The 72,089-nt window shown below is 37.4% G+C and overlaps 3 protein-coding genes and 1 pseudogene across 3 annotated transcripts; 2 read left to right on the top strand and 2 right to left on the bottom strand.

Moving 5' to 3' along the window:
• Window positions 1–20,659: 20,659 nt before the first annotated feature.
• On the top strand, window positions 20,660–28,759 carry LOC103967032 (low affinity sulfate transporter 3). Its single transcript, XM_009380276.3, has 12 exons — window positions 20,660–21,220; window positions 21,358–21,406; window positions 21,582–21,789; window positions 21,942–22,116; window positions 22,219–22,284; window positions 22,379–22,609; window positions 22,721–22,847; window positions 23,214–23,500; window positions 27,025–27,218; window positions 27,346–27,422; window positions 28,095–28,171; window positions 28,275–28,759. Exons 1-12 carry the CDS (start codon window positions 20,735–20,737, stop codon window positions 28,428–28,430), a joined length of 2,133 nt encoding a protein of 710 aa, XP_009378551.2. The 5' UTR covers window positions 20,660–20,734; the 3' UTR covers window positions 28,431–28,759.
• Window positions 28,760–29,786: 1,027 nt separating this feature from the next.
• Window positions 29,787–31,273, bottom strand: LOC103967033 (protein NEN4-like; the record flags this gene model as incomplete). Its single annotated transcript, XM_009380277.3, has 5 exons — window positions 29,787–30,075; window positions 30,166–30,348; window positions 30,475–30,538; window positions 30,617–30,663; window positions 30,776–31,273. Coding segments are annotated over 5 exons (885 nt in total), but the record flags the coding sequence as incomplete, so codon positions are not given.
• Window positions 31,274–32,137: 864 nt separating this feature from the next.
• On the bottom strand, window positions 32,138–36,294 carry LOC103967024 (bifunctional aspartate aminotransferase and glutamate/aspartate-prephenate aminotransferase). Its single transcript, XM_009380269.3, has 9 exons — window positions 35,983–36,294; window positions 35,617–35,710; window positions 35,408–35,511; window positions 34,886–35,134; window positions 34,681–34,794; window positions 34,449–34,532; window positions 32,909–33,079; window positions 32,631–32,744; window positions 32,138–32,523 (listed from the first exon to the last, which is right to left on the bottom strand). The coding sequence occupies exons 1-9, from the start codon at window positions 36,178–36,180 to the stop codon at window positions 32,377–32,379; spliced, it is 1,275 nt and encodes a 424-aa protein (XP_009378544.2). The 5' UTR covers window positions 36,181–36,294; the 3' UTR covers window positions 32,138–32,376.
• A 6,979-nt stretch (window positions 36,295–43,273) lies between these two features.
• Window positions 43,274–46,721, top strand: LOC103967034 (annotated as a pseudogene).
• The last annotated feature ends 25,368 nt before the right edge of the window (window positions 46,722–72,089 follow it).

Below are 72,089 nucleotides of genomic sequence, written 5' to 3'. Positions count from 1 at the left end.
CTCTCTTTCCGGAGACATTGACTTAGACATCAGAAATCTACTAGCCAACCCCTCCCCCTTACCACCCCTCAACACCCCACCCCACCCTGTGGGCATATGTGGCTTTGTCCTTGATCAAAGGTGTCTATATGTTTTATATGTACAATTTTGTCAAGCCTAAAGACAACAAAAATTTGCTACTATTGTAACACTTAGGAACAGTATTTGGATGCCATTTGGCAATCCGGATGTGAATAATGTTAGGAAATCTGGAAACTCCCCCAAATGAAGACGTAGGCAAGTTTCTAACATATTGGGGTTCCCAAGTCCGGGGAGTAGATATGATTTGACTATGGTTTTAGTGTGAAATGTCCTACTTAAAGGGGTTTACTTGGCCGCAAGCTATGCAGTGTATCTGAGTTTGGATTAACCTTTACCTCCTGGACTATTTGGCAATGAGACTTAGATTGCATTCCAAGTAACTAAAACCCCAATACAGGCATAGAAAAATCGTTCTCTTCAATGATTTGGAGTTACACCCACCATACGGTTCATAAATCACAAGGGCTCCCTGATCAACCCTTTAAATGTTTGTATATTCACCAAACAATGGTATGGAATAATCCCCACATGCTGCTTAAAGCTTACTACTTTCAGAAGTACTAGCTTTGTACTGACTTAACTGAGTACTAGCTTTGTACTGATTAACCGTCTGAAACTCCTTTTCCAGTTCACCGATTTGAAAGCAATTCAAGGGTCTGAACACGTACCAAAAGAAAAAACGGTCGACATCACATCATTGCCTTCTACGATCTTTGATTTCTTCTATTGTTTGTAGGTTGAATCTCAGCCGTACATGACGTACTATAAATCGTGGTCAAACAGTGTTCAAAAGATATTTGTGCTTATGCTTAACATATTCTCTACTCTTGAGGAAGATTGATCTTCCTTATTCGAAGCAGAGGCTGACTAATGCTTATGCCTCTTTCGGATTTAGGGACTCGAAGTGGTTTTATTTTTATTTTTTTAATAAATAAAATATATTTATGAGGAAGGGAGAAAACAAACGTTACTGAAAACAAAAAAGCAACAGAGAATTGCTTTAAAAAACAAACAAGCAGCGAAGAGCTGCAATCATAAGATAAATAGACAGCTGAGCCAATAACGCCGCATCAAAGCAGCAACAACAAGCACTAACTACTCATATGTATATTGCGTTCCTGTAAAGTAGACTTATTAGCAGTGGAATGGGCAATTTCAAAGAACTGAACAGAAAGTTCAAATGCGGACTTTATTGAGTTAAGAACCACCATAGCGGGTTGACATGAATTCTTGAATCTACGGTTGTTTCGCTCTCTCCAAGCATAATACATAGTAGCAGCATGACATAACTTCAACACTATCGACGGTAGAACTTTTCCCTTCCAATGACTAGCAGCCACATGACAAAAATAGGCCAAAGAAGCCTTAGCCAAGGGGCACTGCACTTGAACAACACCTGAAGACCAAATACCATCAGTAAAAGGACACTCAAGGAAGAGGTGGCAATGAGACTTCGGAGTACTAGAGCAGATGACGCAAGATATTGGAGCAGACAGAGCAAAATTTAAAATCTCATCCATAGTCAAAAGCTTGCATTGAACGGCCAACCAAACAAGTTTAGACCAACCTGCATTAGGCTTGGATTGCCAAGACTTATCCCAAGCAGAAGCAGCAGAGTATATGCCAGACGACAAAGAAGTCCATCGAATCATATCAGCCAAGCTAAAATTTGGCACAATATTAAACATAGAAATTTAAATTTTCAATAACTCATGAGAGAATTGTTAGGCCAGCACCAGTTAAAACCTTTCAAAATATTGCAAAACAAAACAATTTGAGGAAGCATCGCGTGGTATGTAGAGTACGTCGGCATGGTTGTTAACGGATGTGGGTAATTATTTGTAATTACCCAGGACGCCTTTACTGTAGCCAGTCCCTTGTCACAAGCCCTTAAGTAAATCCAATGCATGTCCCTATCAAAACTTGATGTACTTTTTCAATATCATAATCATCATATTTAAGGCTTTTAGCTTACTTTAGCTTACTTTTAGCGCCAGTTGCTTTTGAACTTCATTTTAGTCCATCCAATTGTTTAATAAAGACACAGCCATCTTGAATCTGGACAGTTTCTTTGACTAGATAAACAGAACAGATATCTTCCCTATTACCATAAACCTCTATCTTCTTGCTAAAAGTTTCCACTATTATTTTGCTGTGGTGGTTTCCCCATTCATCCCAAATTTGATTATTCCAGCTGGAGAGTTTCCTAGCCTAAATTTCCTTAATGTTTAGTGATCAACTGAATACTAGATTGATAAATAAATATGATAAATTCAATATAAAATTTAATTTTGCGAGTTATTATTAGGTTTGATGACTTTTTATTTTTTGTTAAGTTTGTGATAAAATTGTAAATTTTATGGAATATAGTTTCTTAAATCGATAGGATCGATACTGGGAATTAAATAACTTCGACCCTTATATCACTTTGTTTTTTTTTTAATTTTATATTACTATATGGTAGATTACTTATATTCATATATCTATAGCACATGTTGTTTTATCGAAATAGTTTACTTATATCACAGGTCAATTGTTTTTTAGCTACATATAGTATATATCTTTTTTACTTGTAATCTACTTCGTTCAAAATTATATTTATTTAAAAAAATATCTTCTTATGATACAAGTATTTTCAATGGCAGAAATATATATATATATATATATATATATATACACACCAAATTAAAACTCTAATTTTCACGTGAGGATGTGCAGAAATCCATACTTGAGACCGTTGTTGATTTTTTGCTGTTGTTTATGGGTAGTATACGATAAAAAACCAATGTCATCATTCTCTTATTTTAAGGTACACAACTGTCTTTGTAGGTTTAAAATCTAAACTACTTTTTATTTTTTTTGGAAGGCAACTACTTTTTATTTGTAGTCTAACATACTCAGGAAAATTTGTCTACGCTATTTGAGAAACCTTTGTATTTGGGTTCAAACCAATTTTTGGCGTGGGTTGCCTTTTTCCTTTCCCTCTGCTTGAGAGCCTTTCTTACCATCTTGTGTGCGTAGTTAAAAAAATTGACTCGTTGTCGCCGATCCTGGCTCCGGCTGGAGGTCGGTGGCAGTTCTTTCTCTATTCGCTTTACTTTTGCCTCTGTGTTTTTCCTGCTATGTTCTTTCTCTTTTTGTCCAGCTGGGGGTTGGACGGGATTTTCTAGTGTGGAAAAGGCTACAACAGAGTTCTAGGTTGTTATCGGTTTTTTATTTTTTTTTTTTTTTTTTTGTTTGGTCTCAACCTTTGGTTGGGTTTTTTTTTTTTTGGGGGCTGGTCCTTTTTAGTTTGTATATTTTATTTGTCTGTGGGCCAGTGATTTGTAAGTTTGTGCTGTTATCCAAATCCTATTCAGATCTAAGGATCTTGAGCCTAGGGATTAATTGATCCGGTCTGTTGAAATGTGATCCAACGGTTACAAACAAGGAGTCCCATTAAAAGTTATAATAATTGTAACCGTTGGATCAAATTTCAACGGGCTGGATCAATTGATTCCTAGGCTTAGGATCCTTAGATCCGAAGAAGATCTGGATCCTTGTTTAATAAATGTTTCTGCCTTTAGTTGACCAAAAAAAAGAGGGAACTTTAACGAAAAACTCACTAGTAATGTTCACTTTAACGAAAAACCACATTTTTACACTAAAATATCAATTCTGATACTATTCATTTTACTCTTTATTTTGTCCTTATCGTTAAAATTCAAAGTTTTCAAGACATTTTCATTAGTTTTTCTAAACAAAAAAAACCATGTGTGTTTGGCCTTGGTGGCAAAGTTCTTTGTGAAAGCTTTCGCGAACTTCTCTTTTGATTTAGTTCTACGAGTCTCATAGAGTTGTACATATATCGATCAAATCGTCACCACTTATAGTGGAGTTTAACTAATTAAAATAAAATTATTTAAACACGACCGCTCATCTTGTTTTGAGTACATCTCGAAGAACTTTGCCACCAACATAAATTGAATGAAACTCATCATTCGACCCAATACATTTTGGCATGATGGAAAATAATCTTGTTTGCTTGTTTAATTATTAGCACTTGAACCAAACTCTATATCTCAGTTCGATCATAAGTGTCTACATTCATTGCATCTAATTTTCTTCTCAAAATAACTTTTGGTATTCGTATAATTAGGTAATGCTGTGGTTCCCCATTAACCCAAAGTAGCTCTTACTTTGTTAGTAAAAGCAACCACTAATTCCACCACGGGGTGTTGTTGCATTAGACTGTATCATATTCTTAGATTCATTCGTTAGGGTGGTAGCGTATAGATTAGTCATGACATTATTTTTTTAATTTGACTCTTGTTGCTTTGAAGAGTCTAAATTTGATACGCCATCTTAAAAATTATATGTTTTTTAATACTTTAAATAGAATCGTTAACGTTTAACCTAATCAAAAGAACAAGAGAAATACTACACTTATCACCTATTTGTACCATCATTTATATCATCTCTCTAATAGAGTTAAGATTCGCCAACGCATGTGGGCTCTATCTCTATTAGAGAGATGGTATAACTAGATGGTAAAAGTAGCATTTTTGAAAGAACAAAACAAAACCACCAATGAGCCTGCCACGATCATCACCTTGGTCATTATTAAAAAAAAAAAAAAAATTTTGTGTCTTGTTAAAAATACTTTCTAATAAGTAGACCTGACAATTTCTTACACGACTTGTTAACTTGACACAAATTGATACAAAATTCATAGGTTTTGGATCCACACATTAACTAATCAGGTCGTTATCGAGTTATAGTTAATAACTAGTTCTTAATAGGTCTACCCGTGGGTAACCCGTTTTAACTTGTTAAGAAAAAGGTTAGTTTGGTAATTTTCAACTGCTAAAAACACCTCACTACAATAGCCATACGATTATGTGAGATTAAATACTTACCGTTGACCAGCGATGGTCAACACTAGTCAACAATGGTCAATTGTTAAGGATTTTAACTTTGAACTCTCTGTGAAAATTTTAATATAATTTGATTTTTCCTATAAAATACCAAAAAACATTAAACATAATAATCAATTTACAAGTGTAAAAAATGTGAAAAAATATGTAAACGCTTGTGATCGCATCCTCGTGAATAGTGTATGTAAGGGAATTCATAATAATTAATATACAAATATAGTTTACCTAGCATTATCCTATTTATAAAGACAAAAAACTAAGAAAGACAAGCATCGAGATGTGGGGCAAGAAGAGAGAGGGCTGGTGAGGTGAGCGGAAGGTGAAGGAAGGATCATAAGGTGATAGGAAGTGAGGACACTTAGGCCCAAACCGAAACAAGGAGCCGTCAACTATAGAATTTGCAGATGTAGGATTTCGTTATGAGGAAGGAGAGAGCATCTAAAGTTTCTCCACCAACAACATTTAGTCATTGAACAATATGTACGCAATTACATGGAATGTATGTTGAAATGTCCCACATCGACTGTATCTTTGAGAAAAGAAGAGTTTAAATATCCCAACCCTACTCCAACTAATATCGAGGCTTTTTGTGATAAAACCCCACACTTGAAGGATTGTGCAGGTGGTACTTACAAAGTTGGGGACAATATAGGTGTTGTTGAAAGTGGGCTTTTGGCCAGTATCAAGGCCAAAGAGCGGGCCCCGCAAGATGATGGTGGGTCCTTTGGCCTCGCGTGTAAGGTGAGTGAATTTGGTACCAGGTGAATACCCTACATAAAAAAATTAAAAACAACTGTACTGTCTAGCCAAACGTACTAGTCAATTATGTACAGATTGTTAGAATCCCACAAGCATATAAACCAAACAAACCTGAAAGGTTAAAACTTAACAATGTGAACATCAGTTAAGTTTTAGTCTTAGTACTTGAGTTAAGTTCTCTTGGTTAATAAAGTGTCAATACTAGCAACCCTACAAAGTTTAGTTCCAACAAAGTTATACATACAGTTTTGTAAAGTATTGAACACAAGGAAGTTTTTGGCCAGAAAAGGCTGGGGACTCTCCACTGAGTCCAATCCACTAGTGTAAACAAAGGTTTATACAAAGACCACACAAGCTCAATTCTTAGATCCCTATCTATGGAGCAGCTTTACCTTTGTGCAACATTGCCTTACATGAGATGGACTCTTTTGGTCTTCACGAAGTGACAGCTTCTCTTGAGCTCATCACCTTGTGGCACCAAGATCAACACGATCAATGATGTGATGTTATGATATGCTTATGAGATCTATATTCAAATGACTAGTCAGGTTCTCCAGTCAACCAGTTGAAGAAGAACCTAACATGAGTCCGAGAGATTGGTCTATAAAGGATATGAAACTTAGGTTTAGACCAAAGGCTTGAGGCAAAACCATTAAAACAATGTAACCCTAATATGCAGTGATTGGGTGTTTGTGCATGAGATGATTTTGTGGTTAGGGTTTTGGTTTGGAAGCTTAAGAGGTAGCTCTAGGCTAAATGCACTCTTTTTCTGAAATGTGAAAAATCCTAACCAAATAACTAATGAATCCTTGAGAACCCTTTTAATGGGAGAGATGAATGTTTCAGACAAGGGGAACAATGAGACACATATCACAAGCCAAAGAAACCTTTTCAGATCAAGGGTGAGAAATCTACGTATAGGAAAATGTGTCAGATGGCCTATGTGGGCTGTCTTAATTTGTGTGCCTAGACAGCTGGACAACAGACGAAATTTCTAACTAGACAACTACAATAAACAAAAGGACTCTAGAAAAATAAGTTTGATATACAAATGCAAATGTATGATTCAAACCTTTTGTAGTATAGAAAGCTGGTGCTTTGACAAGTTCAATCCCAGTAGAAATCCCAGATCGGCAGTGGACCCTAACTCTAAATTATGAGCATGTGTGGTAGCATTTACAAATTTTGACAAGGAGAGCCAAACACTAAACCTAGTACTTAACAATCTCCCCCTTTGGCTTTCCTTGGCAAAATAACCCTAAACCTACAACTAGTTCACACAGCACCCACACTCAAGAAATCATGCATTGACAAGAGAAGACCAAGTAACAACTCTTGTAACAACCATACATTTCTCAGCAAGAGACAAGTGAGATTTATCATGGATTATTAAAGCATAAGCTCATTTTAAAAATGACACCACAAATTGCATGATTAACAAAGGTTATTCCAGTTACCACATTGAAAAGGATATAAATTTTTCTCCCTCATTTTGTCGTGGTAAGACACATGAAGAAATTGACAATGAAACACATAGCAAGGAATAAAGAGTGAAGCTTAACATGCAAGAAAGAAGGGTTAATACATCAAGGGAAACCAAAACAGCCCACAATGATGCAAAGTTTGGAACCAAAGTGATAATATCTAACAATTTCAAGCGTAAAGATCACAAGATTCAAGATAAAGTCAAGAGAATAGCAAGATTAATTACAACAGAAACCAACATAAATTAGAGTTTCAGCTTTAACAAAACATTGTTCAATAGTTAACAAAACAGAAGTCCCCCATAACACTTGCTCTTATTTAAACTAAAAATCCCTAGAAGAACTCCCCCATAAACTTAGAACTCCTTTAATTGTAATGAGTCATCTGAGCCAATAAGAGACCCAGCAGCAATGGCATCTTCAACAAGGGCATCTCCAGTATGGGTACCGTTACCAAAACCTTCTACATCTTTATCTTTAACAGAAGAACATGTAAATTGGATGTGTTTGCCCTTCGATGTAGGAGCGGAAGAGACGTACTGATAAATATTGATGGTCACACCCTTTCCTTTAGCAGCATATATTGTGGCCATCTTGGTAACAATAACACTTGAGTGACCAGAGGAAGTAGCAGTATGATAAGACGCAAAAGACGGAGCCATGAGACGTTAAGGGACAAGTTTTGGAGGATGTAGAGACAGCTCGAGGACAAACGATGGAAGATTCATGGAAGTTTGACTCAGAGAAGGGGTGGAGACCGAGTGACTAACAAGTGGTGATGACGCAGATTGTCTGATCAAAGATTTGAAATCAACAATTTCTTTCTTAAGGAATTGATTTTAGACTCAAGATATGTTATTTTTCTGTCTTAGGCGAAATTTGGTGGAGGAACTGGTCTAGGATTAACCTAAGCTACATCATACATTACATTACTTAAATTGATTATATTTCTGTCAAGGTCCTTAATGGTTCTAGGGCAAAGATCATCAGGACATTTTTGAACACCAGCACACTTACACAACTGAGTGATCAGACAAGGATGAATGGTAGACCCTCTCTGGTAAGTTCCAGAACGATTAGACAGACATAATTGACTTGAAAATCAGAAAGCCAAAAGACATATCACAGTGAATTAACATGGCAAACAATACTCTGGCTGATTCAAGGGTGGGGTTACCATTGTATGATGTTCCTAGAACATTTCCACGAATGAAGTCAAACCAAATCCTATAAAAGGGCTTGAGACGAGACTTCGAAACTTGACTTTTAATAAGTGGGATAGACGGATCAACATAGGCCTCACGATGGTAGGCACGCAAGTCATACTGATTGGACGCAACATTATACTTTGATGACATAAAAGCAGAGGACGGGTCAAGTTCAAGGATCGTACAAATGACAGACGAATCAAAGGCAACCATGACACCACGAACATAAATAAGACTACCAGACTCAGGAAAATTTAAGGGAATATTAGAGTAAAACTCTTGAACCATGGAAAAATTTAAATTGGGAAGAGGAGAGTTTACCCTGAAGCTTATACCATTTAACGAGGTCATTAGAATGAATAGCATCAGCCAAGGAGAGATCATCCCAGATGATTCTTCGTTCAAGCACGACTTTCCGAGCAGCCACCACAGAGAAGAAATTTTTGGCTTGGGTGGATGAAAAAGTAGGAACTTGATCATCAGTTACAGCTCTAGAGAAGTTCCTAGTAGCTTATGATCGAGTAGATCGATGAAAAGGCTGAGCATGGGCAAAAGTAGTGTTACCGGCCATGGGTAAGGAAACTTTTCTGGTGAGATGGATTGAGAGTTTGAGAAATAAGGGAAAGTGATCTCAAAGAAAATGCACAAAATGAAGTAAGGTAAAAACCTAGATAAGTAAGAAAAGGTTAAAACCTAGGACACTGTGAAGACATCTAAGCCGTGTGATGAAAAACCAACGGATGAGATGCACTAGTTAAAAACGGACATTGAAAAGACAAGGATACCCTTAATGAACCTCACCTTTTTTATTAGACCGCATGATTAGTCAAAATGTTGAAAATAATTGCAACAAAACCAGTTAAGTGCAACAAGATGTAGCCAAGGGAGACTACAACACAAAAAAAGAAAACACACTACAGTTATGAACCTAGTACCATTTGAGCTACAGTCAACCGGGAAATTCACAGAGAAAATCCAAGTATGAAACATATTCAATAATTAAGCTTCCAAGGAAAATTTTATTTTTATATTGACAAAGTAAATACATTTGAAAAGAAACATGCAACACAATACTTCAAGAACAAATCTTTAGGGTCACACAAGTATAGCATAACATAGATTATCACTCGTTCATACCACAACCATGACGTGTCAAGGTATGGGAAAGGTTTTGGTGATAACCATCTTAACATCAAAGTTTCATGTAACTATGCAAAGAATTCATTCAAAGCTAACCAAACTTTTATTAACCCATTGAGATTAAGACACGACTCTTGCAACATAAATTGAGCGAATATCTAAAGATAAAACTACTCACAATGAAGAATCAAGCCTTTTAAGTTGGCAAATCAGATATGGAGCACATGACCATTGATAGGATTGGTGAGACTTGCATGTGACAATCTAAGTCACATTTTGAGTCTTTCTTGAGACAGGGAGAGAGGAATTGGATAAACATGACATTGCATGAGATAATACTTAGAGAAATTTAAAATTTTCTCTTATCCTCTTTTTGTATTTTTGAGAACTTTGCTCATGTATGAAGAGATTGAGGCTCAGATATATGATTTCACCTTTGAAAGGGTTTGAGTACAAAGAGAGACAAATTAGGTGGTGTTTTGCACAGGAAAGATTCTTAGCCCAATTTAAAGAGAAGAATTAACACTACACCTTAATTAAGACCAAAGAAAGCCTAACCCTTAAATCAACAAGTACTTTTGTCAAGTGAGACAAAAAATTTTCAGAAGCTATTAGCCATAACAGGGAGAACCTTTAACATCATAGAGAAGGAATTAATCAAGATTAATCTACAAAATGCCAACATGTGAGACAGTTAAGAAATGCACAAAGTGACACACAAACTTAACTAATGAGTTAATTGACAAGATAGACAAAGATGAAGAAAAGAAACATGTAGAAGAAAAGAAAGATGTAGAAGAATAACAACATGGAAGCAGCGTTCCTTAACCTATTCAGTTAAAAGCACACAAGTCAATAGACCATCGAAGATTTTTGCGTTTTTGATTTTCTAAAAGACTTAAGAAATACACAACTGGCTGTTCCTCACATGACACCAAGTTTATAACAAAAACGTTTCTTTGCAGAAACCTCCTAAGAGCAAGATATTTATTCTCAAGACACCTGAAAGATGAATAATTGAAAATGACCATCCAAACATCTAATGCACAATCTTGATTAGGATGCACATCATAAATCAAATTAAGATTATCTATCAGAAGAACAAACCACATTGCAGAGATGCAATCAAACAAGGTATATGAAGAGTTTGCATTCAAATAAGAGAGGGAAGCATACCTTGGTGTTGTAATACCTCCAGTAGTCAATACGAAATGCTTCTTAACATGAATCAATAATGGAGAATGAATGATCAGAATTTCATTCTCTAGATAATAATCTTTGGCAAGATTAGAGTGATACCCCTTTGTGTGAGATATATTAAGATGCTTTCCCAAAATGCAAGGTTCACACAAATAGCATTTAGAGATGAAGACTTGTAATTGTTCACATTGGACCATTTGTTGAAAAGAGTTAGTGTTCCAACTTAAGTAATCATCACCCCCAAAGGCAATAGTTGAATATCAATTTTCGTTTAGTCTTGGAACCACCAATATGTTCTTCCCATGATTATCAACAATTTTGCAATTTGTCTTGGAAATACACACTTCATTAGGCCATTGTGTCACAGAGTTGACCAATACTAAGAAGACTAGTTAACAACCTAGTCACATAATAAACATCTTCAAGCATAGGAAGTACAAGAATTTCCACCATTCCTTTCCCAACAATCTCGGCCGTGTCTCCTCCACCAAACTCAATCATACCACTTTTGAATGATATAAGAGACCTCAAAGCATCTTTGCCATTAGTTATGTGATGAGAGCACCCACTGTTAAGGTGCCGGGTATTAGGCTTACAAAATGATGTTGAACTTTAAGCCATCAAGTATTTCCCAAAACCACGTTGAAAACCACTTGAACTCGTCTTTACATTTCTTGAGCTTGAAGAATGAACAATATTGGACATTCTACTAACCTCTATGGTTAAACAATCCACTTGTTACCTTAGATCATTTTTCCTTTCTAGATGTATTTTTCTACACCTAGGTCTAATATGGCCAAGATCCCCACAATGATAACATTTGAGAATGAATTTAGACCCTGAAGTGGAGTTAGCCAAATGAGATATAACAGGAAGTCCCTTAGAAGCATGCAAGTTGACACCTATGGAACTTGAACTAGCTTTCATCACAAGCAACCATATCTTCACCATTAAATTGATTTCCAATAGCGAATACTCTTTCTGATGAGTCAGCACTCATAGACAATCAGTTTATGTAGCCTCATTCAATTCAGAAGACAACTTCAAATCCGCTTCTCGATATAATTCATTGTTTTCCCGCAGTAAATGGATTTGTTGAAGCAAACAGTCATGTGATATCATTAAACTCTGAACATAATCGACAAGAGAGGTGATTAAGTCATCATTTTCATCATCATCACCATAGAAGAAGCCTCTTTCATTTAGCTTATGAAGTTCATCATCTAACCGTATGATTTTGTCAATCAGTTCTGATCTGACTAGTCGGAGAGACACATCTTCTTCTTGCAACACAAATACCTTTTTGGTAAGCTCAACATTATCCAATACTGAAACAAATATCTCATCAAACAAAGATTCATATAAGCTTGACAACTCCTGGGATGATGACACATTAGTATCATCCAACAACACATCATTTTCACTGGAAAATGCTCTATCAACATATGCAACAAATGCAACAATCCTTTCTTCATTATACGATGACTTGTTTGATGACATAAAATCTTAATCATCACTGTCACTCCAAGTGGCCATCATAGCCTTTTTACATTTCTGACCAAGAAGTCTAGTGTTGGCACACTTAGCAGCAAGATGCCCACTTCCACCACATGCATAGCAAGGACCATAAACTTTTGATAGATTTTTGTCTTTCTTTCCTGAGGAATCATTAGATTTTTCACTAGAGAGAAGTTTTCCACAATAGTTTGATGACACATCAGACCACTGGACATTCCTTCCTTTGTTCTTGAGGCCTCTTCTGAATTGCTTGACAAGTAGTGCAAGATCATTATCCGAGAACTGTTCACATGTGTCACTTATAACTTTGCTGTTCTCGACACTTTGAAGAGCGACATCATTTTCCTTTTTAGAGACACCATCATCTATGTCTAGCTCCATCTTATAAGTAATGAGTTTCCCAACTAACTTCCCGAGCTTAATCTCATTTAAATCTTGAAACTCTTGAATGACAACCTTTTTTGCATGGAATCTCTTTGGCAAAGATCTCAAGGTCTTTTGAACAATCGTTGTTTTGCAGATAGGTTCTCCCAATCCCAAGGTTTCACTTCTCAACATTTCAACTTTTTCATAGAAGGTTGAGAATGTTTCAAAACCCTCACTTGTTTGTCACCTTCATGAAAGATTTAGAGTTTGTCCCAAGCTTACTTAGCAGTTAGGCAGTAACGAATATGAGCAAACTGAGTTGGTGATATGGCAGATACAATGGCATTTTTTACCTTCCTGTTTGCCATGGCAGATGTCACTTCACTAGTAGTCCATTCACTTTTAGGTTTGATCACCAACTCCCTATCAACAGTTCAAGAAGGAGCCATCCACTCAAGAGTAAGATAATCAACTGCAAGAAAGTCATGTGCCTCAAGAAATATTTGAAACTTCTCACTCCACGCTGCATAATTTGCACCATCAAAGAATGGAGGAGAGTTACATGATGTAGCAACACGATCAATATCCATGATGTGAGTCCACCCAATACCAGTATAATCGCAGAGATTACTCTATATGTGTCTAGAGCAAGGCTCTGATACTAATTGAAATTGGTACTAGGTGGAACACCCTACAATAAAAAAACTTAAAAACAACCGTACTAACTAGCCAAACTTACTAGTCAATTGAGTACAGATTGTTAGAATCCCACAAGCATATAAACCAAACAAGCTTAAAAGGTTAAAACTTAACAATGTGAACTTCAGTTAAGTTTTAGTCTTAGTACTTGAGTTAAGTTCTCTTGGTTAATAAAGAGTTAATAGTAGCAAACCAATTCCAACAAAGTTATAAATAAGGTTTTGTAAAGTATTAACGGAAGGAAGTTTTTGGGCGGAAAAACCCACCTTTGGGTTAAAAAACCGAGGACTTTCCACTGAGTCCAATCCACTAGCGTAAACAAAGGTTCATACAAAGACCACATAAGCTCAATTCCTAGATCCCTATTTATGGAGCAGCTTTACCTTTGTGCAACCTTGCCTTACACGAGATGGAGTCATTCGATCTCCTGAGCTCATCACCTTGTGGCACCGAGATCAACACGATCAATGATGTGATGTTATGATATGCTTATGAGATCTAGATTTAGATGACTAAGTGATAGGAGCATATTTAGGCGACTTAGTTAGCTTGTTTTCGTACATTTATGTTGTTAGTTCATAGTTATTGTAGTAGTTTAAGCTATTTTCGTGTGTTTTTAGGTTCATATGGCTAAGGAAGCAAAAATGTGCATTTTGGAGCAAAATTGGACTTGGAATAGATAGCTTATGCTTGGAGCAAAAAGAATGGACGGAATTGAATGACCTAAAGATGTTAGGATTCCTAATCAAAGAAGGATTCCTAATCAAAGAAGGATTCCTAATCAAAAGAGGAATCCTAGTCAAAGAAGGTTTCTTACTTAAAGTAGGAAAGTTAAGCCAAGGTTTCCTATTTTGGTTTAACCTTTCCTAATCTAAAAAGACCTTATGTTTCAGCAACATTGAAGACTCCTATGCATTTTAGGACACAAACCAAGCCTTCCTTACAACCTAATTACCCTTGCCGTGCATTCCATAGACTTTCCTTTCCTTGTCGTGCAAGGGAAATGCATATCTCCTATTTTGTGTCACATGATTACATTCCTATTTCACCCCACTCTCAGCCGCACCTTACATACCTTTTCTAGCCTAAATCCTTGCCCAATTACATCCTTAAATCACATTTCCTTTCATACAAATTAATGCCGCAAGTTTCCTTCCCCTTTCCCTTTGATTTCTGACTTTGTGTTTCCTTTTCCTTATGATTTGGGGTCTAATCCTTTCCTAAACTATGTAATAAACCTTAGGATTCTTTATCTCAAATAAATACCAATGCCGCACCCTTATTCAACCCTAATCGCTCATCCATACAATCTGCCATCATTCACAAATTCTTAAGCCTTTGCCGCAGCCTTCAACCTTTCTTCCACCATTCAGACACTTCCATACCTTCACTCAAACACTCATACACTATTCCCAACCTTTGCCGCACCACCCTACCAACCTAAATCCATTCACAACCCAAAAATCCATCCAAAATCACCCAAGAACTCTTGTGCCGCAGCTTTGCAAGGAAGAAGAAGAGAAGAAGAAGCCTTGGATGTTTGTGCATTCAAGTTGGAGTGTTGGAACGTTTTTAGGTGTAATCTATCTTTTGTTTTCAATGTTTAATTCAATTTTCCTTTGTTTTGTTGTGAACATGAGAGGCTAAACTCGTTTTAGCTAGGGGAGGCTTGAAACCATGATTATATTTATGATATGAATTGATTAAGTCCAGTTGTGATTTCATAAATTGTGAATGCAATTTACTTAACCGTTTGATGGATAACTTACTCTTGTATGTTGATTAGGGAGGCCTACTTAATTTGCATGCTCGAATTTGGTGCTAGAATATAAGGGAGTTTCACATAATCGTCACAAACTTATATTCACAAGTAGTTAAGGTTGTTTTCACAATCATGTTAAGTAAATTCCTGGCATGAGTATCATGATGTCATAGTTACAAGTGCTTTGTCAATACTTATGATTTTCATTGAACATAATGATCTTTGATTGTATCTCTATTATGATGTCATGTAGGGAACTTTTGAAGAATGCTTTGGGTTGTCATATGATATCATCAAATCCAATAACTTAAGGAAAATCTGAGAGTTAATTAGTGATGTCACGGTTAATCTGGGGTGTTGAGGTTCATGGTTTATCAGAAAAGCAACTGGAAATCAATTTGTGTTTGAATGTATCATGTGTGGAAAAGTATCCTCTAGTTATCTAATCATCAATTGTTTTTCTCAAATTTGTCCAAATTGCATTTAAGTCTTTTAGTTACTTGTTTTACATTATTTTCGTCCAAAACCCAATCCCCTTTACTTACTTGTTTCAAATCTGTCCTAAAGAGTGTTTTGAGTCTTTTGAGTCAAAACCAATTCTATTTTCGTCCAAATTAAGTCCTAGAGCCTAAATTGAGTCTTTTTGATTGTTTTGTGTTGTTTTGAGTCTTTTAAGTTTGTTTTGAGTCATATAAGTTTAGTTAAGAGTCTTTGAGTTTGTTTAAGTGTTTTTAAGCATATTTTTGTATCTTTGAGTCAGTTTTTGTTAGATTAGCAATCCCTCCTAATCCCCGGCCTAGAACGATCCCTACTTATATCTATACTACAATTGTCAAAAAGAGGGTTTAATTTGAGTGCTATTATTTATCACATCACTAAGCAGGTTCTCCAATTAACCAGTTGATGAAGAACCTAACATGAATCCAAGAGATTGATCTATGAAGGATATGAAACTTAGGTTTATACCAAAGGCTTAATGCAAAACCATTAAAACAATGCAACCCTAATATGCAGTGATTGGGTGTTTGTGCATGAGATGATTTTGTGGTTAGGGATTCAGTTTGGAAGCTTAAGAGGTAGCTCTAGGCTAAATGCACTCTTTTTTGAAATGTGAAAATCCTAACCAAAGAACAAATGAATCATTGAGAACCTTTTTAATGGGAGAGATGAATGTTTCAGACAAGGGGAACAAAGGGACCCGTGTTTACAGGCCAAAAAAACCTTTTCAGATCAGGGGTGAGAAATCCATGCTAGGGAAAAAGTGTCAGATAGCCCATGTGGGTTGTCATAATTTGCATGCCTAGACAGCTGGATAACATAGGAAATTTTTTACTAGACAACTGCACTAAACAAAAGGAATCAGGAAAAATAAGCTTGATATGCAAATGCAAATGTATGAATCAAACCTTTTGTAGCGTAGAAGGCTAGTGTCTTGACAAGTTCAATCCCAGTAGAAATCCCAGATCGGTAGTGTACCCTAACTCTAAATTATGAGCATGTGTGGTAGCATTTACAAATTTTGACAAGGAGAGCCAAACACTAAACCTGGTACGTAACAGTGATTCTTCTTGGCTCCACATGGTTGTTGATGTGTGGATCTCCCATGTGTGACCCCACTAATTGGGTTCCATGTGAGGTGGCGTGTTGAAATGTCTCACATGGATCGTATCTATGAGAAAAGAAGAATTTAAATATCCTAACCCCACTCCAACTAATACCGATGCATTTTGTGATAAAACATCATACCTGACAGCAGGGACGAAGCCATAGATTTGTATGAGAGGGGGCATCCTTAAATAACAAAGTCACACTTAAAAATCTCAAGAATTTATTGAACAAAACACTAATATATTAATCCTTAAAGTTTTTCATTCAACATATTACATTATTCCTCGAATTGTTTTTATGTTTTGAAAGCGTTGCATAACAATATCATTACTAATACCATTAAATATCTCTTTATATAAAAATAATCATGTTATCATTCATCCATTGATCTCTAAATTAGAAAGCTAAATTCTAAATTGAAATGCCAAAAACAAATTAATGAAGTAAAGTTGTATAAAATACCTTGTGGAGTAAAATTCTTGTGTTGAATTTTGATAATTGATTACTTGAATTCCAATCGTCTATAACACTCCAAATTCAATTGAGTTTTGGTTATGAAAGGGAAGGAAAAATCTGGAGAAGTTAAGGACTGGAATTGCTTTGTCGTACGTGGTGGGATGAGTTTTGTGTGGATTAACAACCTAGGGTTATAAAAATGGGGAGGCACAATTAAATTAATTGTTAATTAAATTGTCATTAGGTAGGGCATTTGGGATCCAAAACTGTAGACTAGTTTAGTTGCCTACCAATTTTTTTAATTGTAGTTTAATTAGGGCTGGTTATTGAGAATTGGAACGCAACCATACATTTTTTTTAAAAATGAGTGGGGCATCCGCCCCTAGGCCTACACTAGCTCCGTCCTTGCCTGACAGATTTTGCAAGTGGTACTTACCAAGTTGAGGATAGTATCGGTTTGTTGAAAATGGGCCGTTAGCAAGTATCTCTAATAATTTTACATCTTCTGCATAAAGTGGTTGTAATGATGAGTATAGTTAGAAGGTCTACGAAACAATTATGTGGTTTGAAACCCATCGAAGTGTCCTGTACTATTTTTTCCCACTTATTGATCAAGATTTTTTTTTAACGAGACCAAGATTTAATCAGTGTGTTACGGTAAGTTCCAAGGGACATAAGCAGCACTTCCATGACATACAGTTGACGGCCACTTCGTCTCAGGCAAGAAGTGTCTTGTCAATTTTTTATTTTTTAACAAAAGGTGTCTTGTCAAGTTTAGGTTAGCTGGGAAAGATCCCTAGCTAGGCCCAATAGAGGCGTCTTGTCATTTTAGGTCAACTGGGAAGGATCCCCAACTAGCTCCCATAAACAATAGTGAATCCATGTAAGCTACTAAGATCTTCAGGCTAACTATAAATAAGCATCTCCAATTTTAACGTAAAACTCATGTTAAATTCTAAACATTAGTGAATCTTCAATATAGGATAATACTTGCATCAATCCACATGATGCATGAATGCCCTACACACACACACACACACACACACACACACACACACACTTGCATCAATCCTCATGCATCATGTGGATTGTTTCATTGCTTCATGGTCGTTTCAAATATCTTAATTTATTTTAAAAGAACATGATTGACATAAAGTAACTGAGACTTTGAATTTGTAGAAAGATTCTTCTTGGAAAGCTGGAATTGCATCTCCAATACGTTGTATCACGTTCAACAAAGAAAATCAAACTGAATCAATAACATGTAAATTAATAGAATGTAAATCAATTCAATAAAATGTAATACTCCCCAGGAAGATGAATAAACTCTATTTAGCGCAGCTTCAAGAGCATGCTGGTAATGTGTTGTAGCCTTATTTACTGAACAATATAATCGGGTGCGGCAGCACAGAGAGAAAAGAGAGAAATGTGTAAGTGTGAGGTGTGTGTTATCTCACCCCATTGTGCCTTTATTTATAGTAGCAGGGAAGGTAAATTCCTTACCCCAATAGGATTACAACTCTAATATAATAATATCTAGTCTAAGAGATATGGTAAAGTCCCATAAGGATATCCCAGATATGATAGGATTTACACAATCATGTTCCTAAACTAATAGAACTGCTATAAAATTATTTTAGTGTTGTGGAAATGTTTTGAATTGAGAATTAAGTAGGAATTTAATAAAGGTGTGAGTATTAGAACCCTAAATCAATTTCTAATTTTTATTTTAAAAAATTATGTAACTGACATATAAATTTATTAATATATTAATGCTAGGTATTTTCCTTGATAAAAGCTTGATTTGTGATTTGGGGTTGAATCGTAGTTGTTGGTGGGTCGAATCCACCTGCACCTGCTTGATTTTATGGTGGTGACACTCTCCCCAACCTATTTTGTGGCTGTGTTGCCTTAGGCGCGTAGATATGTGTCGGCTCTGCTTGCTTTACTTGTGAAAGTTATGAATCTCACTAGTGTGGTGAAGTTGCATGTGGTCTAGCCTAGAGTGTCCTAGTCCTCCCCTGAGATTAGGGGACTGCTGGATTTATTCTCGAATTAATGTAGATTTTGTTTGTGTCACGTTTGGCAGATGATGTGGTTTCACCTTTGAGCGAAGGCTTGATGGGTCTAGTCTTCAAGCGATGATTATGTGGTCTCGTCTTTCAGCAGTGATTTTATGTGGTCTCACTCTCCAGCTATGAAGTTGTGTGGCCTTGCACATCAATGAAGGTCCGTGTGTGCACTGGCATAGGTTTTTTTGCGTCTATCGTTCTTGTGACAAATTTGTATTGGTGCACCTATGCTTGTGGTAGCCATGTTAGGGGTTTTGACTTAATTGCTTGTTTGTGCAAATTCACTCCAGATCAATGTGTTGGTCATTGGAGCAACGTACCGAATTGGCATCCTTGTATTTGTTCGTGATGATCAATGAAATTCGGCTATTGTTTCTTGTAAAAAATAAATATTTCTTATCTGAAATTCACGACCTAATTCTTTGAGAGTGATTTATTTAACACAATAAAAGGTAGGCATATTTGTCAATTTGCCCCCTAAACTTGTATGGAGTTGCTAATTTCTCCTCTGAACATTAATTTTAACCAATTATCCCCTTGAACTTTTATAATTAGCCAATTTTCCCCTTGAACTTTAATTTTAGCCGATTATCTCTGAACTTTTATAAATAACCAATTTCCCCCTGACTTTAGATTTTAAAAATTTACATCCAATTTTCCATCTATCTTGATCACAAAAAACAACATATGACAAGTGTATAAGGGCAAAAAGAATGAAAAATTGGATGGATGAAATTGTATGAAATTTTTTAAAATCTAACACCAAGGGAAAATTGACTATTTATAAAAGTTCACGGGGGGTAATCGGCTAAAATTAAAGTTCAAGGAGACAATTGGCTGATTAAAAAGTTCAAGGGGTTAATTGGCTAAAATTAAAGTTCATGGGGAAATTAGCAGCTGCATACAAGTTCAGGGGACTAATCAACACTTAAGTAATAATAATCCAATCGTTAACAACCACATCGTTTGGTTTACAAAATTTGGTTTAAAGTTTTGATCTCCCTAGGATTACTCTTTCTTTTAGATTTAATAATATGCACATTTATTTAAATGTTTTTTTTTTTAATCTTAACCATTCATTCTTGTATCATTTTATGTTACGTATTTGTGAAGAAATTTCCCCTTTTTCATTTGGAACAAACAAGAAACGTAGTGGGAAGTCACGCAAGTATAAACAATTACCGCCATGGGCACGTTAAAGATACCTAATATGTTGTTCTGAAAAGGTCTGGATTCCACCAAGCCTTTTCTCTAGTGTCCACACTCAATTTGTACACGTGGACTACCAATAGATTTTGCTTAAAAAATTCTCTCAACCATTAAATTCACCTTTTTGATGTATTTATATGGTCCTTCGATCAAGATGGGACATGCATTTTAACATCAAAAACTTTGTACTACTTCTGGTGCCTAAATCTTCCATATTCTGATAAGAAGCCTCCTCTGAAAACTAGTTCACCCAACAATGGGCTCTTCAGAGCATTCTGAAGAGGCTAATTGGGTTCTCCATACGCCCCGGCTGCCGGGACCATGGCGTGAGTTTATAGAGGCCTCAGGTGAAGAAATTAGTCCCAAAGATACCCTTCCAGCTCCAGGTTCCACCAAACACTTCAAAAAATCAAGCACTGCCTCATCAGCTATTGACGAGGAAAGGCTTGACGTCGATCTTGACCTTGAGAAAAACAGCAGCCTAGTTGAGAGGACTCAGTGGGTGCTGAATGGTCCTGAACCCCCTGGTCTATGGCATGAGCTCATGGACTCTGTGAGGAAAACCGTTTCTTGTTGCCGAAGAAAGTACTCGTCTCTCAAGAATCAGCCAACACTCAAAAGTGCAGTCTCTGTCCAGCAGGAGATATTTCCTATTCTTGTATGGGGTAGAAGCTACAACATGTCAAAATTCAAACATGATTTCATGGCAGGTCTCACTATAGCAAGTCTCTGCATTCCTCAGGTAACAAATTAAGTTATTGAACATTCATGCATGAAATAACCACTCATAATTACTATAATAATACAGCTAAATTACTTATATCTCATAATTTTAGAACTGAATTATCATGTTATGACCTTAATACGAGTTTAATGCAGAGTATTGGATATGCAACTTTAGCACAGCTTGACCCTCAGTACGGCCTTTGTAAGTCAACTAGCTAACTTAAATATTGGTCTTCTAGTATTTTCTTCCTTTTTATTTTCCTGGGAATATATTACTCTAGTATTTAGTTGCATGGATTTACATATATGGCAATGGAATATTAAGTTTTATTGTAGTCTTAAATTTATTTTCTTGTTCCGTAATTGATCAATTGTAGACACAAGTGTTGTTCCACCTCTTATTTATGCTGTAATGGGGACTTCAAGAGAGATAGCAATTGGACCTGTGGCAGTTGTTTCTCTTCTTTTGCCCTCAATGATTCAAAAGTTACAGGACCCCAGGGCTGATCCTATTGCTTACACCAAGCTCGTACTCACTGCAACGTTCTTCACCGGTATCTTTCAAGCTGCCTTCGGACTCTTCAGGTAGTATTGGACTGTACTGGATTCGACTATATAGTGCGAAGTATTAGAGCTCTTTAGTATGACTTAAGCATCGTATACATTGGATATGCGCAAGGTTGTCCTAATAGTTGTTCACATACTTCTTATTCTTAAACTTACCCTTTTTTCATCAGATTGGGGTTTCTTGTGGATTTTCTTTCTCATGCTGCAATCGTAGGGTTCGTGGCCGGGGCAGCCATCATAATCGGTCTTCAACAACTAAAGGGACTACTTGGAATCACTCACTTTCCTACCAATACTGATGTTATCTCTGTTATAGAAGCTGTTTGGACATCTTTCCACCACCCTGTATAGTCTTCTACTTTTCTTCAATGGAAAGAAATAATTCCTTATTAAAATAAATCATATACAATTTATCCAATCATTTATTTCTTTGCATTTCATTTGCAGTGGAGTCCTCATAATTTTTTCCTTGGCTGCTCATTCCTGTGTTTCATCCTAATGTCAAGATTTCTGGTGAGCAACACATCGTACTTGTTAATTAGTTATTATCGTTTTGCATGTTGGTCTAACTAAATTATGTATTTCAATTAACGTACACTATTTGCAGGGTAAAAAGACGAAGAAACTTTTCTGGTTGCCAGCCGTTGCCCCTCTCCTATCCGTTATACTATCGACTCTGATTGTTTATCTGACACGGGGAGATAAACATGGAATTAATATTGTTAAACACGTCAAAGATGGCTTGAACCCTAGTTCGGTGAATCTGTTACAGTTCAACAGCCCCTATGTTGGGGATGTGGCTAAAGTTGGGCTAATTGTCGCCCTTGTTGCCCTCGCGGTCAGTCACATATGTACCACTGAAGAACAAATGAATGAATGGTTTACTAATTTTTATCAATTAGCTCCTTTGAATTGGTTCATATATTGTTTATATTTTGTCAAAATTCAGGAAGCAATTGCAGTTGGAAGATCTTTCTCAACCATGAAAGGGTACCACATAGATGGTAACAAAGAAATGATGGCAATGGGATTCATGAACATAGTGGGATCCTGTACTTCTTGCTATGTTGCAACCGGTAAGCATTGGTAGTGAGTACTGAACATGTGCAACATTCTCACCAGACAAAAAGATTTACCATCTTTCTAACACAAATTGCTTCTGTAAGAAACACTTTACTTTGTTTCTGTTACAAGCACTTTTATTCTTTAAGAAAAATAATTTATTCTCAAAACTGCGAAAAGTGTTTTTGTTTATCCTAATGCGCTTTCGAAAAGCACTGTTAGATAGTCTTACACTGGTCAATTGAAAAGGTACAAATTTGCAAATAACTTCATTCTAATAATGATACTTCATCGATTAATTCTTGTATAATTTTTACTACTTTGCCATCTTATTAGGACCTAATTCAGTTCCCTTTCGGTTAAATCATGATCATGAACAGGTTCATTCTCGCGTACTGCCGTTAACTTCAGTGCTGGTTGTGAAACTCCGGTGTCAAACGTGGTCATGGCCATTACTGTGATCATATCACTGCAGTTGTTGACAAAGCTCTTGTATTACACACCAACAGCAATCCTTGCTTCAATTATTCTCTCTGCTCTGTCCGGGCTTATTAACCTGAGCGAAGTCTACAAAATTTGGAAGGTTGATAAGTTGGACTTCTTGGCTTGCATTGGAGCCTTCTTTGGGGTCCTATTTGCATCCATGGAGATTGGCCTTCTAGTTGCGGTAATATATTATATATTAGCTCTTAATTACTCTTGTCTGCAACAGTAGATGCATAATTGCGTATAAAATCCATTTATACAAAAGTATGACGGGATAGGACCCAATTATTTTTAAGAGTAAAGTACAAAAAACTACCTCAACTATTAGTGTCACGACACTTTCATACCTCATCTTTTCAAATTGACAATATCATACCTCATCTTACGAATTTATGACAATGTCAGACCTCCGTCAGTTTTCTATTAAGTTTTCTTTTAAGTGCTAACATGGACTTGATTCGGAGCCCACTTTCTATTAACAAATTAATCAAATATTATTAAAAACAAAAAAAAAAATTTAATATTTTTTAAATATTAAAATAATAAATTAAAGTTTAAAAAAAAAAACCTTAGTCTTCCCTTCCCCCCTCTCTCTTCCCCATTTTCATCTTCGTCCTGCTTAATCTTTATTACAAAAAGAATAAAAAAAAAAAAATTTGAAAACCCAACCCCCCAACCCCACCCGCCCCCCAGGAGAAGGAGGAAGAACCGAAGAAGAAGAAGAGGAGGAAAAAAAAAAATGGAAACTGCAACCCAGAAAAAAAAAAAAAAACCCAGAAGAAGGAAGAAGAAGAAGAAGAAGGAGGAGAAGGAGGAAGAAGGAGAAGAAGCAGAAGGAGAAGAAGAAGGAGAATGAGGAAGAGGAAGAAGAAAACCCATCAACTCAACCTCCCCTCTCGGCCTGCCCGTGGAAGAAGAAGAAGAAGAAGGAGGCTAAGAGGGAGAAGAGGAGAAGGAGAAAAAAAAAAAAAAAAAAAAAAAACCCAAACTACAACCCAGAAGAAGGAAGAAGGAAGAAGGAAGAAGGAAGAAGAAGAAGAAGAAGAAAAAATTAAAACACCCCCTCCTACAGAAGAAGAAGAAGAAGAAGGAGAAAAGTAAAAAAAAAAAACCCCAACCCAACCCAATTCATCCCCCCCCCCCAACCCAACGCGCACTCATCTCTCCTCCCCCATCTTCATCTTCTTCCCCTTTTCCCTTTACTTGCAATCCAGAAACACACAAAAAAAAAAAAAATATTCGAACCCAGTTTCAGCCCAAGAAGAAGAAGAAGAACCCTCTCTGTCTCCTCCCCATCTTCATCTTCGTCCCCTTTACCCTCTACCTGCAACCCAGAAACAAAAAAAAAACAAAAAACCAAAAAAAAAAAAAAAATCATACCCAGTTTTCGCCCCAAGAAGAAGAAGAAGAAGAAGAAGAAGAGAGAAGAATGAAAAAAAAAAGAAAAAAAGTGACAAATGTAGTTTCGGCCCAGGAGAAGAAGAAGAAGATGAAGAAGAAGAAGGAGGAGAGAAGAACAAAAAAAATTGAAATTGGTGCGGGTGAAGGAAAGGGGATGCCGCACCCCTAGGAATTTTTTTTTTTTTTATTCTTAATTTTTTAATATTTCATTATTAAAAATATATTTAATTATTTTTTAATCCAGCTGGATTAGTGAGTGGTCCCCGTCTCTTGCCACGTCAGCACTTAACAGAAAAATTGACAGAGATATGACATTGTCACAAATTCGTAAGATGCGGTATGACATTGTCAATTTTAAAAGATGAGGTATGAAATTGTCGTGACCTCAATATTTGAGGTAGTTTTTCGTACTTTACCCTATTTTTAATTATTATTTTTTGGGTCAACATATAGAACACATTTTTATTAGCCTCAAACCTTAGCCGTATGTTTACAAGCTTTCCTCATTTGCATGGAGCAAGGTTTTAAAAGACGCTATGTGCTAATAGGGCAATGAACAGAGGTCTAGCACCTAGGCATCTAGGTGGGATCTAGGCAGAGGAGTAGGCTATTTTTTATTTTTAATTTAATTTTTTATATAACATATAAATAAATGTCTACTTGCACTTAAAAAAATAAATAATTATGTTCGGATACATAAATTGCAAAATAGAATGACATATAAATTAAATTATATATAAAAAGTCTCTCACAAATTTATTAAAAAAATGCAAAATAGAAGTTATTTATTTTTTGTTTAAATGAGACTCACAACCTAGGCAGGTCTAGGTGGGTTAAGTGGACGCCTAGGCAGGCACCCTTTTTTATTTTTTAAACACCTAAGAATTAATTGTGGCAGTGGCTAGTTGCCTAGCTCCTAAACAGAGCCTAAGCGGTGCTAGGCGGGCGCTAGACGATGATTTTTAAAACACTAGTATAGAGTATTGTTATCTACATAGGAGAATCTGATATAGAATGATAGGGTAAATGTGTCATTAAATAAAACATCCCCAAACAAAAATTTATTAAGAAAAAAATCTTAATTAAGGTGAATAGATACATATATGATATATGATTACTATATTGTAAATACAAGTAAACTACATTTTTTTACTATGTTTTAATATTACATGACTAATTATGTAATACAAAGGTTTGGTCTCTTAAACAATATTACTTTTGTAAAGCAGATAGGTTGCACTTTACCACAATATTAGATAGTGATAATGCCTATTGGTGTGAGTTTGATTCTCACCGATTCCCTTCTTCTTCTCTCTTAACATTTAACAATTTAACTTACTAACATTATTGTTTGGAGGAAAAAAAAAAAAAAAAAGCCATTACTTTTGTAAAATAAAGAACTAATTAACAATGTCCAAAAAATAAAAAAACGAAAAAGTAGATGAGTGGGATACGAGAACCTCAAACCAGCAAATGATTTTGTCATACATGGAATAATTAATCTTGTTCCTGGGAGATAGAAGCATATATGATTAAATTAATTGATTTGGTCCTTTTTGGTAAATATTTCTAGGTATCTCTTCAATGAACCATGTTTCATATGTATCAATTCTAGAATTTCATTGAGTCTCGTTTTTTAGTCAACCTACTAATCAATGATACATAGTTACTTATCATTGAATTTGATATTAAAATATTAAAAAATAAATTCATTTATTCTTTACTATTGATATCAAATTTTAAAGTACATTATTTAATTAGTAGATGACCAAGAGAATATTTAATTGGTAATACGTTTTATTCTATTACAAAATCTCCCAATGCACTTTTATTTATAAACATTTTCATTACTTAGGAGAACATTGAAACTTTTATAAAAAAAAACGAAGTGCTTCTTGGTAGAGCACTAACACATGTAATGAACTAAAAAGTTGTTTATAACTTTTAAATCTTTAAACTTTTTTTATGTTAAACATTATTGGAATCATTTTTAGTTGTTTAATCTCATAGAAGTGGTTTCGTAGGCATCTGATTCTGATACTTTTAACCACTGACAAATTGCATATTTGCGTGTGTGTGTGTGTGTGTGTGTGTGTGTGTATGTTTTGTAGGCATCTTTTTAACGATGCTTATGCACAAAAGATGTCTCTAACAGTTAATTGTATGTTTTGACCAGGTGATCATATCATTCACAAAGATTATTCTCATCTCAATTGGACCAGGCACATATGTTTTGTAGGCATCTTTTTAACGATGCTTATGCACAAAAGATGTCTCTAACATGTAATTGTATATTTTGACCAGGTGATCATATCATTCACAAAGATTATTCTCATCTCAATTGGACCAGGCACAGAAACACTTGGAAAACTTCCGAGAACTGATATATTTTGCGACACTGCTCAATATCCTATGGCTATTAAAATTCCTGGAATCATGATAATACGTGTCAAGTCTGCCTTGTTTTGTTTTGCAAATGCCAATTTCGTCAAAGAAAGGTATGTATTTAATTGTACAAATATATATGTACTGAATCTTTTATTTTTTTGGTGAATAGTAGATTTAATAAATCTTAAAAGCCAATTATATATGAAAATTAACATGTATTTGTATTGTAAATGCAAGGATTGTAAGGTGGATAACTGCAAAGAAAGGGGAGGACACCAAAGAGGCAATTCAACTCGTAATTCTTGACATGTCTAGTAAGTGGCTAAACGAAAAACTAGAGACAATGTCTTTAGAATCTTGGATCTAAAACTAGTCATTCTCGATGTCCATTTAATTATGTTTATTCTTCAAAATAGACTTTAATCACTAAATTCTAAACCCAAATGCTTAACCCGTATATACATCCCAAAATGTATGGTTTTTGTATGGACACAAGCACGATAAAGGCACCAAAAGCTCATGCGGTAGACACTATAAAATATTGGGGTTCATGCACAATAATTATTAATATCTGTGCTTCCTTTGATGGACGTCAACATTTGTGCTCTTTGCTCATGGACAGGCCGTACTTAAGTGCTCGTCCCCTATATATATAGTTGTGTCTAATGATAAAAGAGCATGAATATGAAGTATGTGGCTGACACAAGGATAGACGAATGGCTTTTTGTGAGGATAGTACAAATTTCAATTTTGAAAACACAAGTATTTAAATTTTGTATATAGGCCTTATTTTCTTTCATGCACTATCGTTAGTCATTACAAATTTCAATGTAAGAACAGCTTCCATTTAGCATATGTAAGCCATTGACTGTTCTATACGTATACAGTATATATATACATGTTACATAATTGTACATATATATGCAGCTTTCAAGAGATTTATATAACCTCCTCTCCTTTGTTTTTACCCCCTTTCTGTACGACAGATTTGATTAACATTGATACATCGGGAATAGCTTCTCTAGAGGAGCTGCAAAAGAATTTGATCTCCGAAGGAATTGAGGTAAGACATCGACTAGTTATTCGCCCTCTTGGCTTACAGGGATCGACCTCGGCACTTTAAAACTTGTCACCTCTCTCTCTGTCTCTCTGTCTCTCTCTCCCAGTTAGCCGTTGCAAACCCTAGGTGGCTAGTGATTCACAAACTAAAGCTATCCAACTTTGTGGAAAAAATTGGAGAAAGGGTCTTCGTGACGGTCGGAGAAGCAGTGGATGCAAGATTCAGTGAAAAATTGCCACCACCTGCTAATGCAAGCTGCTAGCTAGCTCTTCCATAAAAACGCTCGATCGCAACATTCTCGTTCAGGTCTCGTGTTTCCTGCTTCTCATGTGTGCTAGCTATGATATATAGTCCCATCGATCCCACTTATCTATATAGATGTGTAGGGGGACGATATAAATAATGAGATGATGGTTGAATATCTTCTCACCCTCTCTTCCTCCACAAATATCTAGCGCTAGCTAGCTTATGTTGTTGTTGGTTTGTGATATACAAGAGATGTGTAACATATATAATGCAGTTATAATGTAATGTCTCGTACTTGTAATGTTGTGATGTGTTTTTCAAATATAACATATATAGTGCGCTGAATCTGCTAATGTGATGATGGATAGTTATATAGAGAGGATCACCATTGAAGATGGGGTAAAGTTAATTCCCATATATTTGTGACCCTGCCACTATGATTGGTTGGCCCAAAGCACAATTGAAATATCGTCAACCACTGAATCTACTGCAACCGTACAAAGTGCCCAACTCAAGGGACAATATAATTGGTAGGCTCCTAATATATGGTACGTGTAGTTAACAGGTTGTGTTCGTTGTGTGTCGTTTTGTGCTTCTATATATAGATACTATTAGCTAAAATAGTTCTTGAGATTGGTATAATTCTTCAATTTAATTCTTGAGATTTGAAATCGATAGAAGTGGTTCCTGAGATTGACATAACTTCTCATTTTGATCCTTGAGATAAATCAGTAGAAGTGGTTCCTAAGTTTGTGTACCATCAATTATTTTGATCATTCCCTGAAAAATTATGTTAAATAAGGACTAAAATGAAAAAAATACCCTCAATTTAATAAAAAAAAAAAGGGCCAAAATTGTTTGACAAAAATTGAATGTATTTTTATCATTTTATCCTTATTTAGTGGAGATTTTTTACAGAATGATCAAAATAATTGATGGTGAACAAACTCAAAGACCCTTTTATTGATTTCAAATCTCAAGTACAAGAATGAAGGAGTTATGTTAATCTCAATGATCATTTTGGCTAGCCTAAACTTAATTGTTTTATTCGCATGATACTTCTTAAACTGGTTTTAATATAGTACGTGCTATAATCAAGTTAGATGATGATGTAAACTCAATACTCAATTAGCGTGAGTCATGTCGTATTTGTGAGATGTGAAGAAATGTCTCATATTGGATATTTGGATTACTCCTTTTTATTGCCATTAGTTTTACGGAGCAATCTCAACTTCCTTCAATATTCATGTTTGTCGTCCAAAACCCCGCTAATTCGAATTCAAGTCGTGTGCAACGAAATAAGAGAAAATATGGCGAAAAGAAAAACAGCCTGCAAAGTGCAGAATAGGATGACATTGATCGTTATAAAAAAATAAAGAATGGTTGAATCAATTAATTGAGATTAGTAGCAACCAATTCAAGCTGTTGCTATTGTTTGCTAATTTCTAAGTTCTGAAAGTCAAACACCTTTAACAAAAGCTTCTTAATTCTCCTTTCTGTAAGTGTGACTGCAGGCAGTTCAACCGGAGGTCATCTGCAGCATGTCGAAATGGACGCTCTTCAGTTTCTCACCGGAGTAGCGAATGAGAATGCTTCAGTATGTTGTTAAGAGGCTGATTTCTTTGGGCTCTACACAACAGATTCTGTACGCTTTCCGTCATCTGCTTTCAAAATACATAATTAATATATACTCAGTTAATCTCACCTTCATTAGGTATGAATTAAAGACATTAAATTATAGTAAATAAAACCTTTCCCAAGCTCCCCCTTGAGTCATATGGAACAGCTCTATGAGAACAATTATAAGCTGTAGTTGGTGCAGACTTGCGGCTAGTTTCTTCTCTGAATGGCAATTTCCCGTTACTTCTACTCCGCGTTGTAATCGTCGAAGAGCCAGGCCAGTTTCCATTTAACACGCCGGGGAGGTTTGCTTCCTATTCCCACAACACCACACAACATAATAAACATCGATCACAAGGTTACAAATCAAGTTGAAGGGATAGTTTTTATTCATTAACTGACAAAAAAAATAAGAGTTAGATATGGTCTAGTGAAAGTACCAAAAATAGCACGGTTGCACAGTTCTTGAGGACCTCCAGATTCATCCTAACGTCTTCAAGGCTCCTATGTATGTTTGTAGAAATATATAAGCATACAATTAATATTTAAACATTAATTAAAAAGTGATTATTGCATGCGAACCTGTGCTTTTGCTGCCCAAGGTTGAAGTATGATGCCAATGTTGCCATCTAAACATATATATACATAGATCACGATGGATTGGCTTTGCAGCCAAAAATAAAATTGAAAGTAAATAATCTTCCTAGTCCCAATTTGTAATTAACATTTATATCTAATTACCTTCATATTGCCAGCTCTTCTTCCAAATTTACCAGTTAACACCCCTAAAGAGTCCATAATCCCAACCGGCGTAGGTGCAGGCCTACCGATCTCTGCAAAAGCCTCCTTAATCCGAACGCAATCGAATCTTCGAATGTTGTGGCCTGCCCACACCCTTCCATTCAAAATGCTGAATATCTTATCAGCAACTTCCTCAAACAAGGGTGCTTTTGCAACAGTTTCCTGAGTGATCCCGTCAGACCGGCCAGACCTCAATGCCACAACAGACAAGTCCCCCGGCCTAATGAGTGTGCTATAGGTTTCCAGCTCAACAAGGTTCTGAGGGCAAACCAAAATTGCACCAAATTCTAAAACCCAGAACCTTTGTCCAGCTTTATTGGGTACATTTGTTTCTATGTCAAAGAACACAATCTCTGTTGTGCCTTGTTTGGATGAGCTGAAGCATCCATTTGAGGTATAGCTAGTTTTTTCCGTCTTCGGGTATCCGGATTTTGGTAATTTTTGTCATCATTATGTGCAGGTTATATATTTGAAGGGTTAAGGGAAGAAAGAAATGAGAAAGGCCAGAGTTGAAGGAAGGGTATTCCTCCTATTTGAGATTGATTTACTTGTGGTTTAAGTTAAGAGCTTAGGCTTTGGCTTTGGTTTTGGCTGAGGGGGTCCTTTAGTCCTTAGCTTCCTGAAGATTTCATGTACAAAAGTACTTCCAGGGAATTGCTTTTGCCCTTTTTATTGTATTTGCTTTTGAAACGGTAACCTTCGGAGCGAGCCTTCCTTTTGGACAAGTCATCTAAACCCAATGCAAATGAGGCCATTGCTGATCAGTATGTTGGCGCATTTGAAGCAAAGTCTCCTAGGAGACAGGAATATGCTTATTCCCTCTATCCTCTTTCCCCACATATTCACATTGTACTTAACCTTTCGACAAGATGCATGACGTGAATGTGAATAAGAAAAGTTTTTGTTTCAACAAACGCGGTTAGGCTACTTGGACAAGACAATGTGTCTGTTCCATACACCCAAGTTTTAATCCCCCTCTCGTACATAAAAATAGTTTATAATATCAAACAATATTTAGAGCCATTCCTCTTTCCATGACGACATAACATCATATTTGATGTTCTTATCATCATCTAAAGATCATCTCTAAGAAATTTCGTTCAATTTGGAGACTATCTAATGGTAACAAATAACATCCTCTTGATGAACTGTCAAATTTGTTTAACTCATATAGATGACTAAATGTTTTTCTAATTGATTGAAGTTTTCCCGAAATACGATCTTTACATTGGGATAAAAGGAGTGAACGGTTCGACCCTTCATCCTACGTTGGGAATAGATCAAGTTTTGTGAACGTTAGGATGAAAGAATAACCTCTGGTTTTGATAATATGGTAAAAAAGAAACGCATAACGTAAGCATACGGAATTCTTGAAATCCAATTCAACGAAACAAACACGCCTTTGTTTGCATTACTGTTAAATACAATGCCAAAAGAATTATTTTCGACCTTCCCGACATGACCAACTTATTCGTAGCTTCAACTCAGATACGAGAATACAGAGTTACACCACGTAGAACAGTGGCAAAACCAGAAACACTTTAGTTAGTAACACTGGCCGCAGGCTTCAATTCAACAAGAGCTTTCTTAATTCTCTCCACAGCTGCCTGTAGGGTGGGAAGGGATGCAGCGTAGGAGATTCGTATGCACGTATCATCTCCAAATGCATCTCCCGGTACTAGTGCAACCTGTAAATGAGCAACAACCCATGCCAGCATTTTATTCAACCATCAACATTTCAAACTACAGTAGCTATTAGAATATGGATCTTCCGATATAGCAATCCAATGCATACCTGACCCTTGTCAAGTAAGTAACGGCATAGTGACTCTGAATTCTCAATTTTACCAAATCCTTCAGCCGCTGTTCCGTAGTAAGCGCTGAAATCTATGAAGAGATAGAAAGCTCCCTGAAAGTGAGACGCAAGATGGTGAAGAAATTAGGATAGCAAGTAGAATAGAAGGAGAGAATAACGGATGAAAAATAGTAATCCCTCAAAGGAGTGCTATACTCCAAGACAAGGTGGGGAAAGAAACAGAGAAAAATAAAGGGAAGGAAACGGATCATTGGTACCCTGGGTTCGGAGATCCTGACACCTGAAAGTTCGCCAAAGCTTTTGACCAAGAAATCCCGTCGCTCCCGGAATGCTTTCACCATAACAGAAACTGCCTCTCCACCAGCAAAACCAAGACCTAATGCAGCCACTCCTGCTTTCTGTGATATACTACAGGCACCTGAGGTGAACTATGGCACATTACACTGGGATTAGCTGTGTGTAACAAACTGCAAAAACAAAAACATGCATGTCCCAATATTGACCTCCAAAGTAGGCCAATTATTTAATAATCCCGACATCTTTCAACGACCTTTTTCTTATGACAACGATGCCAATTACTCAACCACCAACTTAACTTGGGTTGGAAAGAACCCTGTTCCGCTAGAAGTAAATTGTAAAAACAAGTTAGCTACGCACTAGTTAAAATTGGCCAGAGGGCTTGGATTTATTGTTTAGGTGGTACCACTCAGGAGATTCTTTTTTGACCAGGCTACATAAGGGCAGAACTAGAAACTAATTGGACGAGAAACCAAAAACTCATTATGCAGTAGGAACTTGAGAAGAATGAACTAGTCAAATGGCTGGGAACACCTAACAGAGTTCCATTAAATAATATTAAAATATAAAATATAAATAAATCAGTTGCGACTTGCGAATGAAAGCTAAGGAATTTGAATAATCCTATGCTGGATCCACTTCTCCCAACCATTTGGTGAGTCCTATTTCTAAGAGCGTACAAGCTAGTGGTGGCTCTTGTTCTGAAACTAGAACTGAGTGGTAAGTTCGAATTGTCAAAACTTTGGGCATTTCCCAGCACAATGTCCAAAACGATCAGTGGTTTTTACTGATAAAAAACATTTATTCACTATACTACCCCGTGAAACAGAGAAACAAATTGATGGGCGGCTGGAAGCGGAAGAAGAAAGTCCTGATGACAAGAATTAGCACCGTAGCAGCAACATATCCTGGGTGCTCTCTGCTCCTTAAGAACTCTCTCTCAACTATAATTGTGTTTAGTTACTTTAATGTGGTTCACCATCAATAACATTCAAAACATGCTAGACTGTCAGTTTAACTTCATGTAAGGTAACTGTTAAACTAGTGGTCTGCCCATTAAGGTATCTGTTTAACTGCATGCATGATACCTCTTACTGTACTTTACTACACATACGTCCTCATAATTCCAAACTTCAACTAAAGATTAGAACTTCCACCACTAGCTCCATGTTTAACATTTCAACCTAGTAATGAACTTGAATTTACCATGCCAAGCAACATCAATCAGGAATCTGTTTGAACAACTAACATTACCTTCAATATTTTCCTGAAGCTACATCTCAGATACTACCAATTTTCCTATGTGTTGAAGGACACATATATTTTCTTTTTTTCCTTTTAGTGTTTACGAGAAAGTGTTTTATCCAACCGAAAACTGATAATGAATGCCATAAGCTGACAGGAAGTATATTTGAATAACACAATAGTAAAAAAGGCGCCATCATCACATGTTAAATAATGGGAAAAATATAATTGGAAGATGCATAAAGTACAAAATACCTGACTCTGGAGCTTTCCACAAGCCGCAACAAAGTGTTTAGGCCCGGCGATATATCCAAGTCGCCAACCAGTCATTGCAAAAGCCTACAAAAGTACCACCTTCTGAATGTCAACCTTCAGCATCAAACCTACCTCCTTTGGTTTTTTGTTTTTCACCATTTATCAAGAATCATGGAAAAGCCACCGTTACAGAAGAGGAGTATAAATTTACGCGGATTAACGATATGGTTACCTTAGAAAACCCATTGATTGTCAGAGTCCTCTCCCACATGCCTGGCAAGGATGCAAAGCTTGTATGAGTTGCTGGTGCATAAATTATGTGTTCGTATATTTCATCAGAAATAACCTGAATGAAACAGTAGCGGAAAGTTCAGGTTTCAAATGTTAAGGTGCAGGTAATAAGTACAGGTCTTTTAGTTCAGGTACAGTGAGGGTACCAGAAGCCTAGGATGCTTTGCTACAATCTTAGCAATCTCTTGAAGCAAATTCTTGGGGTAAACAGACCCTGTGGGGTTGGATGGAGAACAAAGAATCAGCAGTCTTGACTTCTCAGTGAGTTTGGATTCGAGAAGTTTAGGATCTAAGAGAAAATCATTGGAGATGCTCGTTGGAAGAATCACAGGAGTTGCATCCGCCATCCTTGCCATTTCAGGGTAACTCACCCAAAATGGAGCTGGAATTATAACCTGTGAGTTACATGATTATCCGTAAATGTGTGTCACCTTCCAATTATTCACTTGAATGCAAATTAACCACCAACATATACACCCAAAAAGAAGAAAGAAGATAAAGAACATTCCTTAATTATCGGGCCAACACTTGGTCTCTCTAAACTAATAAACTTCCGAATTGAAATTCAAGGACATCACGGTATGATATAATGATTTCATTTCATATTAAGATACCATGCCTAATGTTGATTGCATTATACTATGAGTACTAAAAATTTAGAAAGTAACCTCATCCCCTGGGGAACAAACTGCAAGCACAGCTTGAACAATGCTCTGCTTGGCTCCATTGCTAACTACAATCTGATCCGGTGTGTAAGTGATCCCATTCTCCTCTAAAAAAATCTGAATCGTTACTTACAACTCAAACCATATAACATATAACATATATCTCAACATTCAAGAATGAGAACAAGAAAGAAAAACCGAAAAAGCCGAACCTTTGAGCTTATGACAAATTGCTTGGCGCAGCTCCAAAGTCCCTGCATTTGGTGTGTACCTGGTGAAGCCTTCGCGAATCGCATTGATACCCGCCTTTAAAAACGAAAAAAACAAATTAAAAATTGAAAACAACCCATCATCCGCAATTGAAAATTGGGATTACAACAACAACAAACACAAAGAAGGCCAAGTATCACTCCGGTCTAGTGGTATTCCTTCACTTGTAAGTGAGAGGTGAGGCGAAGTTGAACCACATAATAGCAAGTCAAGGCTAGCCCACTCCCCCCACTCCATTTGTTAAAAAAAAAAAAAAAAAAAAAAAAAAAAACACGAAGGATATGGATTGAAAATGTAGAAGAAGGTACCTCAGCTATGATGGAAGGGGTATCGAAATCGGGTTCGCCAGCAGCTAATCGAATGACGGGCACTCCGGCTTGCACGAGAGCCGTGGCCTGGTCAGTAATGGCGACTGTCTTCGAAGGCTTGACGGAGTTGACTCGTGGGCTCAGAGAGACGTCGACTTCCACTTGGGACTGGTCATTGCCAGTCACTGCCACCGCCATCACAACTCCTCTTGATCTACTCTTACTGTTGCTCCGACGCGTGAGAGGAAGCAAACGAGGCTGACAAGGGAAACATATGGATTTTGGGTTTGAACCCAAATCGGATCTGGGGATTCGGGTTTCGAAACAGGGACGGGCAATGCTGGAGGTCGATTTCTGGAGGGAAAAGGCGGCCATGGGGGTGGGTGGAGCAGGTAGTGGTGTTGGAGTTGGATTGCTCCTCCAATTGGGTTTGGGTTTGGGTTTGGTGAATTGGATTCTTGCATCTTTTAAAAGACAAGGGGGTTGGTGGGAAAACTGATGGGATTGACTGATCGAGTCTGCGGGATAAACGTCACGTAAACTTTGTTAATTTCGTATAACCTTCTTTTAAGTGAGGGGCCAATTTATTTTAATTGTTACCCGAATTTTTCAGTGTTATTATCCGATCCCGAAGTCTTAAAGACCCTTATCTTAAGCGTAAATACCAAAAGGTATGATATGGACCCTGGATCACAGAATTTCGCTATGATTTACCAAATTTCATACAAGGTTATGAATACTATTATAACTCGAGCCAAAGTCATGGATGGTAAGAGAAAAACCATTTTGTTCCAAGCTAATTTAGGAAAGGTACATACTGTGGTACCCAAGATGATTAGGTGGAATGAAATTACCATACCTGAAATATGGAGATTGCATGAAGCAATTCCTTCTCAACCCATCCAAAACGAGAACCTAGCTGTATTAACTAGTATGATGATGAAGATGTAGAAATACATTTTAACAATGATAGGTTAACAAGGCTAAATTTAGGTCGAATGAGTGTTGATTCCCTAAGACAAAACCCTTTCAAAACAAATTCTTTCAGGAATACAATACCTGAATCAAGCTTATATGAGTAAGACTATGAAAGAACTATCTTAGAAGGCCTTAGAAAAACCCAAGAACAAGTGCATTACCTATTCTCTAAGGTCGAGAATAATGGAGCCACAACTCCCTCTGGGAATTCTAGGAATCTACCCTTACAGCTTGAGTTTACGTGGGATGATGTTGAATCTAACATTTCTGTGATAACAAAATTTGAACCAAATAAGGATTTTATTGAGAAAAATTATCTCAGCGAAGATAATGCTTTGAAAAGAGAATGACTAGAAAAAGCCTACAACCCAGAAAGAAGAGCTTTCTTGAAAAAGCTTCACTACACCTTTATGATAGAAAATGGGATTTAATACAAGATTCTTTCCTTGGTATGAATGGTGTGCAAAGAAATACAACTTTTCTGAATACACTCAATGTACAAGCACTTTAGATAATCCATTTAAGACGTATACAACGATAGAAGGAAAAGAAGAAAGAACAATACATCCACTAGAAAAAGTTCATCTAGATCAATTCAAAAGGAAAAATTGCCTCTCCTTATAGAGAAATCCCTGATGGAGGACATAAAGTCTCTTTAAAAAACAGAGTTTCTGCTATGATATGGAAAAATATTTAAACAAACTTGTTTCTCCAATCTTTAGGTCAACAAGCCTCTAGGATAGAGAATTCATTAAAGACCACTGATTCTCTCAAGTCTAGATTTTGGAACCCTAAAGAACCAGGAACATCTTTCAATTCGTTTGAAAAAAAGAAGAAGGTCGACCAACCAATGTTTAAACCATCTTCTGATCTTAAGGACTATAAGTTAGGAAATAATGATAACTTTATTGATGCTTTGATAAAAAGATTAAGCTCAATAAAACTATCAGAGCCAAATGTCTCAGTTATTATTGAAACCTAAATTGCTGATTTGGAAGAGCAATTTGCCGAATCAACCTTAGACCCACAGGTGAATATGATAAGACAAGGATACAAAGTCACAAGAACACCTATCCTAAAAAATTAGGAAAACTAATGAAAAAGACTTGAAAACTTTGAATTTTAACGATAAGGACAAAATAAAGGGTAAAGTGAATAGTACTAAGATTGACTTTTTAGTGTAAAAATGTGGTTTTTCGTAAAGTAAACAGTATCGAGAGCTTTTCGCTAAAGTTCCATAAAAAATTATTATCTTAGGCCAACTCCTGTAGATCTTCAATTTGAAGACAATGATTTGGGCGAAAAGGTTCAATATGATGGAAGATCAATTGTTGAATGAAACATTGATGGACAAACAAATTACTAAGTAATTAATACTATGAGACACATGATGATTTTCTCATCCGCCAGTAAATTATAAGGAAATTTGGATAACGCCATTGCTCATGCAATAGTAGCAGGATTTATAGGACAATTTTGTGGATGGTGGGATTTTCACCTAGGCGAAGAAGCTAAAAGACAAATCCTTGTTGCCACAAAGGTAAGAGAAATTAATGGGCAGATAGTAACTTAAGAAGATGTGGTGAATACCCTAATCTACACCATTTACCTTTTTTGTTGGATTTACTGAGCTTCAACAAGATAGGTCTAGAGAACTCCTAATGAACTTAAAATGCCCGACTTTGTCTCATTTTAGGTGGTATAAAGATGTTTTCTATGCCAAGGTCTTCCTTAGATCTGATTGTAATGCTAATTTCTGGAAAGAAAAGTTTCTTTCTAGACTACCTCCTCTATTAGTTGAAAAGGTACGAAGTCGAATAAGAGTAAAATTCGGAGGAAATATACCTTATGACAGGTATACCTATGGAGATCTTACCTCTAAAATATGTGTTGAAGGATTAGCACTTTATAATGATATGAAGCTAAAACAACAGCCTAATAATCAGAGAGCTTTAGGATCAAAAGAAATGGGAGATTTCTACAAACAATTTGGTTTTGAACCAAAAGGTCAATCTTCTTCAAGGAAACCCCTTAGGAAAACAAAAAGATTTTCCAAAAAAAATACCTGGAAGATAGTCCACATAAATCATCTAAACCTCATTAGTCGTTTCACATGCCCAAATTCCAGTCTCGCAAACAAAAAAAAAAAAAAAAAGAAAAGAGAAGGGCTAGATGAAAAACCTCTTGTTTGCTACAAGCATGAAAAAGTTGGACACATGAGACCTCAATGCCGAATAAAAGAGAAAATTAACAATTTCAATCTAGACGAGAGTCTGAAAGGGCAATTATGCCAGCTAATGTTAACTCAATATCTGTATATCAGTTGCTACAATGATCGTTAAATTATGAAGCAGGAGAATCTTAGGTGATGGAAATATCAACAAATTTTACAACGTTGATTTCATATAAATATTTTTCCGTAACTAATTTAAATTTTCCCTTGTGAATGTTGGCATTGTAGGTAACAATCACAAGCAGCTTACAGAAATGAAGCAGCAAATTGTTGAGACCAGGTATGTTTATGCAAATTAAACAATTTGTGCTTGACACTGGCATCTTTTTTCTTAAACCCATCAGTTTAGATTTACTTGAGTTTATTCGTTTGCGTAATCTGTTTTACATGGTTTGAATGTAACAATTAGTTCGTTCCTTTCTTTTTACTTTTGTTTCTTTCCATGTGAGGTCTGTAGACCTGAAAGAAATTTGTGCATAGCGAGGTACCAGTTGTAGAGGAGTGTAGAGAGGAGAGATTAGTGGTTGTCTTAGGAGGACATGTTTCGTACTATCCTACATATCTAACTTCTCTTTGCAATACGTAGCATGATCATTTTCATCTTCAAGTATATCTATATCAGATGGAAATGTATTTTCAATTTCTTTCATACCTTGATATGAAAATGATTATTTTTGTTGATTTGGTGGTTATGTTCAGTAACACATGAAGAACTGCGAAATTCGACACTACGTACCATGCGTTCGAATGTTTTAATTATGCACAAAATAATAAAAAAGACCTTATTTTTATTTCTTGGTAAAAAGTGTTGGTGTTTTGCAAGCACTTGCAAACTTAAAGTGTGATTGGTTTGCTGGGTGTCTTTTGGAAGAAACGATTGAAGAGAAGACGATTATCATTGGAGGACGAAGGTTGGAACTAGGACTTGAGTTTTGTTTTATAGTGTGAAATAAAGCCTCTACATGTTTTGGTGATTTTCATATTTCTTAATATAACTACTCATTTTGTTGTTATTTTTGGTGTAATATTTGAATATGTGAATTTTTATAAAGTAAATTTACAATTTTCTATATAAATATCTTTATATATATATATATATATATATATATTACTTGTATATTTATTAAATAATTTTTTTTTAATTTTTGGAAATCTTTTATAACGGGCATTAGCCATGATCAATTTGTAATCCACAATGGCCATAGCACGTGGTGTTAGATCTCAATCTGCTATGGGCACAATCCGTAGTTACATTGCATTTGATAACGTGCATAGTCCGTGGTAAAAACAAAGATTTTTTATCACATTCAAAATACTAACGGGCACAATATCCGTAGTATATTACAATTTATTACGGACATCCACCATGGTAGAAAGCTTTTTTCTTATCCTACAAGGAAGAGTGAACTTATCGCATTCATTGATTAAAACACTTATATTGTGCCGTACAATTTACCCAGAAACTGAGATGAAGCATTATATAAGGGAAGACTGCATGTGATGCCAATCATATATAAGGGAAGACTCAGTGTGATGTCAATTATATATAAGAATCAGACTTTTTTTTTCTTTTTTGTCAAACGATAGATTTGTTAGATTAGATGTTAGATTAAGGAGCCGACGTGGTTTGAACCCACGCCGTGGTACAAAGACAACACTCTTTTCTACTAGTGTGGTAGAAGGCCACTTGCATATAAGAATTAGACTCTTAGAATGAGTTAGAATATATGAGTGCAATGAGTGTTATTTTTAATTTTGAGTTCAATATATTGAACTTAATTATGAGTATGTTTCCTATAAGAAATGACTCACGGTAATTCCAATGTGGCAATAATGTAATCAAACATAAAATACGAAAGAAAATGGTTGGGTCTCATCGATCTATTTTGTTTAATTTTTTGTCAACTTAAATCACTTGACACACTTTAAAGTGTAATATCGTTATTTTCTTGCCTAAAAGCCCTTAACATTTCGTATAGGTTGCGAATCCTATGTCTAAGTCCAAATTTAACTCACATTGTTTCTTTATGAAAAATATATCAATCTACTCTCCTACGTGTATCACATGTAAGTAACGTATGTGACTTAAATTGCTAGAAAGTTGAATATAGTAGCTTCTAATCTAATATTAGAGATTTCATTGGCAGATTTTTATAATTCAATGACTGATTATTTAAGGACCTAATTTTCATTCAAATGATAATTCAGAGACTAAATTGGTAGTTTACCCTATTTAATATATAGAACTCACCTCTATCAATCTCAGACCGCACTGTGACGATAGTGTGACACAAATCAAACTCGCGTGACTGATTTTTATGTATAAGCATCAAACTCATATACAAGAGATTTTTGAGTGTGTCCGAAATAGGGGGAATTCCACATGTTATTATACAATTGGAAAAAAAAAAAAAAAATCTCAAGTGACCCTCATTTATATTGTAACATGTAATATTCCAATCCGTGTTCTGAAAAATCTCATCTCATCTACCTCCACCTCCGTAGTAGGCGTTAAAAGAGTAAACAAATCAAAGTCAAAGGGGTTTCATACCTTCCACGCTGTTTACAATAAATGACAAACATGTCAACTTGTTAGTAGATGGTAGATACATGAATTAAGCGAGAGGGAGAGAGGGAGAGAGAGAGAGAGAGAGAGAGGGAGAGAGAGAGGCAGATGCCCGGTAATTTCATTTTTTATTTCACCGAGGTTGACCTTGTTGTGTTTAGCCACCACATCTCAATGAATAATTTATATTTAAACTAATTCTTCATTAATTATTTGAAAACAAAGTTTAGAAGAGGTTGATTTTATGATCTATAATATTAAAAACGAATTTTAAATTAAACAATTAAATAAATTGATAAAGTAAAGAAAACAAAAGAAAACGTTTTGAAAACTAAATTGTAAAAGTCTAAGGTTCCGCCGTCCCTTAACAATCCTACGTAGGTCTTCTAATTCCTTATGAATTACACATGCATATTTTAAAGGTTAGGTTTTCCTAAAGTATGCCCTACTTGGAATCCCAAACCTAGAACGTATATCTAACCTGCAACCCGTCTGTGGCGTCCAGATCGAATGTGAACATGCAAGACTCATTAAGTTTTGTGAAAACCTTTTGAAAAATCATGTAACTCCTAAGATGTGTCGTCCATCCTAAGTATTTACACATGTTAACCACAAGAAGCTTTAGTCAATTTTAGGGACAACCCTCCGCCAAAATTGCATCAATTTATTTTTCTAAATATCCTAATGGTCGCGAATCACTAAGACAAATAGATAGTTTAAAGCACAGTGATTAACAATCCAAAACTTGCATGCATAAATTCATAAGAAATTATATAAAAACTATATATTCATGGTAAGGCTCAAGGCATTACCCTAGCAAACAAAACTAGTTACTAACAACCATAGAACAAAATACTATTAAGATAGAAAAAGAATAGAAAACACCTTGAAAATACGAAGTGTCAAAGCCTAGCTAAATTCTCCACGTATGTTCTCCCCCAATGTTGCGTAGAGAACCCTAATGGCTAACAAACCTTATTTATACTAATACAAAATAAAACCTTAAAAAGTCTTTAGAGTAAAACTAGGAAACATAATTAAATGATAAAACAGAAAATAAAAGATTTCCTATTTGAACTAAAATTTGGAGTTCTCAGAAAATTAGTATTTTGACCGACCAAATCAACTCCGATTTGGTCTCAAAAGGTCTCTTTTGAAATCTTGAGAGGTCCCCTACAAATCTCAGAAGGAATCTTCCTCAAAATATGCCATCTTGACCTCCAAAATACCCAAAATGTCCAAAAACGTCAATCTGAGAAAGCTGCGCGCTGGGCATTAATTTCATTGTCACGGTCAAACGGCTTGGTAGAAAAATCTGGAATTTTGACACAATCATCTTGAAAGGCACACGAACATCCTCCAATTGGAATTACTCCAAAATTCATCCCTTTGATCACTTTTTGCTCCAGAGGAAATCGAATGTCCTATATTGAAAATATATAACAAAGTATCAAAATACTACCAAAATAACTAATAAATTAATACTAAGATTAGGGTAAAATATATGGTATAATATGGACTCATCAGTTAGAATTAGGCATTACAAATGGGAGCTCAAGTACGAGTACAAGTCCCCTGACTGCTTCAAGAAACTGGTTATAACCATCAATGGCAGAAGTCCTGGACTGACCATACAAGCTCAGCAGGGCGACACAATCATCGTTGAGGTTACTAACAGTTTATGGACAGAAAATACCGCCATACGTTGGCATGGAATCTGACAGGTACGTACCTAGTACACAAACAATTATCGATTTTGTTTGGCTTATCTTTGCTTCTTCCTTAAGTTTCTCTTGTGACGTTGAGGTTTCTTTAGAAAGAAACAGAAAACAATATGAATGACCTGTGTATATTTGTGTTTTTCGTTGAAGGGGTGACTCAATATCCAATACCGCCTGGAGATACCTGATAGGAGCATATTTAGGCGACTTACTTAGCTTGTTTTCGTGCATCTATGTTGTTAATTCATAGTTGTTTTAGTAGTTTAAGCCATTTTCGTGTGTTTTTAGGTTCATATGGCTAAGGAAGCAAAAAGATGCATTTTGGAGCATTTTGGAGCAAAATTGGGCTTGGAATGGATAGCACATGATTGGAGCCAAAGTGTTGGACGAATTTGAAGGCCTTGTATTCATTTTGGACATAAAACAAAAGGCCTAGCCCATTCTCTCTTAAACCAACCCCAAGGCCATGCATTTCCTTCCAATTCCAAAGCCCACAATCACTTCAAAAGCCATGCAAAGAACCATCCATTCCATAAAAAACAATCCATCAATTCACATGCAAAACCACCATTAACACACATGCACCCAAACAAAGCAACCTAGCTAACCCTACATGCATTCTTTATGTAACTCTTCATCATTCCACCATTCATTCTTTATTCCACAAACAAGTCACATGCATTTCCACCTTCCTACTTCATCATTTCACCACATTCTCCCTCTTTAACTCATTTCATTATTCATTCACTTTGCATTCATTCAATTCCACCCCACATGCACCCTTTATTCTTCATCATTGCAACCATGGCACATTTACACCAACAAAACAACTCCCATGCCATGGCCTACTCATATTCCCATTTCCTTTCCAACATCTCACATGCATTTCCACCTTCCTACTTCATCATTTCACCACATTTTCCCTTTTATTTCCACATGCAATTCTTCATCATTGCAACCACAAACACCTTAAACAAATAGCCATATACATCTCCACTCCTCCTATAAATACCCTTGCATTCATTCATTCAAGAATCATCTCATTTCATACACAAACACATCCATTCTTTCTCTCTAGCCGTGAGTTTCTCTCCATTAGAATCCAAAAACCATCTTCCATTTCCATCACTCCCCACTCCATTCCACACTTCCATCCCCCCAACCAACTATCCCTAGACCTTATGCTACAATAAAGAGGAAGATAAGAGGGCCTAAACGTTCATACAATTCAAGTTTGAGTTGTTGGAATGTTTAGGTGTTTCTTTGATTTCAATGTTTAAATTCAATTCTCTTTGTTTTGTACGGAAGAGAAGAGTGCCTAAACGTTCATACAATTCAAGTTTGAGTTGTTGGAATGTTTAGGTGTCTCTTTGATTTCAAAGTTATGAGGAACTAAACCCCCTTTAGCTAGGGGGTGATTCGAAACTATGTTTATGTTTGCAATATGAATTGATTAACTTTCGTTGGAATTTCATAAGTTGTGGATTCAATTTGTTTAACCGTTTGATTGATGACTTATTTATGTATGTTTATTGAGAATGCGCGCTTAATTTTCATGCATGAATATGACGCTAGAATATAAGTGAGTTTCACCTAATCGTTATGAACTTATATTCACAAGTAGTGGAGGTTGCTTATAAACAATCGCGTTAAATAAATTCTTGGCATAAGTTTCATGCAATCATAGTAACGAATGCCTCGTCAACACTTATAGTTTTCATTGAACGTAATGATCTTTGATTGTATCTTTATTATGATGTCATGTAAGGAACTTTTGAAGAATGCTTTGGGTTGTCGTATGATGTCATCCAATTCATTAACTTAAGGAAAACTTGACGGTTAATTTAAGCGGACCTAATTAACCCGGGGTGTTGAGAAATCATAATTTATCGAAAGACCAACTGAGAATCAATCTTGTATGCAAGTGTAACATGTGTGGAGAAGAACCCCTTGGCTATTCCATCATCCATATTTTCATCTCATTCATATTTACGTTTTTCCTTTAATTACAATTTGTCCATTTAATTTAATCTCGTCCAAACACAATCCCCCCTTTACTTTATTGTCAAATTAGTTAGAAATCAATTTAGTTTGTGTTTTTAAAGCATTTTGAGTCTTTTGGTTTGTCTTAATGTTTTAACGTTTAGTTTCACATTTTTTGAGTCTAGTTTAGTGTTTTATATTGTTTTTACGTTTTTGAGTCAAAATCCAAGTGGTTAACAATCCCTCCTAATCCCCGGTCCAGAACGATCCCTACTTATACTTATACTACAATTGTCAAAAAGAGGGTTTAATTTGTGCGCGTATAATTCTCGCATCAATACCTTCAAATATCAGTTTGTGGTTGATAGGGTAATTAAAATTTAATTATATTTATTCCATAGACACCTGCTTCTTGTTCTTGAATTGGAATAATTATACTGAATATATAATGACTGATTCATATATGTAACAAATAAATTGCAATTAATTTCCAGCCCGGGACATACCTGGACCATGCTTATTGCGGAATGCAAAGAGAAGCTGGCGTATACGGTTCAATCCGCGTAGTACTTCCAGATGGAGAATCCGAGCCTTTTGCTTACGATTATGATCGAAGCATCATCCTCAACGACTGGTACCACAAAACCACTTACGAACACGCCGTTGGATTGTCCTCCCTCAAGTTTTCCTGGGTTGGGGAACCTCAGGTAATTAAATACATTACTGCATTCCTCTACAACTATACATTCACTTTTATTTGGTAACAAATGCTAATTTAAATGCGCATAAAATTTCAGTCGCTTGATACAAGGAAAAGGAAGATTCAACTGCTCTACCCTAACCACTCCAAGCTTAGACCTCAGTGTTTGTAACGCAACCAACCCCGAATGTTCTCCTTATGCAATGCCAATAGTCCCCGGCAAAACATATCGACTAAGGGTTGCTAGCTTAACTGCTCTATCAGCCTTCACTCCTCAGTTTCCAAATAGAGGTAGTTTAATCATGACCAACCTTGATAAATATAAAAGCAGACCAAGACCCTTCAAGAAACTATTGGATCACAACAATTGTGGTTAGCCGGAATGCCACCACGCCACCAGGTTTGGGCATTTTCAATTACTACCCAAACCATCCCAGGAGATCTCCTCCATCAGTACCACCAGCAGGCCCTGCATGGGACAACTTTCGCGCTTGACTGGATCAAAGTCTTGCCATTAAGGCACGCCAAGGCTTCATCCATGCGTTTTCTTCGACTTAAAGTACTTGAGAGTTCAAATTCTCAATGGGTCCTAATTTTGGCTTCAGAGATTATTATGATTTATTTTGTTGGCTTCTAGAGCATCAGCAACCTACTTTCCTTCTCTATGAATGTGTGCACACATAATTCCCATTTGACAAAGTTGTCAGAGCCAATTCTTACAATCCACCATAACAAACTATAAGACCACATTAGGAGCCTAAAAAGATAGTGAATAACCAACATGGAGTCTATTTCAATCCACAAATGTTTCCAATCTCTGACCCAAACTATACGGACAACCTCAGTGAAAGCACAAATTTCTACAACAACTGAACATAAAATTTTTGTGTTTGATGCAAAAGTGCCAATTGCCCTACCCTCCAATGAGTGAAAAATCCCTCCAAATCCAACACGGCCTAACAATATGTGGTTAAGTTGTTCAGATGTATAGTTTGTACAAACACTCTTATGTTGGATTATTATGATCTACTTGGATTATTTTGTTGGTGAGGGAGACTACCTCGTCAAACAGTTCGTGCGTTCGCTGAAAAGTAATGCTTTTGACTGGTACACTGACCTTGAACCTGAGTCTATCAACAGTTGGGACCAGCTAGAAAGGGAATTCCTCAACCGTTTCTACAGCACTCGTCGTACTGTAAGCATGTTGGAGCTGACCAGCACGAAACAGTGGAAAGATGAACCTGTCGTTGACTACATAAATAGATGGCGTTCTTTAAGTCTGGATTGCAAAGATCGGCTTTCCGAAACCTCTGCCATTGAGATGTGCGTTCAAGGCATGCAGTGGGGACTACACTACATCCTTCAAGATCAAGCCCCAACGGCCCTTGAAGAGCTTCCACCAACTCAAGATCAAGCCCCGACGGCCCTTGAGGAAAGTGTTCATCGTTCATCATCCATCAACCTTCAAGATCAAGCCCCAACGGCCCTTGAAGAACTTCCACCAACGCAAGATCAAGCCCCGACGGCCCCTTGAAGAAAGTGTTCATCGTTCATCATCCGTTCATCCTAAGTTCAAGCCCCAACGGCCCTTTGGATCAACAACCTCAACAAATCCACACATCCAATCGTTCTTCAAGATTAAGCCCAAAAGCCCTTGAAGATCCGCTCATCCATCAACCTTCAAGATCAAGCCTCAACGGCCCTTGAAGAACTCCCACTAACTCAAGATCAAGCCCCGACGGCCCTTGAGGAAAGTGTTCATCGTTCATCATCCATCAAGATCAAGCCCCAACGGCCCTTGAAGAGCTTCCACCAACTCAAGATCAAGCCCCGACGGCCCTTGAGGAAAGTGTTCATCGTTCATCATCCATCAACCTTCAAGATCAAGCCCCAACGGCCCTTGAAGAACTTCCACCAACGCAAGATCAAGCCCCGACGGCCCCTTGAAGAAAGTGTTCATCGTTCATCATCCGTTCATCCTAAGTTCAAGCCCCAACGGCCCTTTGGATCAACAACCTCAACAAATCCACACATCCAATCGTTCTTCAAGATTAAGCCCAAAAGCCCTTGAAGATCCGCTCATCCATCAACCTTCAAGATCAAGCCTCAACGGCCCTTGAAGAACTCCCACTAACTCAAGATCAAGCCCCGACGGCCCCTTGAAGAAAGTGTTCATCATTCATCATCCGTTCATCCTGAGATCAAGCCCCAACGGCCCTTTGGATCAACAACCTCAACAAACTCATACACCCATTCTTCAAGATCAAGCCTAACGCCCCTTGAAGATCCATTCATCAACTGTGCATCCTTAGATCAAGCCCCGACGGCCCTTTGGATCAACAACTCATCCACAAACCCACATCATACGAAGATAGAATCAGAGGATCAAATTACAAGGAGATTGTAACCCCAAAATCATTAATACAAATATATATTTTGTACACGTATTCTTGTCGCTTGTGTTTCAGGAATTTCTCGTGTTTACAAATTTGGCACGCCCAGTGGGACAATCTCTACCTCTCATCTCTATCCTCAAATCATCAAAAAACGCAAATGGCATCAAGAAAGGATCAAGCTGTTCCTGCAATCAAAGCAAAGAACAAGAACATCATCGCCGCAAGTGGTGATATTTCGGGCATCATAACCCGAAGTAAGGCAAGAGATCTTTTTGCCGCGGCTTCCGCCCCTGCATTAACTCTGTCAAAGGAACAAGAGCACCTGAGGTACGAGCCTGTGATCACCCTAGCCTCGCTAAGGGCATCAAAAGGGGAGAGCCCAAGGAAATACGCAGAGTCCCTACTCTCCGACGCTAATTCGAGCGGTAGTACAACCATGCAAGTCATGACCACTGGAGCAACTTCAATCGAGGAGCAGCTAGCTCAGATGAATGAAGCAATTGCAAAGCTCACACGGACTGTGGAAGAGAAGGACTTGCAGATTGCCGCACTCGTCAACCAACTAGATGCGCAGCTCGACGTGAAAGTCGACCCAAATGTTGGCCCATTAAAGAAAGAAGAAGAGGAGACGCCAGAGGAGGAAGATGAAGAGAAGCCGAAGCTAGACCAAGCAACGGCATCCATGGGATCTCTCTCTATCCAGCAGCTACAGGAGATGATCGCGAGCACTATCAAGACACAGTACGAAGGAAGCTCGCATGACTCCATACTGTACTCAAAGCCTTACTCCAAGAGGATTGATGCTTTGAAGATGCCAAGGGGTTATCAGCCCCCAAAATTCATGCAGTTCGATGGAAAAGGCAACCCGAAGCAACATGTCGCCCATTTCATTGAAACTTGCAACAATGCTGGGACAGAGGGAGACTACCTCGTCAAACAGTTCGTGCGTTCGCTGAAAAGTAATGCTTTTGACTGGTACACTGACCTCGAACCTGAGTCTATCAACAGTTGGGACCAGCTAGAAAGGGAATTCCTCAACCGTTTCTACAGCACTCGTCGTACTGTAAGCATGTTGGAGCTGACCAGCACGAAACAGTGGAAAGATGAACCTGTCGTTGACTACATAAATAGATGGCGTTCTTTAAGTCTGGATTGCAAAGATCGGCTTTCCGAAACCTCTGCCATTGAGATGTGCGTTCAAGGCATGCAGTGGGGACTACACTACATCCTTCAAGGCATCAAACCACGAACATTTGAGGAGTTAGCCACCCGCGCCCATGATATGGAGTTAAGCATCACCCGTCATGGGAAGAAAGAACAGATCGCCGATTACAAGAATGACAAAGTTTTGGGGCCAAAGGTGGATAAGGCTACGTGGAAACCCACCAAGGAAGCAATGACGGTCAACACAACTCCAGTCAAAATCCCTACACGAAGCAAGGCAATTCAAACCGAAGCTTTTCGTGATCAAGAGATACGTAGACGCACTTTGAAGGAGCTTGAGGAGAAGACTTATCCATTCCCCGACTCTGACGTGGTTGCCATGTTGAAAGACTTGCTTGACAAAAAGGTGATCAACCTACCTGAGTGCAAACGGCCAGAAGAGATGAACCGTACTGACAGTCCAAGGTACTGCAAATTCCACCGCTTCATTAGTCATCCTACGGAAAAGTGCTTTGTGCTAAAAGATCTCATCATGAAGTTGGCTCAGAAAGGGATCATCGAGCTAGATCTTAATGATGTGGTGAAGACAAATTATACCACCGTCACTTCTGGCTCTTTGAATTCAAAATCTTCACCTCAACCGCTGGGGGCATGCTCCAAAACCATGTCAGTCAAGTCAAGTGAAGTTGAAGGATGGACTTATGTCACTCCAAAGAAAATGCACAAGAAACATAGGTCTCCTCCGCAAGTTCGCCAATCGGAAAGGGGGCAAAACAGCTCTTGTCAACCTCCAGAAAAATGTGAAAGTGTTGGAGATAATGAAATTTCGACACAAAGATCGTCCATCCCCATCACAATGTGCGACCTCTTCCCAGAAGACTTCTTCAATTACTCGGTCAAGGCTCCTTCCTATGAAGATTGCGAGGAACGCCTCTCCCAGATCGCTTGACAAATCCACAACAACAACAAAAGCTCCTCGTTCGCACGAGCCTAAAAGGCGACAGCCAAAGCTCCTTGTCCGCACGAGCATAAAAGGCGACAACAAACGCTCCTTGCCTGCACGAGCTAAAAATGCAAACGGCACCAAGACGCTCCTGGCCCGCAAGAGCATAAACTGTGTACGGCAAAATCATCACCAAAATCATCATCAAAACCATCACTCATTTGAACTACGTCATGACTTGATCCCTCCTCAACCAAGGGTACGTAGGCAACTTGAAACTTCAAAACTTCAAGTACAGTCACATCACCAACAAAAACACAAACACTTTGAAGAAAAAAAGCGAATTCAAACTATGAATACTTTATTTCTTTAAAGGAATGATTTGGTTACAAAGCTGTATTACAAGGGTGAGCATCACACCAACGTCACCACCGAGGAAAGTTGTGACCAAAAGACACTACACAGCATAAACTCGCTGCAGTCTTTTGCACAACCACATACGGTAAAAGTGACACTTTGGAACAAGCTTCAAGTAGCAGTGGTAAAGAGCCCACGACAAGCAGTAAGGTCAATGTGCACAACAAAGTCATCGCCGAGGGAAAACCGTGACCAAAAGGCACTACACAGCGAAATCCCGCTGCAGTCTTTTGCACAGCACCACATGGTAAAAAGTGGCGCACTGCAACAAGCACCAGGCAAAGAGTACGGTTGCACCCACATCCTGCTCACTCCGTCACCAATTCCAAATTCACAAGAAGCTGCCACCAATGGTGAACATGGGTAATCCGTCAAAAGACAGCAAGGAAATCTATGAATGCAGTAAGTACCTGTTAAAAAAAATATATATATATACACACACATATGTCACTATATATATATTCTCTACTTAAAAAGAAAATAAATAAATATACATATGTTACTATGTAAATATATATATATTCTCTACTCAAAAAAAAAAAAAAAAAAAAAAAAAAAAAAAAAAAAAAAACAATTTTCTTTATTAAAAAAAAAAAAATATACATATGTTTCTATGTATTAGAAAAATATATATATATTGTCCACTTCAAAAAAAAAAAAAAAAAAAAAAAAAAAAAAAAAGAAGAAAATATATACGATATATATACAAATCCAGGCCCTCATCCAAGCCCAAAACCAGAAGGAAAAAGCCACTCTCTCTCTCTCGGCCCAAGCTCTTATCGCCATAACAATGGAAAACTACTCATACAACTCCTATCCCGAGTCTGGTTCCTCGACCCCACCAGAATCCGAGATCCAATCCCAGGACCTCTCCACCGCCGCCAAATCCATGGACCCAAAAGCCGTGAAATCGGAGCTGGTCCTGATTCTCGACTATTCAGATACTGAATTTCGCCGACGCAGTGGCGATTGGAAGCCGATCGCCGGAGCGATTGTTCAAGATTCTCGACGTGTTCGAGGCTTTGCGGGATTTGATGCCCGAATTCGAGTCAGTGTTCTCCGATCAGTACTGCTTGTTTCTCCGGAACGAAGCGATTACGATTTGGAAAAGGTTAGGCGAAGCGATCAGAGGCATTTTCATGGAGTTGGAGAATCTGATCAGTCTTGACCCTGCAAAAACTCCAGTTCCTGGCGGCGGATTGCATCCAATCACTCGATATGTGATGAATTATCTTCGGGCAGCTTGCCGATCGCGCCAGACCCTTGAGCAGGTTTTCGAGGACAGTTCTGCAGTCTCTCATCAACCCAAGGTTGATGACCAAAGCTCGTCCATGTCGGTACAAATGGCATGGATTATGGAGCTTCTGGAGAGCAATTTGGAAGCTAAGTCGAAGATTTACAGGGACTCTGCTTTGTGCTGTGTTTTCATGATGAACAATGGGAGGCGTTGACGAAGTTCACTCCAACTTTCTACTTCGACACCGCTGGCTATGCCTTCACGTACCCAATTGCCCGGCTGTTTGGTTGCAGGGTTATCTGCTACACCCATTACCCCACAATCAGCTGCGACATGCTCTCCCGGGTCCGCCGGCGGAGCTCCATGTACAACAATGACGACTTCATTGCTCGGAGCAATTGGTTGTCCAGCTGCAAAGTCGTATACTACAATTTGTTTAGCCGGATGTATGGGATTGTAGGATCTTGTGCTCATCTTGCTATGGTTAATTCGTCATGGACTCAGTCCCATATCGAACAGCTCTGGAGCATTCCACAACGGACTAAGCGGGTCTACCCTCCTTGTGATACTTCTGGACTTCAGGAGCTTCCCTTGGAAAGGCCAGCTGAACCGGCTAAAATTATATCTGTTGCTCAGTTTCGGCCAGAGAAGGCACATGGTCTCCAACTTGAGGCCTTTGCAGTTGCCATAGGTAAATTAGATGCACACTTCCCCAGGCCTAAGCTTCAGTTTGTGGGTAGCTGTCGGAATAAAGCTGATGAGGAAAGAGTACAACGTTTGAAGGATAAAGCAATTGAACTGAAGTTGGACGGGGATGTAGAATTTCATAAAAATGTCATGTACAGGGACTTGGTTCAACTTTTGGGAGGAGCTTTTTGCATCGGACTTCAGTTGTATTGCATATTTTGTTACCCTGTGAATTTCCAATCAAATCCAAGAGCTCTGCTCCCTTTTTTTTTTCTGCAACAAAAGAACATGAAGTCAGTAAGAGAGGTTAAGAGAAAGTGACGGAACACGACAAGGCACTTCTTCCTCTCCATCCATGCAGCTCCTCGCCTGCAAGTCCCTCAGCTTCACTCTGGCCACCATGATCAAAATCAACGAAGAGCTTCATTGACCGCTGTCAAACGACTAGCCGGCCTTCAAACTCGACGCCTTACACTCTGCCTCAAGATCTACTTCTGCACATCCGCCATGGCTGCTGCCTTTGAATGTGATCAACAAAATCAAAGTTTGTTAACTCACACCCAAAGATCTCATCCGTCTGCTTGCCTCTACTGCTGCCTTTGAATGTGATTGACAAAATCAAAGTTTGTCAACTCACACCCAAAGATCTCCTCCGTCTTCTCTCGGACTCGCCTGGGTTTTCACCCACGAACTCAGTCTTGCAGATGGCCATATAAATAAATAAATAAAAAAAAAAAAAAAAAAAAAAAAAGGTAATGATGATGCTGGGAAGCATCTTTCAAAAGAATAATAAAAAAAAAGGGGTAATGATGATGTTTCTGGAATCATGTGAAAAAAAAAAAAAAAAAAATATATATAAAAACGATGGTGGTGCTTCTGGCACCATCTGAAATATATGTATATATAAATGAATGGTGGATCAGTGCCACCGAAAGCAAAGAAATGAATAAAAAAAATTTGATGATGGACGGGGATGTACATGTTTTCTCTGTATTTAGCACAATACACTAAATAAAACGAAGTATGTTCATTGATTTTCGAGAAATTACAAGTGCGAAAAAAAAAAAAAAAAAAAAAAAAAAAAAAAAAAAAAAAAAGGAGCCTTCAAAGAAAGAGAAATTACAAGTGCGAAATTACAAGTGTCTAACAAAGAAAGAGAAAAATGGAGCCTTCACAAAGGTTGTTCACGTGAAGCCCCACTACGTGGCAACACTCTCGGAGCAAGAGGCATCGGAGCGGAAGGCATCGGAGCGGGAGACACCGAAGATAGATCATTCAAGGCCCCAAACCTTGGTGGAACGCTGGATGACCCAGGAAAGAGGTGCCTCTGGAAGAAAGCTGCAAACCGTTGACGATCATCAAGCTCATCAAGCTTCCTCTTCATGCCTGTCGAATAATTGTTGGCAAGCACGTGCAAACTTCGGTTCTCGTACTTAAGCTGTTTGATTTCCTGCTTAAGACTCTCCACCTCCGCCATCAAGGATTCAACCTGACGGGAGCGAGCAAGAAGGCGTTGGCCCATGTTGGACACAGAGCTAGCGCACTGAACACTCAGAGCCAGGGATTCTTGAACGGCCAACTCATCAGACCGTCCTGAAAGCAGCTGACTGTCTTTGGGAGTGAGGAGGTTCCGAGCCACTATTGTAGCTGTTGTGGCGTCCTGCATCACTGAGTCTTCACCTGTAAGAGGACCGTTAGAAGATAAGAAAGAAGGACACCATACATTACCTTGAAGCGGCGCAACCGGATCACTGCTGAGACTCAATTCTAAGCTAAGGTTCGATGGGTTAGCCATTTTTCAAAGGTGTTAAAAGAGATGGTTGGATGGAGTTAAAACTCAAAAGGCCGGAGATGATTTTCAGGAATGAGCAACCTTCGAAGTGTGCATGTTAGAGGTGATCAATACCTCTATAAAAACGAAGAGGCGCTTGCTCAGAAATCGAAGGGCCGCTTGTTCAAAAAAATGAAGAGACATCGCTCTGCAAATCTCAAAAGCTGGATTTTCCGGCGTAAGTTAGGCGACGCTTTCTCGGCTTTCCAGAAAACGCGTTCAACTTTGTCAAAAGATCTCCGACAAAGTTGAAAACACGTGGAGGCTGGCGACGCTTTCGCGGCTTTTCAGAGCACGGGTGCCACTTTGTCAAAAGATCACGTGGAGGTCATCATCGCAGCTACACATCTTTAGCTGACGAGCGCAAAGTTCGGCGACGCTTTCTCTGCTTTTCAGAAAACGCGTACCACTTTGTCAAAAGAGACGCTCGTTCAGAAATCGAAGAGGCGTCGCTCAGAAATCAAAGAGGCGTATTCAAAGATCGAAGAGTCGTCACTATTTCAAAAAGCCGAATTTGCGGGATCAAAACGTTTGTCGACAAGGGTAAAAGAACAGTACCACCACTTGCTATTGGGAAATCCCTATATATGTCGACCTTCATCTTTTATGGCAAGGTAGACCTGAAAAAAAAAAATGCCCAACTCTTCCTCACCTCCGAGAGTACACTCCCAGCAAAACATCTCAAAATACTCAATTTTTTCCTCTTCCCCAAAGATGATACCAGATGCCTGGAGTACAGATGACCCAGGAGGAAACGGTAGATGGAAGCATGTGCTGATTCATTCACCGCTTCTTCAAAAGCAAAAGTATCTCATATCATCAAGGGCGAAAGCAAAGGTATCTCATATCATGCTTTTTCCCTGTCCTTTTCTTTGTCCTTGCTCTTACATGCAGGAGAAGGGGAAATAGAGTTATCAGTCGGAACCTGAAATCAAACTTCCGACCTGGAACTGATTGCCTGGAACCTTTGCCTGGTTGCTTACCTTGCATTGCTCTCGAGTACTCATCGTCGCAGAGAAGTAATGTTTTGAAGCACCATTTAAATGCAAAGGTTGCATTCAACTCCTGCATCAGAGGACAAATACTACACGAGAAGATGCCAAACCTGCATAAGGAAATACCACTTCTGCAAAGGGAGCAAGTAAGGCAAGTGAAAATGATACATCAAAGCATGTGGAGACAAACACAACAAATATATATGCTGATTCATTTGCTGCTTCTTCAAAAGCAAAGGTATCTCATATCATGCTTTCTTCATGTCCTTTCCTTTGTCCTTGTTCTTACTCGCATAGCAAAGTGAAAAGAGCAATCAGCCGGCACTTGGAGTCAGTCGTCCGATCTACCCTCTTCAATACGAATTGGAAAGATTGAACAAAGAAACAGGTCATCACTTCCACCTCGTGCTTGCCTGCCATGTGTCTGAATCCTGCTACCCAGTTCAAGAGTAGCACAAAGGAAAATCAACGATGGGGGGAGACCAAAAGAATCCTCCAGCCCAGTTCAAGATCAAGCCTTGATGGCCCTTGAAGAAATCATAAGTCCGATTCAAAATCAAGTGTTCACCACCCTTGAATCAAATTCAACTCCAGATCAAAGGAGTAAGTTCAGACCTTCGGAGGAGACCAAAAGAATCCTCCAGCTCAGTTCAAGAGTAAGCTTGTGGAAAATCAACGATTGGAGGAAACCAGAAAATCTTCCAGTCGAGCTCAAGATCAAGCCTCGATGGCCCTTGAAGAAATTTCCAGCCCAATTCAAGATCAAGCCTCGACGGCCCTTGGGTTGACATCTACATTAAGGGACTTCAAAACGCATCTTCTACACGTGACAAGCACATGTCTACGACGCGCCTTGAAGTGGGGGCATTTGTAGACATCAAAATTTCGGTGAAATGAATGTTGACCAATAATTAAAATTTCAACGTTCACGTGTCACATAAATTTTACATGTAGCGTGTGATTCAACGAAAAATCGAAATAAATTGGAAAAGTCATCAAATATGACACGTGTCAATACCTGGCAGAAATGATTTATTTCATCTGATTATTTAAATCCAAAAATCAAGTTTTGGAATTCTATAAATAGGAGGCCAAGGCATTCATTTAAGAGGAAGGAAGGAGAAGGAGAAAGGAAGAAGAGAAAGAAGGAAGGGGGGGAGAAGAAAAGAAGGAAGAAGGAGAAGAAGGGAAGAAAAGAAAGAAGCCTTGGAACTCTAAAGCTCTCAAGCAAATCCCGAAGGATCAAGAAAGCACCCTTCGTTCTTCGTCAAATCAACCTTCAAGATCAAGCCCCAACGGCCCTTGAAGAGCTTCCACCAACTCAAGATCAAGCCCCGACGGCCCTTGAGGAAAGTGTTCATCGTTCATCATCCATCAACCTTCAAGATCAAGCCCCAACGGCCCTTGAAGAGCTTCCACCAACTCAAGATCAAGCCCCGACGGCCCTTGAGGAAAGTGTTCATCGTTCATCATCCATCAACCTTCAAGATCAAGCCCCAACGGCCCTTGAAGAGCTTCCACCAACTCAAGATCAAGCCCCGACGGCCCTTGAGGAAAGTGTTCATCGTTCATCATCCATCAACCTTCAAGATCAAGCCCCAACGGCCCTTGAAGAACTTCCACCAACGCAAGATCAAGCCCCGACGGCCCCTTGAAGAAAGTGTTCATCGTTCATCATCCGTTCATCCTAAGTTCAAGCCCCAACGGCCCTTTGGATCAACAACCTCAACAAATCCACACATCCAATCGTTCTTCAAGATTAAGCCCAAAAGCCCTTGAAGATCCGCTCATCCATCAACCTTCAAGATCAAGCCTCAACGGCCCTTGAAGAACTCCCACTAACTCAAGATCAAGCCCCGACGGCCCCTTGAAGAAAGTGTTCATCATTCATCATCCGTTCATCCTGAGATCAAGCCCCAACGGCCCTTTGGATCAACAACCTCAACAAACTCATACACCCATTCTTCAAGATCAAGCCTAACGCCCCTTGAAGATCCATTCATCAACTGTGCATCCTTAGATCAAGCCCCGACGGCCCTTTGGATCAACAACTCATCCACAAACCCACATCATACGAAGATAGAATCAGAGGATCAAATTACAAGGAGATTGTAACCCCAAAATCATTAATACAAATATATATTTTGTACACGTATTCTTGTCGCTTGTGTTTCAGGAATTTCTCGTGTTTACAGTATAGTTTGTACAAACACTCTTATGTTGGATTATTATGATCTACTTGGATTATTTTGTTGGCTTCTAAAGTATCAGCAACCTGCTTTCCTTCTCTACAAATGTGTGCACACATAATTCCCATTTGACAAAATTGTCAAAGCCAATTCTTACAATCCACCATAACAAATTATAAGACCACATTAGGAGCCTAAAAAGATAGCGAATAACCAACATGGAGTCTATTTCAATCCACAAATGTTTCTCTGACCCGAACTATATGGACAACCTCAATGAAAGCACAAATTTCTACAGCAACTGAACATAAAATTTTTGTGTTTGATGCAAAAGTGGCAATTGCCCTACCATCCAATGAGTGAAAAATCCCTCCAAATCCAGCACGGCCTAACAATATGTGGTTAAGGTGTTCAGATGTATAGTTTGTACAAACACTCTTATGTTGGATTATTATGATCTACTTGGATTATTTTGTTGTCTTCTAAAGCATCAGCAATCTGCTTTCCTTCTCTACGAATGTGTGCACACATAATTCCCATTTGACAAAGTTGTCAAAGCCAATTCTTACGATCCACCATAACAAACTATAAGACCACATTAGGAGCCTAAAAAGATAGTGAATAACCAACATGGAGTCTATTTCAATCCACAAATGTTTCCAATCTCTGACCCAAACTATACAGACAACCTCAATGAAAGCACAAATTTCTACAATTGAACTTAAAATTTTTGTGTTTGATGCAAAAGTGCCAATTGCCCTACCCTCCAATGAGTGAAAAATCCCTCCAAATCCAGCACGGCCTAATAATATGTGGTTAAGTTGTTCAGATGTATAGTTTGTACAAACACTCTTATGTTGGATTATTGTATATGTAAATGTTGATGTATCTTCTTTAGTGTGATGAATGAAAAACTCCATTTTCACAACAAAAAAAGTAGGCAATTCATTTTCAAAACAAAAAAAAAGGCAAGATAGGATTTCCTGCCTTATTGGGCATTGCTGCATTGTTGGCGGATTAATTTAACAGACCACCTCACACGAGAAAATTTTCAATGTACCTGGAATACAGGGTGGTATACCACGTGTCTCTATACAAATGGTAAAATTCTTATGTTAAAAAATTAACAACACGAGAAATTTAAACATGTCAATGATAGATAAAAGCATAAAAACAATTAAAGCCCAACCCAAAAACATGAAAACAATATTTAAAATACCAACCATACTCCTAAGATTTTGGGCTTTTAATAGAACCAAACTCTCACAACTCCAACAAAATTAAGTGTCATAAGCTCAACCCATCTTCGACTATTTCTACAGAATCAGTTTTGAAACTATATGTAGAATAAGTTTGTATCATTTATTACTATAATAAGTTCAATCAGTCCTTGGCTATTTTTGTAGAATCAGTTCAACCCGTCCTCAATCATTTGCAGAATCAGTTCAACCCGTCTTCGACCATTTTTGCAGAATTAGTTCAACCCGTCCTTGATCATTTTTGCAAAATCAGTTCAACCCGTCCTCAACCATTTTTGTAGAATCAATTCAACCTGTCTTTGACCATTTTTACAGAATCAGTTTAATTCGTCCTTTACCGTTTTTGCAAAATTAGTTCAACCCGTCTTCGACCATTTTTGCATAATTAGTTCAACCTGTCCTCGACCATTTGCAGAATCAGCTCAACCCATCCTTGACCAATTGCAGAATCAGTTCAACCATCCTTCGACCATTTTTGCAAAATTAGTTCAAACCGTCTTCGACCATTTTTGCAAAATCAATTTCAAATACATATAAAATCAGTTTTGTATACTTTTTTTACTTTAAAAAAAAAAGCAACTTAATTGACTTTAATACTTTTTGTTAAAAAAAAAAAAATGCAACTTTCTTACTCATGCAAGGGAGGTGAGTGTTACGGAAGAATTGAAAGCATCATGGAGTACAAAATTGAACCAGTTTTATATATTTTATATAATAAAACTAGTTTGTAAAGTTTTAGAAGAATTAGTAAATGGGGAAGCCTAGTTTGTGTTTGGTTGGGTTAGATTGATTTTTACTCAGTGTTTGTAAGTTCCAAAGAATTTACTTTTTTATCAATCAAATTAAGTTCAAAGTTAATTAACATCCTCCTTCAAATTAAATTAACTGTTGTGTATTAATTTAATTTCTCTTGAGTAAGGCTCCATCATGTGTTCAATCCTTTGAGAGTTCATTGAATGATGTCCAAATGTATAAGGATATAAGATTGACTGCTTGTTTTGTAATTTGCTCTTTTGTGTACTTGGATCAAATTTTTTTTATCCTTTTACAAAGTTTGAGAGCATATTTGATGCATCTGATGAAACAAATAAATTTGAAATAGGTTTTCTAAAGTCTCATTCCCAAGTGTAAATACAATTGTTTTAGCTTTTGTACTAGTCAACCTAAACTAATGATGGGAAGCTCCTTCTTGTGGCAAAAAGGTGTAGATGCCCAACCTACACATACTACATCATCTCTTTAAACCCCAAGAAACAAGGCTCCTAGGTGGCACTGAACAACTCCAATGCTAGAGAGAGAAGTGTGAAAAGAGACCAAAAATAAAGGGTATTTTTGGAAGTTAAACTCCAGAGAAAAAAAAAAACAAATAATGTCATCTTTCACATTTATTATTGTTTGTCTCTCCTTGAAATGTTTAAAAAAGTGTTGTCTCAATATAAAATTAAGTATAAAAGTATAATCTATGTGTAATTTTTCCTAAAAAAAAGTAATAACATAAAAAATAAAATTTCTCACTACTTATATAATAACATGTACCACTTTTGTTACAGGACATAAGGAAAATTTTATCCACCTCACACTCCTTGTATATATATACAATCACGTTGTTTCTAAAAACCTAACCCATTTACTCAATCGACCCTCCCTTCACTGTGTCATGCATCACTGTCGCGCAACCAGTGAAATCAGTTGGAGTTCTCAAGTTGGTGGTGATTGTTGGTGAGAATATAGGTCAATAATTAATTGGTATCAGTGTTCTTATCATTGGATCTATAAATAGTAGATCAATCTAGAAGAAATTTTGAGTAGAAAAATTGTGACAACCGACGAATGGGGCTTAAGGACCAAGAGAATGACAACATGGAATCCAAAAGGAAAAGCAAGGAACAACTTGCGACGGTATTCGTACTTGGTAAATACTATTGATATGGGTTCTGTAATTGATACCACCACATTAATATAACTTTGTAAATATGCCAATGATATTTGACCTATATCATTGATGACATCGTTCGAGCCATTCTATGTGGGGACACTTTGAACCCGCTCATACTGTGTGTTTATTTTAATGTTTCAGCTTGTATAATTTTAACGAGACATCACTTAGAGGAGAGGTTCTTGTGTGAGGCCACCAGATGTGATGTGTTATGGCTGAGACATAAAATGGAGCCGGGTGAACCTAACAAAAGTGGAGTAAAGGGTAGTTTTTTGCCTCTTTACACGTAGGGACACGTGACCCGGTACAGATACAGAAGAATTTCTCCACCCAGAGGCCCCTGAAAAAACAAGCTCACTCATCCATAAAATGTTCTCTTTGTTGTAGGCCTAAGTTACTAAACAATTATGAAGGCCATAGAGAGAGGGGGTGATGCACAGTAGAAAGAATGAGAAAGATGTGTAATTGTGAGGTGTGTGTTGTATCACCCCATTGTGCCTTTATTTATAGTAGTAGGGAATGTTAAATCCTTACCCTAATAGGATTACAATTCCAATAGTATAATATCTAACCCTAGAGAATATTCCAAGATATCCCTAGATACACTAGGATTTACACAATCACATTCCTAATCTAATAGGACTGCAACACTCCCACTTAAGTGTGTAAATACTCAAACAAATGGTGCATCAGGTCTTTAGCGATGAAGTGAGTATAATTGGTGAAGTTGTTGGCATAATGAGCAAATTTGAGTCTCAAATCAATGGAAGAATGCATAAAAGGTAAAACTCACTAAACCTCGCTATGATAAACCCCAAGCTGGGATAAAAACCCATAGACTAAGGAGAAAAGTGAGAAGTTGCATTAAGTCAAAACTATACATCTTCTGGATGCAAGTAGAAGAACTCACAAGGGTATGACCAGCCCAGGATAGGTGCTTTGTCAAAACCTAGTTAGGTTAAAAAAACCCAATGAGAAAAATGCCTCTAATCGTAGGGAAAAAGAGTAGATTAAGATCAAATGAATATACTTCTAGATCTGAGTTTGACAGAACTTCCAAATGAGAACTACAAGCATTACATATGAATCATACCAATTCCTCGGACAAGCTTCTGGAAGGTTGACTTCGGTAGTGACGGCATGTGGAGGTTGGCAAGGTTATATTGGATCGGCTTGCATGACTTCAATCTCTTGATTCTTTGCTAATATGATATAGACACAATATTTCTTGGCGTTGACTTCGTTGATGTATTGTGTCATGGTCGGGTGGATACCTACGACATAGTCTTTATGGATCGTCGTTGGGACTCAACGATGGATGAAAAACAGCAAGTACTTTGAATATGCTCAACAAAGGTTCATAGGGTTCTCAACCATGTCTCACATGTGGCGTAGTGAAGTGAGGTAAGTCTTGGAACGATTCAAAGATTTCACCATTAAGGTCATATCATGGACCTCCAAAATATTGCGATATCCCTAACGGTAAAGAGATAACCATTAAGGGATTTGCCTTATGCATGTTTGATAAATAAACTGCGTCAACATAACAAACAAGGCAAACATCATTTTGAGGATCAGGGAATGTGTTGAGATTAGCCCAAATCCATTGTGCCTTTCATGGTAGCGAAAAAACGTCTTTAATACCAATTCAATAGTTGCGTGTAGGCGCGATACTACATCTTTACCAATAGATGAACATCAAATGAGATATCCTATCTAATGCAATGAGTTAAGTATAACAAAGTGCAAAGTTGAACTCAGATATGGAACTTTGGGTTTCATAACCTCTTTAAGGGTCTCATTTGCATATAGCGTATGAAAGATCATAGGTATACTCAAATGTAATACCTTCTGGATGTAGTTCGACTAGTAGACCAAAGTACTGTTAGAACAACTTTTGAACTTCATGTCAAGGCATAAAAAAGTTTTCCCAAGATCCTTCATCTCGAATTCCGTCTTTAGGTGCGAGACAACTTTCCCGAGCTCTTCTAGAGGCTTAGTGAGATTCATTCAACAACATAAACTATAACTCTTGCAATTCGAAATAAGACTTCATAGTTTAACACACAAGTTCATTCATTTATATCCCTAACTGATCAAATACTCACTTAGACGGGTATACGATATCTGCCAAATTGCTTCATTCCGTAAGTGAACCCCTCAAACTAGTTGAGAGGATGTTCCGTGGTTTGGAACTATTTAAACTAGTCCATGTAATTCTTCGGAAACTTACATGTAAATCTTTGTATCTATATCCCCATGGAGAAACACTAACCACATTTCATAATGCTACAATCAATCACAGGGCGTTTAAGGAAAACCTAGTGTAGTAAGGCGTGCATCATATTGCACTATTTCATTCATCTCATTACACTTCCTTTCCCACTTGTAACACAACAAGGTTACCTTGGGTAGTGTTGGAACGATAGGTCCAAACATAATTTGGTAAGGAATTTAATATGGATTGTAATTTCAGTTGTCCAATCAGTTCTACGTTGTCATTAATCAACAAAACACGATTCAATATCATTGCTTTTCATTTAAGTCGGTAGCTACCGTATAAGTGAAAACATCATCGATGATAATCTCATTCCAATTCCATTATCTTATCCAAACTAGTATACTAGACCAAGTAATTTAAGTCTCGGGAGTAATCCGGATTAATCTCATAAGATGGAAATGATTTGAGATAGCGACCGAGTATGGATTCATTTGTATCGTGAACTTCCTCTTCTATGGAAGTGAATCCTATGAACTGAGTGATATGTCATGCTTCAGGCCAAGATAGATTGATTGGTTATCTGCGGGTGTACTAGACCGTCCAATAGGGGTGGCCAAACTGTCCAACAAGGGTAGCACACCCTTCGGGGATGTTAACTCGACGTTCGTTAAGTATCCTTGTAGGCTTGTTTGCAGCTGGTATATGATCTCGTCACTTTAGCTAGATTAGAGGAATGCGTCTGGAGTAACATTCTGAAAGCTAAATTCATCGCACTTGATTATCACACTTATAGGGTATAGGGATCGAGATGAGATATAGTGGGCAACATCCACGCAAATTCACACCGTTCTACAGGAACGTTGACGTTTTTATCTCTCCTTAACGGCGGGAATACTGTCTCATTGAAGTGACAATCCACAAATGAGTGGTAAAGAGATCATATGCAAGGGCTTTAAGAGAGCTAGTGTGAAGGAGAATCCTAATCGACAAAAATTCACATCCTTCTTTGAAGACCCATATTAGTACGTTGCGGTGCCTCAATTTGGCACAGGAATGCACACCCAAATGCATAAATACAAAATGTTAGGTTTGTACCTAATAACCAACTGTAACATCGAGATGGTTGGGTGAAAATGAGCATTAAGGCTAACCAATATAACTACGTGCAAGATTGCATAACCCTAGGCAGAAACCAAAGCTTGGTGCATTCACCAAGGTTTGATTGATCATTAAAATTGCATTTTATGATCACTTTGCAAGGCTATTTGGGTTGAACATGAGGATTCGATGTTCAATTATAAACGCAAAGGACATGCAATACTTATCGAAAATCGTCGATATCTAGTCTTCCAAACTTTATGGGATAAGTAGGGTTGTGAACCCTGGCCAAGAGGTTTAGCAGCAATGTGTGTGGATAAACATATGGCCAGTTTGTTGATTTATCAACCAAAATCATAATTATTTATATGGTCCACATTTTGGTTGGATTAGTCCACATATATTCCATTAAATCCACTGTGAAAAAGGGTGATTTTGTATTTGCAAGGGATGATATCAAAACTCCCAATGAGCAGGCTTAACATAGTGTGCTTGTAGGCACAAGATCCTTACTTTGGGTAAGGAGATGCGTTGTAGCATCATTGTTCAACCTAAGTGTCCCAAAAGGTCCTGCTAAGGCAAGTAAACTGCTTGAATCACCAGGCTCTAGGCCGTCCACATGTGGCATGCTCCTAGTTAAGAAGCAGCCCATTGGCCCCAAAGTCAAGCTTCAAGCTCATTTTTGGAGGTGGTGCAAAGATATTCCACTCTATTTTCTGCAGTGGTTTCATTCATGATCATTGTTCTCTCGAATATCCTTTAAGCTTAACGACGTTCTTTTGGAACGGGAAGAATATAATGTCTCTTAAATGGTAATTTAGTACCATTTATACAACAAGGAGCATGCCAATGCTCTTAATTAGGTTGGATAGACCTGAAGTTATTGCTAGAGATGTGATTTAGGTATAAGGTTAGTATGCATAGTATCACATACATCTAGACAATTAACTTTCCCACATTCATACCTAGTCATGTATTTAATTGAATTCGGTCACATGTTTTAACTCATATCCAGAAACATGATTCAATTAACTTATATCCGAGGACAATATCAATAAGATTATCCATAGCTAAAACAAACACTAAACTGGAATCCAAGAACATAGAAAAATGTTCATAAAGTAAATGGTTTACTAAGGAGATTTGGCCAACAATGTCAAAATTCTGCTCTTCCAACGATGTTTGGTGGAGCAAAATTAGTTTCACATATTGACTACAAAAATGGTACTCCTTAATGACATTGGTAGAGGCACGAACAAGTGCATAACCAATAATCTATTTCATCAAGACGGAAGTAGATTATGCAGGGATGATGTTTGGAAATATTATCCCTTATTCTTGAAGTTTTAGGTCTTAGGTGCCAATGATCACACTTTGGGCATGATGCCACACATTGGCAAGCCCTGATTCTACTATATGTTGTAAAAAACAAACTCGAAATTGGATTGTGAAGAGACAGACCTAGACTTGAGTTAGGTAAGTTCCAACCGAAGCTGGATGGGTTTGTTCGGTGGGCCTTTGCCGAAGCTGAGCAATACCATTCAGTGCATCGCTGCTGAAGTAGAGCATGCCCTTCGGTGCATCCTTGTCGACGCAGGGCACCAGCATTTAGAAGCTTTGATCGAACTAGGTTAAGCCATTCGGTAGACTCCAGCCGAAGCTGGGTCTATACATTTTTTTTCACGTTTGTGGTAGTAATCAGATCTGAGAATTTAGTAAACATTCATTCTCTACGCTACTACTTCGAGAGTAAGTTAGAAATAAGGAAGGACGAGAAAAATATTCTCCAGTCAAAATTTAATCAGATTTATAAACTTGAGAATTGTACTCATTCATGGATGTAATCATAGTGTGCTTTAGGCAATATTGTTCATAATTAAATGGGTCGTAGAAGCGAGCCAAAGCGCCATGGAATCCTCGTTCGGGGGGTATTTCCATTTATAATGCTTCGGGCATAAGTCTTCGAATGAAAATCATGGTGGAGGCTTATTCAGCTCTTCCATGTCCTTGTTGGCTTCAATTGTTTCTCAACTTCTTGATAGTCAAGTGGAGATTCACGTCTTGTACCTACATAAAGTGATTTCAGTCAAGAAACGTCCAAGTTAGTGAAATCGAACTTGTTACGATTCGATAATACACTAAATAAAGGGAACAAGATTGTGATTGGTGTTATGGAAATAAGATATCCATAAGCATCAAAGTTAGAACATTCGGGTTCTAAGACATGGTTTTCATGAAAAACATCGGGTTTTCATGGGATTGTTTTATGAAAACGTTGGGTTTCAAAGACACTAAATTCGAAACTACAGGTTCGATTTTAGTTATGAACTTCCTGTTCATAAAAAGAGGTACCTGTAAGAACATATAATACAATGTACAACTAAGTGTAGTGGATTTGGGTTGCTTCAGAAACTCAAGTGTGAGTGCTTTGAGATTACGAAAGGAAGTTAGCAGTTCAAAGAAAGAAATAAACTATTGAATCTTTAAAGTCCAAAAGTGGACTTCAAGCCAATAATTTTGGATTAATTGTCAGATTAATGGACTGCTGGTCATTTTAATTAATTTAATATATTGTAACCATTCATGTTTGATCGTAGAAGCAAAATAATAACTTTAGGTCGTATTCACTTTAGATGGCTTCGGGCCAAATAATTAAGAAAATACAGCCTAAATGAGGCTTAGCTGTAGGCACGCCAAACCTAGTTGGGCATGGGTTAAAAGCCGAAAAAATGATTAAGGTCGTGATAAAAAATGATTAGGGTTGTGAAGATCATGGCAGCCCAGCAAAAAATTGCTGACTGCTGTCCAAGAAAAGAGAAGCCTGCAGCAAAGTTGCAGGTTGGGCTCAGGTTATGGCTGCAAAGCAGCCTAGATAGGCTGCAAGTGTCAGCAGGCCGAGGGGGATCGAGGCCCAGCAAGCATCAAGCTTGCTAGTGGGCTGAGGCGCGACAAAAATGGGAGCCCATCAGCTCGTGCTGCAATCTGCAGCATGGGCCAACTGATGAAAGGTGGGCAAATCAGCTACTGGCTGATCGAATGCGGGCTAAGCAGGGGACGAAGCCCAACAGGCTTTTGTTGGCTTTTGGTGTGGGTTGAGGGTTGCAAGCCCAGCTTGCAGAAAATCTTCCCAGGCTGAATGCCTGGTGATCTCACACACCTGTAGCAAAGCTGCCATGGTCTAGAGTAGGGATGGGCAACGATTATGGTGGGCGGGTAACTTCGGTTATTTACCCATAACCGTTTAAGTTTTTACCTGCATAACCGTTTACCCATTGGGTATTTACATAAACGGGTATATCCATACACATAACTGTTTATAAACAGTTAACCATACCCATTTACCCATAACCGCGTACTTGTTTATTTTTTTTCTTTTACCCGTCTACCTATTTTTTTAACAACTTGAAAATTAAAAAGAAATTTGTCATAATTTTCTTTTTTTCTAACTATTAAATACAGTTATAAGTACATTTAACATGTATTTTTATATTAACGGCAATATTATTTATGAATATATGCGATGTCTCTCAATTATTTGATAGTCAATCTATTACAAGAATCATGCATGGTTCTTGACAGTCAATCAATTATTTGACAGTTAATTAATATTCTTGTATATATATATATATATATATATGTAAGTACGCATCAGTATGCTAATAAGCTAATTTGATAAATATTTGGTTTTTTATTTAGAAATATATGTTCATCGATCCAAGCCATTTAATCGATTTCTAATTTTGGGGTCAAATATTTATTGAAGTCAAAGCTCCAAAAAACTCCAAAACAAAACTGTCGAACACTCTAATGCTTTAGCACATTCAATTACATATATTAAACATTAGCCCGTTCTATCAACTATATTTTTCTCTGCATAAATAAATAAATAAATAATATATATATATATATATATATATATATATATTATATGGCCCTTTATAACCAAATGTATCTTGGGATACTAAACCTATTTAGAAACTAATTTTTTTATTTTATTTTTAAGTTCTACATATATAAAAATAAACGGTTAAATGGGTATCCGTTTATAACTGCGGGTAATGCCTATAATCGTCCATTTAAATTTGATTGGTAAACGGTTATACGCATAACCATTTATTTATCTAAACGGTTACTCATAACCGTAACCATCAAATTTAAATGGGCCGATAACCGCGGTTACCCATAACCAATGGGTATTTAGTCTAGGGGAAGCGAGCCCAAGCTACTGGTTCGACTTGCCTTCGGCTTAGCAATGGTGTAGTTTCAGGCCGCGACTTAGGCACAAAATAGCCCTTTTTTTTTTTTTTTTTTTTTTCCGAAAAATCTAGGATTTGATAAAAACCTTAATTGCTTCTATTTTCTTCAATTCTTTGACTCACAAATTCCACATAGTGATTTATAAATGTGCAATGCATGAACATACATATGTTGATAAATATATGAACATATACAATATATATGTTGGAAGGTAAATATAAATGTAGGGGGTTCATGCATCATGGGGAATGTTTTCATGCTTCATGGTGGTTCAAATATCTTTCTTTATTTTAAGCGTACCTGATTAGTTAAAAACTACAAAAGCCTTTGAATTGTATCTCCAATGCGTTGTATCACGTTCAACACAGAAAAATTAAATTGAATCAATAAGATGTAGATCAATTCAAAATAATAAATTAATTATAAAAAGAATGATTAAAACGTAATACTCTCTGATTGAAGATCAAACTCTCTTTACCGCAGTGTCAAGAGTGTGTTGATAACGTGTGATATCCAGATGTACGGCCAAGATGTTCTTTAATCAGGCCCCATCGTGTCCACTCTTTTTTGCCCCATAGTCGTTAGCAGTTATTCAGCTCCCAAACCTTCAGACCAAGATCAGATAGAGTTACAAAACTCAAACTAAGAAAAATAAAAAAATGGCGGTTTCTGCTCTAATCGCTACAACTCCAATGCCCCTCGCCCAAACTCAAAGCCTTAATCCTCCTCCTACAACCTCACTCTCCTCCTTCAAACCCACTTCCACTTGTTCTTGTTCATCTTCATCTTCTTCTTCTTCATTCTCAGCAACTGCAAACAAATCTTCCTGGAAATTTTCAAATTTTTTGAGCAACAAGTGCTTAATGGATGTGGTATGGGGCTGTTAGCATCTTCAATTATGGCATTGTCTCCTTTGGAAGCGGACGCCACGAGAATTGAGTACTACGCCACCGTGGGGGAGCCCCTCTGTGAGTTGAACTTTGTTCTTTCTGGCCTTGGTTTCTATGATGTTTCAGTTGGCTCCGGCGTCGAAGCTCCTCGCGGCGAGCTCATGAGTTCCCAATTTCTGCTCTCGTCAGCTATGTTTTTTTTGTTTTTGTTTTAATTTTTTTTTTTAGTATATTGATATTTTTACATAAGAAGAAGGAAGAGTTCGGTTAAATTATACAATGGACAGCCTAATTTGGTATCGAATTCGCTATTCACGAGATTCGAACCTAAGACCTTTCATTTCTAAAGAAAAATGAATACCATCATAACGCAATACTGAATGATCTCTTCAACTATGTTATGTCTTTTATTTAAAAAAAAACAAAAGAAAAAAAAAAACATTCAAAACGTTTGTTGGATTTTTCAGGGTTTGATTTTTTTTTTTTTTGTTGTATACTTTTTTATTTCTGAATATGAATTTTTGTTTCTTGTTAGTGGATATCAAATACAATATGAATACGATTTGCACCGGAGTTTAAATTTTCTTTTTCTTTGTAGCTTAGATAATTTACAATATGACATGTCTTGTTAGAAACAATGTACATATATACAAACCCCTTATCAAAAGGGATTCACATTTTTTCTTTAAAATGTGAATTAGTTGTGGGACTCACTCCACATCGAACTTCAAAGATTTGAACCATCTATTTTGTAAGTCTCAATTCAAAGATAATTCTTACAAAAATTCAATTCAATCTAAAACCATTTGCCTATTTAATTATCACGACAAAATTTCAATGTTTCTTAGAGAACTAAGTGTTTGTCAATTTCTTTGAACTCAATTATATGCCTTAAATATTTCTAATTTGGCTAATATTTTCCAAGGATGATCTATAAGGTACAATTTGAAAAATAGAGGATTTGGATCGTTAAGTTCAATGTAATGTGTGCCTCACAACTTAACCCTATTTAAAAAAAGAAAAAAGAAAAAATAGAGATCACTTCGCTTATAGTCTTTTTATACATGGGTGTGATTAAAACATTGGGAAAGAAAGTGAAGTCGATTGTGTTTTAATATAGTGACCATCAGCAATGCTCTCCTAAGGTCCTTTTTCGGAGGACCTGTGAGGACCTCTTTTATATGAGTCATATGATTAATCTTACGGTAAAAAAATTTATGAGTTTATATAAACCTATTACACCTAAACAAAATCAAAACAGGCTTCACGCTCATCCTTCCTTCGTGCTTCGCGAGAGAGGAGCAAAATTGCAACCCGTTCAATATCAGAGGAAATCTTTTGTCAAGGATGTCGTCCCAACCCTCCCTCTCTACTGCTATGCTCCCACACTTGAAGATCATGGCTAACAGTTCGAGATCGTCCCTAGGAATATTGTTCTTCTATCATACAACAATCTGCAATTAAAATTAAAAGTGAACCAAAATATCAAATATACAAGCAGCATCCGTTTCGATCAATTCAAACCAGTAATGATTCCGTTTTCTTGGTCTGTTAATTAAATGTTTGTTCCCAAAAACTTAAATTGTTAAGAGAGAAGCTTGAGGAATGTAATAACGCTCAACTTCAAATGCTGGCCAACATTCTCCCTTGTGAGTAGGCCGGCACGAACTAAACAGAACTAGGCAGCACACATTTAGAAAATGGATGACCAAAAATGGCATATACCAAGATTTTGATCACTGAATGAATTGATAAACAATCTTATTTTAGTACCGATCATTTCTCCATTTTCTAAAAATGAAGTTTTTACAAGATAAGTTTATCAAACACAACTTAATAATACAGTAGTTTGTTTGAATGAACGCAGATTCACTACACGGCATGATTCGCTGATGGGACGGTATTGGTGTTGGCAAGGTATGAAAATAGTATCTCTTTATTTCCTAATTGACAGTAATTATGCATGACATGCAGCTTTTAAATCTAGAATCACATGGACCAATGAGCATAAACGCCACAATGGTAATTACTTACATTTATGCACTTTGCTTTCTGCGTATTGCTGATTCTATGTTTTGAGGTTGTTCATCTTTTTCGTACTTCGGTGCAATTTATATATTATCTTAAGTCTTAACTTAAAAGTGTGTTCAATTTTTCAGGCTTCGTTATCACTCTCCCAGTGTTGGAATAAACTTTAACTCATTACCAAGGTTTGCAATGTTGAGGTATAAATTGGATTTAGGTAATGTGGAGTTTAATTAACTTCTACCGCAATTTTAAAATCAACATCAAAATTAAAGAATCTTTGCAGCCACAAATAAATTGATCATCAAGGATATGATCAATAGCCGTTAAAGCTTTCCTGATGCACCCATCATTATTGTAGCATAGTCGAAGAAAACTCGG

The sequence above is a fragment of a genome, unplaced genomic scaffold (assembly GCF_019419815.1).
Source record: "Pyrus x bretschneideri cultivar Hongxiangsu unplaced genomic scaffold, Pyrus_bretschneideri_v1 Contig56, whole genome shotgun sequence".
NCBI lineage: Eukaryota > Viridiplantae > Streptophyta > Magnoliopsida > Rosales > Rosaceae > Pyrus > Pyrus x bretschneideri.
This window is presented reverse-complemented; position numbering and strand designations above follow the sequence as displayed.

Bases quoted from the DNA above. Each gene is read 5' to 3' on its own strand.
- LOC103967032 (XM_009380276.3), top strand. From the start codon at position 20,735: ATGGGCTCTTCAGAGCATTCTGAAGAGGCTAATTGGGTTCTCCATACG. The intron at 22,848-23,213 runs GTAAGCATTGGT...GATCATGAACAG, and splicing joins TTCTTGCTATGTTGCAACCG to GTTCATTCTCGCGTACTGCC. The intron at 27,219-27,345 runs GTATGTATTTAA...TGTAAATGCAAG, and splicing joins GCCAATTTCGTCAAAGAAAG to GATTGTAAGGTGGATAACTG.
- LOC103967024 (XM_009380269.3), bottom strand. From the start codon at position 36,180: ATGGCGGTGGCAGTGACTGGCAATGACCAGTCCCAAGTGGAAGTCGAC. The intron at 35,711-35,982 runs GTACCTTCTTCT...TCGTTTTTAAAG, and splicing joins CCCCTTCCATCATAGCTGAG to GCGGGTATCAATGCGATTCG. The intron at 35,512-35,616 runs GTTCGGCTTTTT...AGATTTTTTTAG, and splicing joins AATTTGTCATAAGCTCAAAG to AGGAGAATGGGATCACTTAC.